At 40.8% G+C, this 72089-nt stretch overlaps 1 protein-coding gene across 1 annotated transcript; it reads left to right on the top strand.

Moving 5' to 3' along the window:
* Window positions 1-27812: 27812 nt before the first annotated feature.
* On the top strand, window positions 27813-43002 carry CCND1 (cyclin D1). The gene is made up of 5 exons (XM_063438345.1): window positions 27813-28109; window positions 29424-29639; window positions 31132-31291; window positions 38190-38338; window positions 41216-43002. Exons 1-5 carry the CDS (start codon window positions 27918-27920, stop codon window positions 41372-41374), a joined length of 876 nt encoding a protein of 291 aa, XP_063294415.1. The 5' UTR covers window positions 27813-27917; the 3' UTR covers window positions 41375-43002.
* Window positions 43003-72089: the final 29087 nt, after the last annotated feature.

Genomic DNA, 72089 nt, shown 5'->3' with positions numbered 1-72089 from the left:
GTTTTCTACACACTTGTTTTCATCGGCAAAGGTTTGCTTATTTTATTTATTTTTTTGTATCAGTTTTTATTTTATTATTGAGCAATTGTTTCCTTTTTTTTTTTTCTTCATAAAACACTGGTTTTGGTTACAGTAACCCTTGCTGTGCTGCTCTACCTCCACCCACCGAATAAAAAAAAAAGCTAAATACTCACATCAATCCAGCGCCAAAGCCAAGTTCACCTTTAAGTCCGATCCTCCGCGATTGACATCACTTCCCTTTGCTGACATGGTCATCACGGAGGTATTTGGTTAGTTTGGCTATTTTGGTGTAAATATTAGCACTCCTCGTTGTGGAAGACCTTCCCTATCACCATGGTGACTGTTCCGCCATTTTATATTCTGGTATAAATATCGAGGCGACAGAACAAAGAGATGGGGACATCAGGCAGAACATTAACCCCAACCCCATCATAAACAGAGGAAAGGTTAGAGCTTGCTTGCTGTTACCCATTCATAAGGAGACATAGACACATGAGATCTGTATGGAACCTATTTATTTATTTTGTTTTGACCCTGTGGCAAATACATGGGGCATGTTCTCAATTTCCCTTTTTAAAGATTTCTTTGCTTTTCGCTTGATTTAGATGTAAATATGCAAACAATTATATTATGTCTATTGGATACATATGGCGCAGATTGTTTCCTTCGCGAGGAAAATGGTCACATTTTAAAAACAAAAAACAAATAAGAATGTGAAAAATGAATGGGAACCTAATGAAACTTATAGTGAGGTTTCCCGCACAATCTCATTTCTAATGAATTGCTTACTGATGCCCAGCTTGAATTAATGGGTTAGTTATTTTGTTATGTCTATGCGTTGTTTTTAAGTACTCTTTGATATCCTCTACTATTTGTATTAAATGTATTGCCATTTTTTAAAAACAATAATAAAAGTTTCTACCTAAAGGGCCAATCTAGACACCATAATCACTTCATCTAGTTGAACAGGTTTGGATGCTACGGATCTCCTGGCATGTTCCCACTGTTCAGGGTCAATCTGGTCTCATATGGCTTGACAATGAATGACGGTCCTCAAGTGTCCATGGCTGTGCTACCTACTGGAGTTATGGCTAAGATGCCAGTATCGGAAGGAAGCGGTAGGCTCAGAATGCTCATCTGAAGAATCTATCATCACCACCCATCACAGCAGAGATGGCCAGACCTCTGGCAACTAGGACACTCTTTTAGTGTCAAAATGATCCAAAAATCGTTTTTCAGGGGCGGGGCCTGACCAGCATGGTGACTAGACATGTTTCTGGGGAGCTCCCTGAGACAAACTGTACAAAATGAATTTCTGACCTAATTCAGCAAGTATTTCTCAGCCTGATACTTAATCTTAGTCTTACGACATGACAGAGAGATCAGGGAACATGCCCTACAGTACTCTCAAACAATCTAGTAGCCAAAGTAAAATGAGGCCTAGCAGGCACTTTGGAGGGGAGAGGCAGCCCTTTGGACCGGTGGGGGTGATCCCGGTCCCCACCCAAAAGGCTCTCATGACCCATCGCGTAGCAGCAGCAGTGCCTCAGAAGCCAACACTACCATCAAAGGTATCCCTAAGATGGCGGACGCTGCAGATATCTTCACCCAGGGAGGAATGATGACCACTACTCTCCAGCGTCTGGATGCCCTCTTCGTTTTGGAATAAGCTAAGGGCGAAGCAGTTAATACACAGGACCGTGATGACTCCCACACAACCAGCCTGTCACACACCAAGCAGCCCAGCAGCACTCACCAGAGGCCCGCTACACCTTTTCTGGGCCGAATGAGGAAGGTGCAGGGGATGGAAGCGGGCTCCGGTACCAAGTTGTCCTATCTAATTTGGACTCTAAGTGGCATAGGCTGAATGACCTAGGGAGACTCCTTACACATCCAGGGTACTGTGATTAAGCTAGTTATATACTGCTAGCATGATATATTCACTTGTTTTCTAATAAGCATAGTTGTTGACCAAGCATTTCCTTCACACTTAAAATTGCTTAGTAAACACGTTGTCTAGATTGTTATTCACGATTTTTTACTTAGATATGGTTATGTTTCCTAGACATGTCTACCCAGCCTGATCTTTACATTACAATAAATCTGTGCTGCACTATCACAATGTCAAGTAACATACAGATCTCTTATGTCTATGGTTTAAAGTATGTTGTATTCCTTTATTAATTGATTTTCTTGTGCTAGCTGTTGTGGCATTGCAAGATTCTTTGTAACCCTTTTGCACAGCAAAAATAAAGAATACAAAAAAAAAAGACTCTCTGCACAGTGTGACGGAGCCAGGGGACCACTTCAATGAGATAATATGGTTATAGTGCCTAGAGTGTCCCATAAAAGTTAAGTGAATAGGGAGGAGAGAGCGCCTTCTCCTTGCTCCTTCTCGTGGTTGGATGAAAGAAAGGGATTAAATGGTTAATTCCACTAGGGATGTGCATGAGAAAAATATTCGGTTTTGTTCGGCATTCCGAAATTCTGGACTTCGGGACTTCAGCACTTCAGTTTGGCACTTCGGAACTTTGACACTTCAGGACTTCGGGTAAGTGTAGGGTTAGGGTTAGGGGTACGGTTAGGGGTAGGGTTAGGGTTGGTTTAGGGTTGGTTTAGGGGTAGGGTTGGGGTAGGGTTAGAGGTAGGGTTAGAGTTAGGGTTAGTGTTAGGGTTGGGTTAGGAGCAACCAGTTGCAATGTGTGCCCCAGCAGTGCCAAGACTGAACTGGATTGTGATGTCACCTGCCAAGACTTGACTATACATTCAAATGATTATAGGTGCTTTTCATTGTTACAATCAGTTGTGTAAATTCCAGAAAATGGATGGGTCCCCTTTAATAAAACACTCTGGCAAACTTTTTGAAGTGCATATCCCTATACCACTAAGCGGTGTCTCTCAGCAGAAGGGTTAATTTGAGCTTCGGTAGAACCCCTTTTAAAAAAAATCCTTCAAGGCCTTAAGACAATCTGTGATAAAAAAATGTCTTTAGTGCTCAACCTTGTGTGGTCCCTTCCTCCACTTACCCTGATATGGCTGCAATGTGTACAGTTGTAGTGGCACTCTAGCAGCATTGATTAAATTGCTGACATGATGTATTTCCTGCCCTACGGCCTTATTGCTCCTGTCCCTCATGTTTATAAGTCGTACAGGCAATGTGTTCCTGGCAGTCAGTATTATATGTAGTACGAAACACATGACAGGCTTCTATAAACCTCAATTCTGTCCTTTGAGAATAACCGCCAACTACAGTGACCAACAAATGCATCTACCATGACACTTTGCCGAGCACAAACTATTTTCCATACTTGATTAAGATCAGGTGTTGGCAACCTTGGGCACTCCAGATGTAGACTACATCTACCATAATGCTCTTCCAGCCATAATGCTGCTGAAGCATCAGGGGCGAAGTAGTCCACAACATCTGGAGTGCCAAAGGTAGCCTACCCTTGATCTAGATCATTGCTGGAAGTTCCTTGAAGCCTGGTTGGGACTGGACCATGAGTGCCAAAAAATGATGGTTTAGTAGTATCTACAGTTTGGTCATCTCCTGGATCTACAGTGAGGAAGAAGGGATCTGTTCTGCTGGCTGCACAGATCTGGCTTCTATCTCATCAAAAAACTGCAGAAAGTGAGAAAGGGGAAACTACCAGTTGAAAAATGAAAGCAAAATTAATTATAACTCATGTAATAAGGAACAAATACCTTTAAGTCCTGCTATGCATGCAACCAAAATATCTGAAATTACATAGCATTTAACAAGCTATTGTAGCTATTAAATTGTCAGAATATAGTTTCAGGCTACATACAAACATAAATTAAAATGGCAGGTAAGCAATGGTTAACCAGTCTAGACTAGTTTCGGTCAATAATTGGTTTCCGGGTTGTGATTTGTTTTATTTATTATTATAATTTTTCTTTGCAGGTTTCATTTTATTATTAAAGTTTAATGGTACATTAATGTGCCTGACAAAGATAACATAGAACATGAATAGACATAATAAGCACTAAAAGAAGGGAGTTTTTAAGTAAGTTTATAAGTAGGTGACTACTATCTTATTGAGTAACAGTAGCACAAACACGCTAGCCGTGATCCCCATACATTTCTGAATTGGTTAGTGATATGGTCAGAGCCTAAAGAATAGTTTGGTAATGTGCCTGGTCAACACGCCAGTGCTATCCAAGGGCCTGTAGTGCTCAGACATCGGAAGGCCATTAGACTCTCTCAGAGATGCTTTCATGATATGGCATTCCCGAAGTGACAAGAATTCTTAAACTATTTTTTGTTTATCCACCATCATTAAAGTGGCCTGGGATTCTGACCTGTTCCTATGTTCCTAAAATCGGGGGTAAGACTAGAGCTCTGCAGGGACAAACGTTCTCTGTCTCCGAACCTGTGTCAGATCATCAAGGAATACCTTGATATTGCACTGACCTCAGGGAGACAGTCATTCAGCAACCTCATCATTTCTTGTACAGCCCTCCTCAGTAGTTTCTCTAAGGTAACCAATCTTGCCTTACCATATAGTATTTATCAAACGAGCCTTGCAAATTGTGCATCTCTACAATATAGCATAGAATGCAGATAGTTGTGAGATTTTTAATGCTCTCTAAAAAATACATGAATCCTATTACAGGAACATTCATTGAAATTCCTAAGTCCCCATAATATATAGAGGACCCTTGTGTAATATTATTCGTTATTATTCGTTCGTGCTCTACAATACATATTAGGTTGCGCTGTTTTGATTTAAAACCAATGCGCCCAGAATGCTACAATTATTTTTGCTATTTATCATTATTGATCAGCATTGATGATCTCAGCCAATCCAATGTGTTTCCATAGGCTACTACACATGCGCGGCAAAAACGTCAAGCTGCTCTCTGAGGCCATCTGACTGAAATTGCAGTACTCTACTATTTCATGGAGGTGCCCCTAGTGACAGCCCTGTCTATTGAGGCAGGTTAATCCTGCAATGAAAACATGTAGGGTTAAAACTGAGGGCACATGGTACCCAAATGACTTAATTGGCTCAGAAGCTAACATACAAAAAAATATTTAATTCTAACAAGCTTACCTGTTTTCAAAAAGTTTCAATTTCTGATTCTGTAGGGAGTATTGGAGGCGATTTGCAATGGAATGTGAATTTAAGACAGGTAATTGAAATAATCCTTAAAAAAAATACCTCAACCCCACATTGCCTGGTGAGGGGCTGGTCCACATATATTAACAGGGGGTAGAATGATAATTAAGAATTAACTGACATACCAGGTATCTGTCCCAGTCATTGGGATTTCATGTTTAAGGCAGATCAGGGCACGGATTGGTTCATTGATACAAAGCTCTCGCACAGAAAACAATTGGCCATTAGCTAGGCCCCACTGATCTATTTTTTTCCAAGTAATTCCTTTCATTTGGTGAGATCCCTCACCCCTGCTGATTCTATTCTGAGAGTAAAGCCTAGTCTACCAAACACACAAAAAAAACAACACAGAAAAACAAAAAACAGGGTTAGATAAGACTTAAAAGCAATTCACACTGAAGACAAAAAGAAAGTCCACGAGCTAGACAGACTAAACGCTAGAATCACAAAACGGAATCTTCACTGGCATGCTGATATACAGGGTTTAATTATGTATGACATTCCAGCTGCTTTGGATTGCAACTCATGAGACTCTTAGCCCTCCAAGTGGAATTCACTTTCTGTACTCGTAACTTCAGTTTACAATTGTTGCTGTTAAAGCGTCAATTCAAAAATGTTGAGAATTTTTTTATAACACTGTAATAGTGTGGTGTCATCATATTGTTAATTGATAGCGGCACACATTATTTCACTAATGGGTACAGTACAGATTTGTACCCTGAGCGGTAACGCCCACGTGTTCGTAGGTTTGTTGGTGCAGACAAGGTGTTCTTTACCTACTATTACTTTTAATTAAAACAATGTGAACCATTAAATGGCATTAGCGGATTCCTGGTGAGATGAATCATATATCAGATAATCAGATAAAAAAAACAAAGACAAAATATAATATTGTAGAACGTAACTTTTAATTAAAACAAAAACTAAAAAAACTTTTTCATAAAATTATCAGAAAAAAAAGTAGGAAAAAAGTCACAAAAATGCTGCTTTGTGCAACAGCATATTTAGATTGAAGCTGACCTTTCCCAAACAGGCTCATAAAAAACAAAACAGTTGACTTGCACCTTTAGATATCGAGGTTGATGAACCCAAAACACTCAGTCACTAGTTCACAGAAAGGTCTGTTCATATTTTAATGATCTCTAAGACCACAGTTGTACAGGAGGTAGCAGCGTTAAAGGGTTCTTCAAACCTCTATGGTAACTTCTGCTTCTAGAAGTGGTCGTGGTCGACGGTCGTAGGAGTCGACTGTATGTGCAGAATTTCTGCTTGAAATGTTGCACGTACAGACATATCTGCACTTTTGTGCTGTTAGCCAGTTACACCCACGGCACACATGACCAAGGTGTCCTGGAACTCTGTTTAGGACTGCCAAATGTCAATTCTGTGCAAAACGTACATCTGTTGTCATCGGCAACAGAGGGAATGAGCTTACACCTTTGCAGGCAGCGCTGTGAATGTGCCTGCAAGTGGATGTTTAAACCTCCCCTTACTCTCTATTGAACCCTTCCCTCCTTATATTTCTTATAATTTGTCTGTTTTTTTTTGGGGGGGGGGGGGGGGGGGTTCAACGGATTAACTGCAGAAACCAGAAACTAGACAACCAATTTCTAACCAGAAAATCACTGCCCTGAAGAGCTTGCCACCCAGTGATATTGGTAGCTAGCAACTGGCCGCATTAAGGTATAACTACATAATGCAGTGTTACAGGTCAATTCAGCAAGTGGAGTTTATTAGAACAGTTTTCTTACTCGGACAAACTCGAGGAGGCAGATGGTTAATGAACTTTCCTCCATTGGCCCCCCTTTCTACGTTCCAATTATTAATTCGTTATTTTTCTTCATTTAGGGACCTGGCCTCCTTCCTTCAACGTCTTTGTACAGCCTGGGTAAATCTTGGAGATAATGTGGCACAAAGCTTCAGTAGGAAACTTCAGGTTCTTTCCGCCTCAGTTGTCTCTCACATGTCCAAGGCTGTTAATGTAGGAGCACCGCGGTCTGCGTGGCCAGGCTGTGCGCTCGCTGTGCCACCCTTTGTCTACGCCTTTCCTCTCGTTAGTCTCCTTGGCCTTTTATTGTCTTCCTTCTGCAGTGTCAGGTCATACTCAGTTTTGGTCTCCCTGCTCTAAAGACCTCTTTCCTTTCCAGGATCACGAAACAAGACAATTGTTTCATGTGTCTTCGGGGTTTTTTTTGTGTTTTTTTTTTTTTTTTTTAAAGTCCTTTGTGGGACCCCCATTATAGGTTGAGAATTGTCTGATGCACTCAGAATCCTTTCTGGTTACTGAGGAAACATGTGATGTGTCCTTTTAACTGACTGTCATAATCTCTGACTTTTTCTCGAGGATATTCAGGATATCATGGTAGGCGGGAGTTCAACGTAATTTTCGGGGGAAAATACAACAAAAGAGAGATTTACTCTGACAAAGAGATAAATGATTTTGACTAGTATCACAAAATTACTTTTACAAAGAAAAAACCTTGGTTTTTTTTTTTTCCTGCTCTTCAGCGACAATGAAGAAATATAAACATAATCAACATTGCCCCATCATGTTATGTGTCCCAATATTGAAGCCATCATGAAAAGAATGCCCCAAGCACCATAACTAGTACAGCATTCTGTAATGTTATGGTAACAGAAGTACCCTGGAACCTCCCAATCGTGATGTCCTGAATATCTTAGAAAAGTCAGAGATTATGACAGACAGTTAAAAGGACAGATCGGCAGTTTTTCTCAGTAATCAGAAAGGGTTCTGAATGAATAAGGGGGGTTGCAGTAAACTAAACAGAAAGCTGGTCACTAGAGGAATACATGTTTTTATTTGTAAGGCTATGGTTTGTCTTTAATTGTGTTCTTATTTTGTCCGTTTTACCTTTATCAGCAACTTACTGTAAGCTCGTTTGAGCAGGGTCCTCTTCAACCTATCGTTCCTGTAAGTTTTATTGTAATTGTCCTATTTATAGTTAAAACCCCCCTCTCATAATATTGTAAAGCGCTACGGAATCTGTTGGCGCTATATAAATGGCAATAATAATAATAATGAATGAATATGACCAAGAATTCTGCCACCCCCTTTAATCCACTGCTCTTTACAGTTTCCAAAGTGTGCAAAAGTGTATCACAGAGCTCCATACATGGGTGTAGGAACTGACGGGAGAGGGAGAGAATCCACCTCATATGTTTCGCTGTTTAAGAAAGATAAGAGAAATGTAAGAGTTGTTTTTTCCTTTCTACTAATAGACTCCCTAGTAATAACACGTCATTTCGGTTGTAGAAAACAAGTTTCAAGGGTTACTCCAACCACCATGAGCATTTCTGCTTTTAGAAGTTGTCGTGGTGCAATCAATCTGCATGTGCAGGGTTACGGCTTTAAATTCTGCCTATACAGAGAAATCTGTCATTTTGTGCTGGGGTGTATTAACACCCCCAAACACGTGAGTTATAGTTCTGGGCTGACTGATTTTAATTATGTGCAAAAAAATGTCCATCGTCAGCATGTCCAGCCAGCCCCCTACACCTCCCTCTGTCCAGTCCCCTCTCCAGAATTGGCTGGTGGGTGTCATTGATGGCGGGTTGAGCTGTGTCTCAGTTCAGCTCACACCCATGAAAGCTCATCGTACAAATGTGCGGCGTAGCATTCACTATTTCTGAGAAGCATATTGCCTTTCAATCTAAATTATCTAAGTAATAGGCGGTTGTGGCGCATGCTGCACATGTGTCTGAGGTCCAACAATGCTTCTCCGTGACAAGCATTTGATTGGACCTCAGACCAAAAACCAGTGGCGCTGGTTCCAGGGTTGAATTCAAGGTAATTTTTTTCCCTTTCTTTTTGTTTTTTTTTAAATTTAAAAAATAAATGTGCGACAGTGATCTCTAATGCTTATAGAACAAAGTAAGCATTAGTGATTTCTAGGCTGGAGTACCCCCTTTATGTATGATCGTTAAGAGGGGCTGGGATTACCATGAAAGTCCTCCCCCCCAGATTATATGTGGTTCCCACATCGATGGCTCCATAGAAACATACACAGTAATAGGCAGTGTATATGAGTGTCACAGAGCACTATAGCTATAAATCTTGAAGTAATGTGCTTTTAAAGGAACACCATAGTGCTAGTAATATAAATGTGTATTCCTAACGCTATAGTGCTCGAGTAATCATTTAGGTCCCCTGGCCCCCACTAGTAGGAAGTAAAAAAGTGTTTTACTTACCTTTTCTCCCTCACAGTGCTTACTCTGCACTGTCGTCCCACCTCCTTCACTGAGATTGTTCAGATGATCACAGCCAATCCAATGCTTTCACATAGGAAAGCACTGGGAGGCTAGTACGCATGCATGGCAAAACGCTGCACTGCGCCATTCAGATCTCTACGAGAGTTTTATTTGGATATTTTCTTTAGAAACTCCTCTAGTGGCTGTTTGAGTAACAGCCACTTAGAGGCATTTAAACCCTTCAATGAAAGCAAAGTCGTTTTACTGGCACTATTGGGTTAATAGGTCCCCCCCCCCCCCCATCCGCGTGGGCTGAAGGGGTTAAAACTGTCCCTCGGCTCTGGGTCAGGCTCTGCCCACGCTCCTCCCCTCCCGACGTCAGCCTATGGGGAAAATCTGACGCTTGAGGTCCGTGAGGACGACCAGCGTCAGATAACGGACTAAAGTCAGTTTGAATTCCGGAAGCCCTCTTGTGGCTGTCTGTTAGACAGCCACAGAGGGCAGACCTAGAGCTGCAATGTAAACATTACAGTTTATCTGGAACTACAATGGTTTACATTGCAGCACTAAGTGCAAAAGGGTGACAGAACCCAGACTACTTCCAACATTGTTTAGGTATGTTTATTCCATTTGGAATGGGAACTGTGTTGTAAGTTGGTATAGATTCAATGGCAGACCAAGATGGTTTTATACATCCTCCATTCCAGGCAATTTTCCTAATACACCAACCATCCATATTTTTAATCTGTTCTTCTAAATTTGAATGCACTTCTGGTTTACTTTAACCCTATTGCCCCCTCCACCTCTTCCCTACATATCTTCAGATACCTTCTCTCCCGACAATTGCTTTTCTCTTCAGTTTCTCAGATCTACGTGATCATATGGAAGGTGCGCTCATTAACGTAATCTCTCGGTGCATTCTTGTGACCTAAAGGACAGGAAACAAACATCTAATTGTGGAGACATGTTCTAGGTATAGCAAGGTATAAGAACAACGAAGGGGCAAAGATATAACAGATGAGCCCTCCTTAGTAAAAACTATGGTGTTGCATTGTGGTAGGATTTTAGACCACAGAAACGAGAAGGGCCGAAAATGAGAGGATTGACATAGCAAGTCAAGGATGTGGGCTGCGGAAAGATACAAGGGGAATTGGGTATCAATGAGTACCAAAAAACGAAAATAACTGAATGACTGGGCATGGCAAGAAAGAAGTATAACCCAGAAACTAAGAGTTTAATCACTAAAAAAAGCTTTTGGAATAGGCAAATCTGAAAATCTAAGCAGGATAAGCATAATATTTTTATTTTTATCAAAGGAGTTTGCTCTCTCTCTCTGTGAACAAATCTACTGATTCCCCACCTTTGGATAATACAACAAACAAATTTCCATAAAGAACAAGCAAATAAGTCTCAAAAAAGTGCCTGTATATTCTCTTGGGGGTGCTGTGAAAATCAGTTAAATGTGCATAAAGATGGGGGGGGGGGATGGGGAAAGAATACCACACTCCTAAAGTGAACGCGTTTCACGTCTACATCGGACACTTTGTCAATGTGAAACGCATTGAATTTTTTCATTGATATAGCATAGAAAATGATTGCTTTTATGTTACTCCTGTTTTCCATCTTTTCTCATGGTGGAGGGCAAAATTTGGTTATATTGTTATACTGTTTACTCTCTCTGCTTTCTAGGTTGCCTCGTGCTCTGGTTTGCCATCTACCGATCTAACTGAGCCCACAATCACAATCCCACGTCAGTTCTCCATTGATAACAGTTTCTGAACTTTGACCGGTATTGTGTTTGTTTTCAATGCCATCATGATCCAAAAATATCATAACCTTTTTCTGCTGGTAATGTGACGAAACTTAGAAATCATTATTTCCTTAAAACCTGCTTTAAAGAGTTAGTTTAAGTACCATAAGCACTTTACATCATTGCAAAGTACATGGTTCTTAGAGCACACTGACCACAATCTCGACCACTTATCCCATAATCCCCTGATAGACAGTGGATTATGGGATAAGATCAGTCCACATAGACCAGAATGAGATGTACTTGACTGAAGCACTTATCAATGGTGGGAGGGTTCTGTTTGTAAAAAGTGAGTACATTTTATTATTAATGAAAACATTTTCTACTTTTTTCTACATTATCTACATAACCCTTTAACCTTTGTCACTATTGTTAATGACACAATCGATACATCACCGGTGGAAGGTAAGTGACGATAACGGGTTCCATTTTTGTGTGTCTTTGTTAATTTAGGGGTGTACAAAGCGGCCATTTTGTGTATATTGTACGTATGTATTTGTTGTGCTTTTAATATGCCAATGTCATGTATGTGCTTATGTGTGTTTTATTAGCTTTAATAAATCAAACAGGATGCATCTGCTTCCAAATATAACGAGGTGTATGTAGTGTAGTTTTGCTCATTGTTGTGTTGTTGTTATGTTTGATAAAAGTTTGAGGTATTCATTAGTAGTTAAAAAAAAATTATCAGTGATTTATAAATTCCTTTTGGTTTAATAATTCACTAAGTATTTGATGATTCCACTAGTGTGTCTATATGGTAATCACTAAAAGGGACACTATAGGCACCCAGACCACTTCAGCTCATTGAAGTGGTCTGGGTGCAGTGCCCTTATCAATTTAACCCTTCAATGGTAATTATTGCAGTTATTAAGAAACTACAATAAATTACCTTGCAGGGTTGTCTAACAGACAGCGACTTTTCGCCTAACTGACGCTGGACGTCCTCACTATGCATGAGGACGTCCAGCGTCAGCTAAAACTCCAGAGGAAAGCATGACTGATTCAATGCTTTCCTATGGGGTTGTCCTAATGCGATCAGGCTGCTCCTTGCGCACTGCGCAATAGGTCCCTGACACCGAGGGAGCATCAGCACTAGATTCAAGTTAGTATATTAAGGGCTTCTGCGCTGCGGGGGGAGGGGGTGCGCAAGCAAGGGGGGCACTATAGTGCTAGGAATATATTTTTATATTCCTAGCCTATAGTTTTCCTTTAACCCCTTAAGGACCAAACTTCTGGAATAAAAGGGAATCATGACGTGTCAGACATGTCATGTGTCCTTAAGGGGTTAAACTGGACTGTTTATCGCAGTACATAAAGCCCTTTTTGACAATCCAATGATGCAAACAGTGTTGTCAAAAGTATCTAAAAAGTTGTCATTTTGGTAATATCAAAATTGTCCAAGACAACACTACAAGCACCAAAACCACTACAGTGTTCTGTGGTGGTTATACTGCCAGGGGTTCCCAACCTAAGTAGTCAAACCATTTGCTAACAGTTTGTCAATGAACTTGGGTTCTGCCATGAGAGCTAGAAGATCACTGTATTGAGCTAAGTTCGGCGATGTGGTTACTGTCAATCAATCAACTGGCCCTTCATGGATTCAGCTCAGGAGAGCCAACGGACGCTCCATGTTTGACCTTCCGACTCTAAATGAAGGAAGTGATCAGTACCCTGTGGAGCCCTGGTAGGTTTTCAAACATCACACTGTTGTGTTTATATTGCTTCAAGTGTTCCTTTAAGCATGGATCCCTACCTATAAATTTTGTTAACATTGTTTGTGTTTCACCATCTTCACATACTACGTTCAACGAAAGAAAAATAAGCCAAGATGGAGCCACCCATTTTCAGTATAGATGTTCGAATTTCTACATTTTATTTTTTACTGCTCGGAAACACAAATTTGTTGAAAATAGGGGATAAGTAATAATAATATTAGAAATCCTGGGGTGTAAAAGATCCCCTTTAACGGTCGTCAGCCCCCACTATCGCATAGATAACTATGAAAAGAAAGATGATGATCGAGGAGTCTGTAGGTAAAAATTGGAGAATTAGAGAACATACTCCTGAGGCACAGGTCTCAAGGAAATTCCACAGCAACACACAAAAAGCAATTACTGAGGACTTTCTGCTCCTTCATCTGAAAGAAATGAAGCCTCGACAGTAAACGGCTACTTTGTCTCCTAGAATCTTGAAGGAGAATAAAAACAATTGTTCCCCTCAGTAACTGTCCATCTTACTTGTGAGTGACAGATTCCAAACTGGTAAGGTTAAACAAGGAAAATGTTACCCTCGGACCATGGGAAAGTATTGGCTCATTTTCCAGTTATTCGAGCCTCAGATCTGTCTCATAACTTCAGCTAATGGTGATTATTAATAAAGGTTTCAGAATACATGGGAACATGTAATCAAAGGAGACAATAGAAAATCCCTGGCACCCCCAAAAAAAAAAAAACAGAGGAGAATTCCCAAAAGCTAAGACGGGGGACGTAGCTGAGGAAGCATTCAATTTACAGAAGGCAAAACATTTAAAATATATATATATATATTTATTTATTTTTTTTAAATGTTTTTTTTTTTTTTGGTAGATACAAAACTAAACTCTGTTTTACAGTTCTCACTTAACAAATCATCATAGATGATCTAGATTATGGACGACTTTATCAAACTGCAAGACGGTTCCGGTTCCGTTGAAGAAAAACATGTGATTGTGACTGTAAAATTAACCCTCTAGGTGCCTGTGCTCGATATGCAATGTGCTGACTATGCAACCTATAATCTGTCAAAGTGTATGCTTTAAAAGGGGGTTGTGCAACCTTGGGATTTTGTTGTTTTTTTTCCCAAAGAAATTGAACATATATTGATTTCTCGGTTTAAAAAAATAGTTTCATTCGTCAAATTATCATTTCTTTCCTTGTCTTTTAAAAATTGAATGCTAGGTTTTACTTAAAAATACAGACTGAGGAAAAAAACATCAAACTTTTCTCCCAGTGATAACCAGATAGTTTGGTTTTTATGTTCTTTACCTTTGACTAGATAATAAGCAAAAACAATGTCGCAAAAATGCAGGTAGGGATCTAAATGAAGGATGGTAGCAAATTAGGCATGCAGTATGCTAAGTCTGGGGACACCTAGCACAATTCTTGCACACATTATGATTGTTCCTTTTTATTCCTAGATCAGAAGTCGGCAGAGAGTAGTGGGGATTTTAGCATCATTCATGATTAAGGTTGGATAAAAATTTGGAACATTTCCTAACTAAAAGACACGAGTTATGGCAAAAATGCTCAAATGTCTTTAAAACTGTCATGTTGATTTGTGACGTCTTCATTCTGTGCCAAGTGTAGAGAAGACAGGGATGTGGGGGATGAATTGAGCCCCAGAAAACCTGAAGGGTTTGTTGTTATCGACATCTGGGGATCCACAGAGGTTTAGGTGAGAAATTATTGTATTACAATCTCTGTTAGTAATGCATCATTAGTGCATTGGTGAAAATCTTGTACTTGCACCTTTTCACTACTCCTGAATTTTACACATGGTCCACTCTGTTATACAGTTACAATTAAAGGGACACTATAGTCAACAAAACAACTTTAGCTTAATGAAGCAGTTTTGGTGTACAAATCATGTCTCTGCAGTCTCACTGCTCAGTTATCTGCCATTTAGAGGTTAAATCACTTTGTTTATGAACCCTAGTCACACCTCCCTGTATGTGACTTGCACGGCCTTCCTAAACACTTCCTGTAAAGAGTCATCTAAAGTTTACCCTTCCTTTATTGCAAGTTCTGTACAATTTAGATTTTCACATCCCCTGCTATGTTAATAGCTTGCTAGACCCTGCAAGAGTTTCCTGTATGTGATTAAAGTTAAATTTACAGAGAAAGAGATACAATTGTTTAATGTAAGTTACATCTGATTGAAAGTGAAATCAGTTTTTTTCATGCAGGCTCTGTCAATCAGAGCCTGTGGAGGTGTGACAAAGGCTGCATAAACAGAAACAAAGTGATTTAACTCCTAAATGGCAGTGAATTGAGTAGTGAAACCTGAAAGGCATGATCTATACACTAAAACTGCTTAATTAAGCAAAAGTTGTTTAGGTGACTATAGTGTTCCTTTAATATATCACTTCTCTGTGATATTACAATATTCTTTATTTTGTATGATGCAATAATAGATCTCCCAAGAATTGTAAATAAAAAATATATATATATATATTTTTATTATTATTATTATAATAACTGCACTGTATTCTAGTAGGAATTTATTCACTAAACCTTGAAATCATGGCATAATGACAAAGGGATTTAAAAAAAAAAGATAAAATAGCAAGGTTGAAATAATAACTTTATTATTCTTAAAATGACAAACTTTATTTAGAATTAATAAAAAAAATTTTAAAAAAATAATATAAAAAAAAAAATTCAACACCGTGTCTTTCTGCGGATGTTTTGTTTCTTGAGTAAATTTTTTTTTCCTTGCAAAAAGGAACTTATGGTATCATTATAGATCTGGGAATTTTGGTTTGGAAGCAACTCAGAAAACTGCTTTGATTAAACAAGACCGCAGCCACAGCAGGCAAAAGATAATGTGTTTTCTTGTCAAAGAAAATATATAATTAGTTACAGTAAATTAAAAGCAACATCGTACAGTTCAAAGCTGACTGGTATAACAAGCGCACACGGGTGGTGAACAGTTGTTAGTAGTCATCGCCAAATGGATTGACTGTAGAGTTTACCAGTGACCAATTAAATTTGGGTTTGTTTTAAATATCTCTTTTCAAATTCCTGCTTACTTGCTAACCCTTTCCCTGCTAGGGAGCAAAGAATTAGTTTTCTTTGCAACACGTTGGACATGGTGGCGAAAAAATATACAGTATATCATACCTCCCAATAATTGAAAGGGGAAAATCGGGACGGGCTGAGTGGAGCCATGAGGGGGTTTCATCAGTGACGCAACCTGCATCATTAGTGACGCCTATAATGGCTGATCTGCCAATAAAAGAGGAGAACCACTCTTTGATAGGGCCCACCCATTGATAGACTTCTTGAGTGGTCTTTGGCCTTCAGGACCATGCAAGGAGCACTATTGAAGCTTCTAACAAAGAGATTTCACTGAGCTTCCCGAGGACGGTTTCCTGGTGTCCCTGGATGCGGGACATAAGGGTACTGAAGCGGGACAGCCGGTCAGGATCCTAAAATCATTTGGGAGGCCTGGCATATACTAGGGTTCAAGAATTCACCTTTTTACTAGCCATTATCCAATGAAAATGCAGCCTGGCACGTACAGACTCAGCATTGGTTAATGTACCATGTTCCCTCTGGACTTGTAGTGGCAAGTAACGTAGAATCATGAAAACATGCTACATGCTAGCAAATCTGGCCCTGTTCCTGTCTAGATCACAGAGTATTAGTCTTGAACAGCGTATCTTACATGGTACCTGGGAGGCAAGTTTAAAATCCACAGCAAGGATATTTGTATATTACTAAATAATTAAGATAGTAGCCAAGTTTACAACTATCCTTTATTCTATATGTAAATATATACAATATAATATATTCCTGAAGAACTTGTTTACAGCCCTGGGCCAGCTGCTTTGCATGGTTGCCCTGTGGAATCCATTTTAAGCTCCCCCACTTACATCTCCTCTAGGGCATCTGAGTCACAAACGTTTCCAATTGGCCAGTAATCTGTATCGCTATTAGTTACAAAAATAAGTCGAGTGGTATGTTAAAAATGACCAATATTATCTACAGGCAATTATACCCGGAAAGGGTGTGTTTCTTTACTTAAAGGGACACTATAGTCCCCCAGACCACTTCAGCTCAATGAAGTGGTCTGGGTGACAGGTCCCTCAGGTTTTAACCTCAGGTTTCAGAGAAACTGCTATGTTTACATTGTAGGGTTAATCCAGCCTCTAGTGGCTGTCTTCCGGACAGCCACTAGAGGCGCATCTGCGACGCTGGAGGCATATTATGCCTCCATCACGCAGAGCGTCTATAGGAAAGCATTGAGAAATGCTTTCCTATGGACACTTTGAATGCGCGCGAGGCACTGCCGCACATGCGCCTTCGGCTCCGCTGACGTCAGACGGGGCAGCTGACGTCGGCGGGGGAGGAGAGTTCACTAGCGCCGAGGGAGCCTTGCGCTGCATTAAGGTAAGCTGCTGAAGGGGTTTTAACCCCTTCAGCGCCACGGGAGGGGGTAACTGAGGGTGGAGGCACTCTCAGGGCACTATAGTGTCAGGAAAACCGCTTTGTTTTCCTGACACTATAGTGATCCTTTAACATTTTGGGTAAGTTGCATATTGAAATGTGTTAAAACAAATTGTAATTTTAATTCATATTCCCGGTCAACCATGAAAGATTTATCGCAGAACTTTGAAATGGACCATTATGAGCCCCACTTGACACTGACACTACCTTGTTCATGCTTTTAAAAACATCCAGACTTAAATGTAAGCTTTATTAGTGCGATCGTTTAGTTTGCTTTTCTTCCTATTTTACAAAAAAAAAAAAAGATTTCAGACTGATAAAAAATAAAAAGATAGAAATGGTGTGTATGATCTGTAACCACATAAATACATTTCATCTCTCTGTGGTTGGGACTTCTGGTAACCCAGCTTTTAGCTCTCATCATTAGACTGTGTGTCACTAAAGTGACCATATGAGCACAGGAATTCTTTGTTTTGTGTCTACAATGTCTGTCCTGCATTTGATAACACTTTATATGAGTTTCCGACCCACAATGGTGCATATAGTTCCAGTGAAAAGAGTTCTTGATGGATCACATCTGATGCTATTCACCATCTGCCCAGGTGATAAAAATGGCTCTATACCTTTCTACAATGGGGGGATGAGAACTCATCTACTGTTCTACTGTTCCTGGTGGGATGAGAACAAAGCAAAACTACAGATGAACGTTAAGAGTATAAGGCCTGGCAGGAGCAATGAGTATAGACTGGACTTGAAAGAACACTCCAAGCACCATAACCAGTTCAGGGTACTGTGGTGGTTAGGGTGGTACGAGTTTCTTGGGGATACCACACAAAGAAAGTAGTTAATGGTTTTACAAGGTGCTGGGCAATTGTCACTTCTGCCAGAGCTTCATGCTTGGAGCTTCTCTAAGCTTTGCAGAGCAAAAGCCCGCCATCAGGGCAAGTTCATTGGCTGAGAAGGTCAGTTGATTGCTCTCAGCCTTTGATCTAAGTCCGGCAACCCCCGGGCCTAACTCAATGGAAAGAACCTCTGACTCTGATGAAGGAGGTGACTGGTACCCAGGTAAGATGACAAACCGTTAGCAAACAGATGGACTACTTACATTGTTGAGTACCAAGGAACTCTTGGCACTGTATCCACAACAAAGCGTTGTAGCAGTTAAGTAGTAAAAATACATTATTTAAGGTTACCGCTTACCGCTTCAGGCCTTAACAATGAAACCAGTCTTATATGTAAAAGATGTGCATTACTTGAAATGGCAAAAATGAGCTAAAACCTGATCTCCTGGGTGGGAACTAACCTTAGGGCAACTCACCACGCTTTAATCCGTTCTCAGAACATTTAAACGCTGTTTTTAGCTTTTAATTAGAAAAAATAAGTATTTTTTTCGCTAGCCACCATAAGCACAACATCTTATTGTAGTGGTTATGGTGCAAACATTATTAGGATGCTTGCCACCCAAGTTCATATCTACAAAAAACAGAGCTTGTCTAGAACCTTAAGCCTGACCTTTCTGCTACAGCTTGGCTACTACACAAGTGAACTCCATTAGCCCATCATGGTCAGTCAGCAAACAAGCCAAGACAAGGAGATCTTGCTGAATTAGTCAGACAACTGTGAAAGTTATCCTTGTAAAAGATAAAATAAAGGATGTTTTTATAAGGAGATATGAAAACATTAAATGCTTTAAATGTCTTTCTCTGCCTGATGACTCATGGTCTCAATCTAAAAAAGCATTTTACTTGGAGCAATACGTGATATTCATAACGAGACAAAAAGTAGGACAAAGACTCACAAGTTTAGTAGCAATGCTTAGTTTGTAATTAATAACCTCCTTTGACAAGGTGGGCAGATAAATCCCTTTATTTCGTTATAGTTCGGCCAGTCACGTATCGTGAAGGGGTTAGATGAAGTACAAAGACGGTCTCCTGTACTCATTGCAATTGCAAGTTCCCGATTTCACTAAAATGTACCTTAATCTCTAACTCCCATAAGGTCTCAACTATCCCTAAATTCCTCCCCAGGGAGGGTAAATATAGTGCAATCTAAATGCTACTGAATGCAATACCACTTACATCAACAACTTGGGGGGCATCAACAAATAAACTGCCCTTTCTGTTGGGCACGTACACCAGTTAACTTCCAGGTTCCAGCAAAATTTATTTTTGGGGGGAACACCAAAGCATTTCCAAAAGTTGCTAGGTATGACTTCATGTAAGTGACTGGTCACCACATGAAAACCTAATTCAATTTGTGTAAAGCAGAAACCATCAGTTGTTTTAGTAGAGGTAACCCAAAATTCAATGTTTTTGAATAGTCCTTCCACTGGTTTCTAATTCCATGTCTATTTACCTCCTCTATTTAACAAATATGTGTTTGTAAAGACTGAAAACTAAAATTAAATTTAAAACGCCACCCTGACGCATTTTGCTTTATCCTGGTAATGGAACTGAGTGCTGCCATCTTGTGCTCCAAGTCAAAAGCCAGATACATTGTTTCTCTAACCCCCCCGTGTGCCATGCCTGTGCCTAGACTGGACTAGATTGTAATGTCAATTGATAAATCTTTCATGCACATTCAAAGAATGGAGCATCACGTGATAAAATGGTTAACACGAGTTGTATATAATATTCAATGTTTTATTTAATGGTGTAGTTTCCAGACAAGTAATGGTTCTCCGTTAACATGTGGGCCACTGACCAACAGCTCAATCACCTGAATAACCCTCACGTTCATAAAACTTAGTAATAGGTATGTGAAGTTTTGTTTCCTGTATTGGTAAACACATGTTAAAACAGGTGTAGGGTTGCAAAAATCTCCACACAAAAAAACTACATTTGTTTCATCAATGAATATACATGTTATTAGCTATGAAACTCATCTGATTTCTATGAAAATCTTATTTTCAGCATAAATATTTGTCTGAGGGGCAGTGTAATATTATACTTATAAAATATGTACCGGTATATTTTGCACGAAGCAAAGAATTATCTATATGTGATCTTGATGAAAATGTATCCTGCTTTTCTCCTACTTATTCACTATCAATTTAATTAAAAAAAAAATATATATATATATATATTTTTTTTTTTTCCATTTGTTTTGGCTTTTATAAGAAATAATAGCAATAATTTGTTATTCTGACTGTTTGCAATATGTTCAGAGCAGTGAATGCATTGCATTGTACACATATACTGCCATTTGAGATTTGTGTGCATCAAACTGTATAATGCCTGATAATGAACATACTAATACAATACTGGCATTATCAGCTATGGCAAGACCAACATTCCATGTTCCAGTGGGATCTATCATTTAAGCAGTGGCATGAAATCTATTGTCCGATTGCGATACCTTGTCATGTCGTTTGTGATTGTGGAAAGATAACGAGGGCGAGTAGCAGTGCAGCTCATTTTTTTATTATTTGCATTAGCCATGCGCCGCACATCATACAAAAGATCAGGATGTCTATTTGCTTGACGCTTGTACACCTTTGGGGACAAAAGAGAGTCTTACATTTTGTGTTGGTGTCAATACTGTCACAATTAAATAAGTAGCGAATCAAAAAATATTTACACTGGCCTTGGTCAACTCCTTTTTGATTCATTCTAGAGATAATCTATTCCCCCAAAAAGTGCACAATAGCATAATTCAGGAAAAAAAAAATCTATAAATGCAATAACTCTATAAGCTAATAGTAGCTACTCTGCAACTTATATATATTTCTTAATGAATTAAGCCATTGAGATAGAGCTGCCGCAGTTACAATAAGTTGGATATGGGCAGTGTCTATTAACAATATAATCTATGTACAAAATATAAACAGTTGTGGTACTTGGAGTTTTCTTTTTAATCTACATTCTTTATTTGTCACTGGTGCAATTGGAAAAAGACAATATAATATAAACAGACCAACGCAAAAGGTAGATCTTACAATCTACATTCCCCAAAATCAAGAGGATATTCCTTCAAACCCTTATCGGACCTCTATAGGCACCCAGACCACTTCAGCTTAATGAAGTGGTCTGGGTGCCAGGTCCATTTAGGTTTAACCCGTTTTGCTGTAAACATAGCAGTTTCAGAGACAAATGAGTTAATCCAGCCTCTAGTGGCTGTCTCATTGACAGCCGCTAGAGGCGCTTCCGCGCTTCTCACTGTGACGCCATTGTCCAAAAGAAAGCATTGAGAATGCTTTCCTATAGACTGGCTGAATGCGCATGCGCATTCAGCAGAAGACGGCGAAAAGGAGGAGGAGAGTTCCCCGCGCCGAGGGAGCCCGGCGGGGGCAAACAGGTAAGATTCAACCCCTTCTACCTCCTAGAGCCCGGCAGGAGGGGAGCCCAGAGGGTGGGGGGGACCTAAAGACCCTATAGTGCCAGGAAAACAAGTTTGTTTTCCTGGCACTATAGTGGTCCTTTAACCCCTTAAGGACCAAACTTCTGGAATAAAAGGGAATCATGACATGTCACACATGTCATGTGTCCTTAAGGGGTTAAAGGATCACCATAGGGTCAGGAACACAAAAATGTATTTCTGACCCTGTAGTGTTAACACCACCATCTGGCCCCCCTGGGCCACTCATGCCTCCATAAATATAGTAAAAATCTTACTGTATTCAAGCCTGAAGCTGTAAATCTGCATACTGTTAGACTCAGGAAAAACAAGCAGTCTGCTGACATGTGATAGCCTGATCCAATCACAGTGCTTTCCCATAGGATTGGCTGAGACTGACAAAGAGGCAGATCAGGGGCAGAGCCAGCATGATTCAAACACAGCCCTGGCCAATCAGCCTATCCTCATAGAGATGAATTGAATCAATGAATCTCTATGAGGAAAGTTCAGTGTCTGCATGCAGAGGGAGGAGATACTGAATCACAGGATGCTGTGCACAGTGCTGCCCTGTGCTCTGCTGACAGCAGGTCTGAGTGGACGGAGGCATATTATGCCTCCATCAACTCCGAAGTCCCTCTGGTTCACTCTGAGTGACTGCAACTGGAGGTGTTCCTAGCTTTCAATGTAAACACTGTATTTTCTCAGAAAATACAGTGTTCACATGAGAAAGGCTGCAGGGAGCTATAGTTCTCACCTGAACAACCTCATTAAGCTGAAGTTGTTCAGGTGACTATAGTGTCCCTTTAAATGACAGAGAGGTGAACGGCCACTTGTAGGGTTAAATAAATTCACACTGGTGTGCATTTTTAATGCAGTAGGTCCCATGTACGTTTCTGTAGATGTTTAACACAACAAATGTGGCGGTTACTAGTAGGCACCAAGAGCTATTTATACACGTCACAGTCTGTTAATATTGACACACTTTTTCATGACATGCATTGCTGTCCAGGTGTGTATATTTATTCACCTATCCATGTTTGCGATGCAGTCATGCCGAATGAATTTCCCAGAGGAGATGTGAATGAAAGAGGAAGTCTGAATTTGCATCGATTGCATAGTATACCTTTATAGTTAATAACCCCATGCCGCATTGGCTCAGTGTCTGCACGTGTTCGTGGCACTGAATGCTTCCTCAAAATCCACCCTGTGGCAATGCAGGGATATTACCATTATTTAATTATTTTGGGCATTTACATAGCGCCAACTTATTGTGTATAAGTGTGCATTGGAGCGCCCAGCGCATGGGTTATGACATCACTCATACCAGGAAAGGCTGCAGAGGTAACTGTGTTACATAGTCACTGCCGCTGTACTCCTCACCCAGTGAATGCTTCAATAGTGTTTACTAGGGTGGGGGGGATTAAGGAGTTGTCACATTCTGAGATGTAACAGTTCCTCTTTAACGTCACGCACACAAACATACCATATACATACCAAACAGAAACAATTTTCATTCTTAAATCATCGGACAGCAGGGTCCAGAACTCTAAATTAATTTAAAGTTAGTTGATAGTTTGAAACTAGGCACTCAAACAGTTAATTGCTTGCAGCATACCAACCTACCAAAACAAAGCCACTAAATGCTTTTACTGCACAAGCAGGTATTTACTAAGATGTGAAGTTTAGGCCGATCTCTTGTACTAATCGCCCCCAATGAGGTTAAAACCGGTGTCCGTGGAGACCCAGAAATCAGAACAAGCCATTCGCCAACACTTTTAGTTGGTACTTGTTACTCTGCAATTACCCTGCTCGGCAATTTTAGTTATCAGCAAAACTACGGCTATTTTATATGAATGTTAACTCGTTCAGATAGTGAGAAAACTACAGACACAGACAGGAAGTACTGGAACAAAGAGGGTGCTTTTTATGTACAAAATGGCACCTTAGCTAAAAAAAAAATACTTTACTGACACCAACACAAATCGCTTTGTACTAAGAAAATACATATTTTAGGTTTTTTTTTTAAATAAAAATCTGTTTTTCGACAATGCAACGGACCTGCACGATGTAGGCCAAAATAGTAAAGGTTTGAGATATTGATAATATCTAAGATGGTTAACACGTCTTTAGTGTAGAAACTATACGGTCACTCTGCAAAGATTGGTAAAAATAATGGTGGCGGTGAGGTGGTAAAAAGTGTGGAATTATTGGCACAGTTTATAAGGAATAGTCTATCCCTCCATTCATATGAATTAGCCTCGTGCTGAACCTAAGGGTATCTAGCAGGGTTGATATATTTTTCACAACACCCATTACTACTTCAGGGTGGTGAACAGCACATGAAAAGTGCTCTTTAATGTATTACATTCACAGGCAGTATGAGCTAAATTAATTAATAAAAGTAGTTCCATTTCGATTCCTGGCCCTGTTAATATTCTGGGATAAAGGGTATTACTTGTCAGGAAGCACATGATGTGTTTTTAAAATACTGATTTAAAAAAAAAAATGTTTTTCTTATTTTAAGGAAAACTTTTTTTTTTGTTTTTTCTAAACCATTTCTCCCTTAAGCACTTAATAATCTTACGCCTACTAAGCCACTGAAAAACTTGTTTATTTTTTGTTTGTTTTTTTTAAACTATTGCAATTTCATCAACATAGAAAAGAAAAAAAAAAATACGCAATTCAATGTTACATTTAGCAGGAAATTACAAAAAAATGGCCAAAAAGGAGATTGCTTTTTGTACAGCGCTGTGGTATATGTTGGCAGCAGCAAGAGTAAAATGTAGTCAGCCCATTACACATCACACAAAACTACCCTTTTTAAAATTATTATTAAATAAACATTAAATAAATTATTAAACTTTTTGTATTGGTTTCTAAATCATTATGTCATTAGGAAATGATGGTTAGTTCAGTATGTATCTCTCTGCCAGGAGGAGGATCAATCAATAAGGCCTATATATATATATTTATTTATTAATTATTTTTTTTTTTTAAAGTTTACATTAACCCTCTCCATTCTACAAATTCCTAACTCTCTGTCTCCAGTGAGGTTCTTTGAGATCTGCCTCATCCGCCTGGTAACAGAGCTGCTCTGCTATTGGCTCCTTGAGGGTGCCGGGTCTATAGGCTGTTCATTATAGGGAGTTCCCTGGTTTATTGTGAGAAGTCTGACCACACACAGGGCGGAGGGTTACACTCCCTGATGAGATCTCAGGCTCAGATAAACTAATCCCCATGCTTTGATAGCCAAGCTCCTCACATTGCAATCAGTCCTCATACTGTGGAAATTAACCCTCACTTTGAACATTAATCCCCCCATTCTGTGCTGTAAACTAGTCTCTGAAATGAATTAGTCCTTACATTCTAGGACAACCAGTTCTGATACATTGTAATCCATGCTCAAACCATGCTAACTGGCTTCTAACTAGTCCTTACTAACTATAACTAGTATTCATACCACCATTCATATAATACCTCCTGGAGCTATAAGAGAGATTTATTAATTGCAAACTCATCCAGGCATAAGCTATATAGAATTTTAGCTTTTGATCACTAAAACTCCCATTGTCCCCAGGCAGCAGCAGGACATGTGCTGCAGTCAGTGCTTCCTTATTCTAGATGTTTTTTGTAACATGTTGGACTGTGCATGAAAGGTGCTGCCCTGTAATGTATAGCCCACATAGGCAGCTGTAGTAAAAGCAATGAATTGATAACTGAGGGTCCCTAAATACATATACTCTGTCTAATTCATTTCACTCCAGCAGCCTGCAAATGCTACATGAACACTTTGCATGTTAATACCCAACAGAATGTCACTGTGGTATGTGTCCAGAAAAAAAAAAAAATGGAGGAATCTGCTGAAACCTTGTCGCAGTAACAAAAATGTTTGTATTTTTTTTATGCAAAAAAAAGGGGGGGGGGGGGTTATGGGACAAAAAATGCTGATTTCTGCACAGGGTGTGTTACAGGCTGCTGTGACCTGCACATTTTTTTCTGCAGGGTGTGTGTGCTTGAGTTGCACTCACTAAATACACATTGACATGTTTTTTTTTACTGCAAACTTCAATAGCCAGTCACCTGTCCACAGGGTAAAATGACCCCCCTCTCCCTCCCCTTCCCATACCAAGTGAGGTGTGTAGAGAGCTGGTAACTTTATGGGTGTCTTATCAATGGCCAGTGAAGGAGGGGTTAATTTATCATTCATTCACAGAAAGAGGGAAGCCCAGCTTCCTGTCGAATTTTATTAGAGTCAAGCCAGGAAAACCTCACTGCAGCTGGTTATAGACTGCAATCCCCATCACCCTCAGAATGCATACATGCATGACCATAAAGTGTTGCATTGGGCACACAGGAATACATACCAATCATCTCATGAGGACAGGCATTGTAATATATATATATAAATCATCTTATGCAAAAAAAAAATAACTAGGTTACTGATAATTGAGGAAATTCTTATATAATATTGGCTCATTATTAATAAAGTGTAAGGTGCAATTTCCTTGCTATATTGTTTAATAAGGGTTACATCCTGGGTGGCTTTTTTTGCAAATTCCAGCTACATTTCTTCAACTTTATAGAATTACCCACATTTTATTATGTACCCTCCCAGTTGATACATATATCAGTTAGATATAGGGACTGAGAATAATAAAAAAAATATACACTGTGTGACCTGAGAGCATGCACACTGATTAATTGTATGCCTACTGATTATGCCAACAGATATACTTTATGCACAATGATAGTGCATATATAGATACAATATATACTAACTCTGCATGCTGTGTGTGCACTGAATATGCATTGTGTATAAACATATACACTATACACCCAAAGTGCACACATAAACCCTGAGCATGCAAGTATATACACTGCAAATCTCCAGGGAACATAGACCTATTATATACACTTCATACTCACTTATTATCCAGAAATAACACGTATACACGCACACTTTATATACTCACTGAATGTGTGTGCATACACATGTATCCACTGTACATATGTATATATCCACTGACCATGCCTGTATATAATGGCTCATGTCATGCTGCCCCCCACATGTTTTCCAGCATGTTACAACCCCCACGCCTTAAGTTTGTGCACCCCATGCTGCCCCTCACCCATGGCATGTTAGAGGGTCTCCTCCCCCCTATAATGCCCTGTTTGTGTACCCCATACCATGCTGCCCACACACATGGCATGTTAGAGGGTCCCCTCCCCCTATAATGCCCTTTTTGTGTACTCCATGCCATGCTGCCCATACATATGGCACTCAGCATATGGCATATTATAATACCCTATGTTTGTGCACCCCATGCCATGCTGTCCTTCCACACGGCATATTATAGGGTCCCCTCCCCCCTCTATATTATAGGGTCGCCCTATGTTTATGCACCCCATGCCATGCTGCCCTCCCACACATGGCACATTATAGGGTCCCCTCTCCCCTATAATGCCCTATGTTTATGCACCCCATGCCATGCTGCCCACACACATATCACTCAGCACATGGCATATTATAGGGTCCCCTCCCCCCTATAATGCCTTATGTTTATGCACCCCATGCCATGCTGCCCACACACATGGCACCCAGCACATGGCATATTATAGGGTCCCCTCCCCCCTATAATGCCCAATGTTTGTGCACCACATGCCATGCTGCCCTCCCACACATGGCACTCAGCACATGGCATATTATAGGGTCCCCTCCCTATAATTCCCTATGTGTATGCACCCCATGCCATGCTGCCCTCCCACACATGGCACTCAGCACATGGCATATTATAATGCCCTATGTTTGTGCACCCCATGCCATGCTGCCCTCCCACACATGGCACTCAGCATGTTATAGGTCCCCCTCCCTCCCGGTCTAATTAAGGATTGTGGGGGTCTCCCTCCCCCCTATCCCGGTTGCACACGGACCCATTAAGAATTATTGGGGGGGGGGGGGGGGGGCTCCCGTGCTTTGTGTCCCCCAGGGGCCCATTGATGAAGTGTGTCCAGAGAGTTGCTCTGCCTCCTCCCCCAGGCCGGGCTGTTGGTGGGGAGGCCGGCCTATGGGACATGTTTAAGCTGAGCCTGGCCCCTCATGCTATTCCTCTTTCTCTCTTGGCTGCTTAGATCTGCTCTCCTCCTCCTGCTCACATCCCTGGCTCTGGGGCTCCTGCAGGGAAGGCAGACATGGAGCTGCTGTGCTGTGAGGTGGACACCATCCGGAGAGCCTACCTGGACAAGAACCTACTGACCGACCGGGTCCTCCACACCATGCTCAAAGCCGAGGAGACCTCCTGCCCCTCCATGACCTACTTCAAGTGTGTGCAGAGAGAGATCCTGCCCTACATGAGGAAGATTGTGGCCACCTGGATGCTGGAGGTTTGTTCATTTCTTACCCTGAACCCCAGGGGTATGGGGGACCCCCAAACGCCACATGCACCCCTTAACACAAGAACCCTATGTATAAAGGATCCTCACCCCCTTCCCCCCCATCCCCAGATCATGGTGGGACCCCCAAACTCAGGAACCCTTTGTATAAACTGTATGAGAGGATACACACAAACCCACAGGGGCACATACCCAGGAGGTCTGCTGAATCATGCCCACCCTCAGATGCCACCTCCATGCAATCTCTCAATGAAGGGGCCAGGAACCCACACAATGAGACCATGTGGCTTGTTCATACCCCCAGCCCTCACACAGACACTATAAGTAGGGGGACACAGGCACTTTAAGTGTGGGGCAGACAATATAAGTAGGGGTACACCCATTACAAGGCATACTCTCCAGGGGTCAGTGTACTCTGATTGAGGGCACTAGCACCCATTGTGCCAGGGTGACTTTACCTACCATGCCATGAGCACTGCCAATGTGGGGGGTCTCAGCCGTGAGTAAAGGGTTTTTTAGAGGATTTACACCCCAGTGAGGTCTCAGAGAATCCTCCCTCTTCCTGCCCCGGGTCACCCCTATGCCCTTCTCCCGGTCACTTTCACCCCTAGTACACGGTATGTACACGTATACAGAACCGGCTGCGCCATCTTCCTGCTTTCTGGCACTAATTAGCCCACGGGCGATGATAATGTGTGGCCGGGGAGGCAGCCATAAGTCCGGTCCCCCCGCCCCCCGAACCCCCATTGATCACATGGAGCAGAGGAAGCACAGCTGCATTGTCTGTCAGTAACCTGCTGCTCACCCTAAAATCGGGATACTTTTATCAAGACAGAGTTACATTTCATTCGAATTCTGGAATTCACTGTGAAATGAATTAGCATGCAGCTCCCAAAGCATGGTCATCTGAACTTTTTTTTTTTTTTTTTTTTTTTTAAATATAGTTGAAAAACTACTAGTTAGGGAATAAACCATCATTTATTTATTTATTTTTTAGTCCTATTTGACCCCTAATACACTGTTTTTGGCATATTTATATATTGCATAATTTTTTTAATTTTTTTTTTTAACAAATTGCTGTGCATCATCATCTGCAGCTTATTCCGTACTTCGCTATAAGACAACATGGACTTTTATGTAGCCACAACTCCATTAGTAAATATAAATAAATATATATATATACTGTATGTAAATGTAATGCATGGTAATATTCCCTTGGGCTGCCTGTTGCTGACATGTTATAATGACTGGTTTCTAATCCAGCTTTTAGTAAAAAAATTTTTTCCCACCTTTGTGTTTGTTAAGGTCTGCGAAGAACAGAAGTGTGAAGAAGAGGTCTTTCCACTTGCAATGAACTACCTGGACAGATTCTTGTCTGTTGAACCCCTAAGGAAGAGCAGATTGCAACTGCTTGGGGCAACTTGCATGTTCCTGGCCTCTAAAATGAAGGAAACCGTCCCCCTAACTGCAGAAAAACTATGTATTTACACAGATAATTCCATCAGGCCAGAGGAACTATTGGTAATTTCCTGTTTACTATGATTGAGCGAATTTAGTCTGTGAACGCTACACGTCTGGTTACCTGGCACTTTCGGGAAAAGTTTGGCTACTATTTTATGGCTGCTGGCTGCCTTGTGTCCGCAGCTGGAGATAAGAGCCAGTCCCTTACTTCTGGCGACTGCAACATATTGACACATGCATTCACACGTTGGGTACATTGTGTCTGTGTATATTAATATGTATTCTTATAGCGGTATATTAAAGATAAATCTGCGTGCGTGTTTTTATATATCTATACTATAAGCGTGTATTTCTAGCTGTCGTGTGTGTGTGAATGAATGTTTTTGGTGTCTCATACAGAAAGAGAAAGTAGAGAAAAGTGAAACATAATAAATTTTCCTTTTGAAATCACAGACAATGTAAGAACACCATGCTTGTACCACATGCAGCACGCTCCACTCATCATGGTGTGTGGCGCCCCCATATGGTCACATGGTGTATGTGCACTGAGGAAATGATTTGCAATTGTTGCTCTGGATAATGTGAATTTTCAGAATCACGCTGGACGTTTGGGAATGTAGTGGCCCTTTAAAGCGATACATTAACATTAATGGACTTGACTTGTGTATTTCCCTACTGTTTCGGTTTGAAAAGCAGTTGCTGCTTTGAGCACTGTCCTCTGTGACGGGTGCTTAGAGACAGGCAGCTGATTCTCTTAATTATAATAATATATATTCTGTGATATGTGTGAAGAGACAAGAAGGTCTAGCCATATAATTAGCCTGGAATCATTTCCAGTATTTTATTGGAAAGCGTCATAGAGAAGGGGAGACCCCTTACAAGTCCTTAAAATAAATTGGTAAAAATCAGTATTTGGTATTTTCCATCCTTTAATGATTTAAACAAAAAAAAATCAGCTAAACAACTATAAGAACTATCAAAGTTGTAGTTTTATAGCTTTATCTTCAAAATCAAACGATTTAATGCCATCACAGGTTCTTAAAACATATTGTATGACGCAAGGCTAAATAGAATGTTCTTATTGTCTCGTGTATTTTCATTCCAGATATTTTATTCGTAAAATCGTGTTTTTGGCATAGCTAGCAAGTCTTGTCTTGACAACTGTGCTCGAAATGTGCTTTTATATATATTGTCATCCAGCAGGAGGCAGTAGTATCATATTTATTGTTTCCTAGTGTCTTTGGAGTTCTTTGGTAATTGTTGTAACAAGCATAAAAAAATAATATATATATATATATATTATTATTATTATTATTTTATTATTTATATAGCGCCATCAGATTCCATAGCGCTGTACGATATACTAAGTCCAGAACAGACAAGTTTTCTTGCAGTTCCATGTGTAGATGCCATTCTGTGTACAATGGAACATAGTATATAACGTTTTGTACATATTGTGCTACTTTATTGATCAATGTTATTTCTGTGGCTTGTCCTCGCTCATTCTCACAAATTTCCGTCCATTTCTTTCTTATTTCGTCTTTTCTTCTAGTTAATGGAGCTGCTGATTCTCAACAAGTTGAAATGGGACATGGCCTCCGTAACGCCCCACGGTTTTATTGAACATTTTCTTAACAAAATGTCACTGAACGAGGACACCAAGCAGATCATCCGTAAACACGCCCAGACTTTTGTGGCTCTCTGCGCTACAGGTACGGGTGTTATAAGGAATGTTCTGGAAAGGCCTCACTAGCCATGATGATCATGATGCTTACTGTAAATGCACATAAAGGCCTCATGTTACAATGTGGATTACTGACCTTGGGGGTTAAAATATGATGGAAAAGGTAAGTTTCAAATTCTACGATGAGCTGGAAGGCTCTGTAAAATCTCCTTATTTTTTATAATAATTATTTTTTTTTAATGACCTTTAAATTGCTTTGTTCATGAGATCCACGTCTAAGGGTGCTGCCCCTTTGTTAATATTCACCAGCGATACCCTGGTTTAAATAATTAATTTGCTCAGAAACGCTGTTGCCTCTTTTTTTTCTGTTTAATTCATTGTTGTTTAGGTCTCATTTAATGCATTTTTAATTGGATGTAATTGGCATAAAATCTGTCGGTGTAGCTTTTGTTTACCCAGGCTATCACTGGGCAGCAGGGAACAATTACTTTGTGTACTAGGTAAACAAGTCCCATTATAACTGTGGGGCCCCAGCAATTGAGAGCTGTTGGTTCAGCCATGCATATCATTGTATGCTAATGATGAGCACCAAGGTCCTGCGCATGCACACACACTTCTTCCAGTGTTGGTGAAACTGACACCCCCTGAGGACAATCGCTCCTGACGTCTTCTCTGGTCTAAAGCTTATCCTTTGTCACATGTTCCAGGGGCGCAATCAGGGAAAATGTTTTCACTCTACATATGTAGTGTTAACATTAAGACATTGCAAAACTCCTGGTTACAAATGAATTAAAAGTGTCCTATATTACTTTTTTTTTTTTTTTTTTTTTTTTTAATAAATCTATTTTGTGTTTTTTGAAAAAAATAATAATTTAATAACCTTGCTGTTAGGAATCTAACAGGAGGAAGGGGCAGCAACTCAGTTCTGCTAATGTTAACCATTTCTTGTCTGGCCTCTTGAAGGTGGGGTATACAAACTTTCTTTACCAATGACCACATCTTAGATTGATGTCGGTGGATTGGCTTAGTTTTATCTCCTCCTGCTAACTTACGATTAATGATTTTTTTTTAACAATTTATCTTGAGGGATATAATATTGTTGGCCCTCGTTATCACCGCAGAAAGTCCTGGTGGCAAAAAGTTACAGACTGTCCTTCTGGAATGTCACAAAACATGTTTTTGTAATCACAACTGATTGCACACAGTCGAACGATCCCACCGGAGTGAGTTTTCCGCCCTCTGTCTCCTGCATTTGGAAGCTGCTTGGGTGTTGCTGTTAACTCTTTGTGTACCACAGCTCTGCATTGTCTGACAATGTCCCAAAGTCAAGTAGGCCCGGTTGCCTCTTTAAGAGAAAGAGATGTGTTGATACCTCAATCTGCCTGCTTGACCTGTTATGTGCTGATGTGACCAGTGAACCCTATTGCAGTCAGAGTAGTTCAAAGGTTTCAAGATTGTTAAGATTCCGGTATTTGATCTATGTCCTTGTAGTTAAAGGCTGGGTCGTATGCGGTGTCATTGCTTAATAACCTGCTTCAAGTGTCATGGAAATTACCTAAAAAAAACAAATGTTTGTGCAGTATAAAGCAGGTCACTTTAGATAATGTGCCCTTTTATTTTTTTATAATAGTTTATTTTTACATTCTGAACCTCCAGTGTCACAAATCATTTTGGCCTGATTTACTGGTAAATGCAAGGGTACAAGACCAGTAATTTTACGAGGGGAACCTATAATATGTACTTAATATATATATATATATATATATATATATGTATACATACATATATTGCGTTATGTCCATCCCAGAATGATCAATTTTACATTAATCTCCCTTTTAAAAAAAATAATTATTTTTTATTATTGGCATTTATATGGCATTAACTTATTCTGCTGTACTTTATAATATTATAAACCAACCTAGGCTACAATTGTGATCACTGATAGCCAGAAAGAAAATCTACCTGTTGATGGTCATTACAACAAAACAGCTGTGAGCGTTGCTTTTGGTATTGGGTTATGAATGGGCTCTTTGGCACGTGAAATAACCACTTATTTAGCGGTACAATTAAAGGTCATTGTTAGCTAAAGGAATAGCTAGTTTACTGGCAGCAAAACAAACTAAACTGTATTACAGTTTACAGAAAATCTAAAACAGCCTAAAATCCTATAACATTGCTCTTAAGGTTTTTGGTCCTAATTTTGATTAGTGAGAAGTTCCCTTTACTTTGTGTGAAAAATTTGCAATGCTGTTTTGAAAACTATTAAATCAGCACCATGACTATAGAACCATGGCCATCAACCAATAACCATATCTGGTTAGATGTGGAGCTCTGCTTAATATTACATATTTCAGCTGTTCTAGAGCCGAAGGTTAAACTACAGCAGGAGTGACCTAGGGAGATCACCTGTGGAACATACAGCAGAACTGAATCCAAATTGTAAAATTATGGTTAATCTAGCAGATCTGAAAAAATCATCTCAATCTCGAATGTAGTCACAGCGTGGCTACTTCAGCCCATGTTTCGCAATTAAGATTTAATTTAATAAAACTTTGGGAACCGTGTATTGTCCGGAAATGACCGTGAAATTTCACATTTTAGGCCTAAATTGCCCAGACTAGACCTGCTTCTAACTCTGCTTGTTTGGTCATTACAATTTACGGAAGGGTTCTCCAAACTCTGGCCCTCCAGATGTTGCTGAACTACAATTCCCACGATTCATTGATTGAAATAGATATCCAGAGAATCATGGGAGTTGTAGTCCAGCAACATCTGGAGGGGCAGAGTTTGGAGAACCCTGATTTATGGTCTAGTACAGGCATAGGCAACCTTTGGCACTCCAGGTGTTTTGGACTACACTTCCCTTGATGCTTTGCCAGCATTATGGGGGGTGTAGTCCACAACATCTGGAGTGCCGAAGGTTGCCTATCCCTTCTAGTAAATAACCCTAAAGGTGTTACGTAAATGCCAGTCACTGTATTTGCTAAAAACCCCTTGGCTCATTCCTCTATGCTGCTTTACCTGACATCAGCATGGTTAAACCTGGCAAATACTTTCTGGGGAACAGACTCAACCGCATTCTTCCATCATCATCACCCAAGGTCTTGTAAAGACCTCTGCAACCCTCTCCCTGTAATATGTGTTCTTCCCTTGTAGTAGCGCAGGTTTTCATCCATAGGCTTGGTATCACAAACCATTAAAAGGGCAATCAGAAAAATCAGCTTTGTTTGAATTTTAGAACATAATTACGTTTAATGACTAGGCTTGGGCATGTGCCACAAGGAAAAAAAGAGAGAGAGAAAAAACCATAGTCTTTTAACCTTTCCAATAATAAAGGATCACCATTTGATTGTGTCCGGCTCGTTATCTAAACAAATAGGAGTTTTCTTTCCAAGAAACCCTATTGTACACAAAGCCTTGTATACACCTTCACTTTGAGTAATGTGGCTAGTCTCTGCCTCTTGCCTATTTCTCCACTGATTGATGGGCTCACATTCGATTTGGCTGAATTAAAAGATTTTTTTTTTTCATTCATAGCTCCCCAGCTCTTAGACAGCCTGAACAGCTTTCAAAGAAGAGGAGGAGGTAAACTTGTCTGGTGGAGAATATTTTTTTATTTTCCTTTTTAGTGCAGCATGGCCTACAGGCTGCTCCGTACTCCTTCATGGTGGTAAACTCTCCCCCACTCCCCCCCCCCCAGTTTTTCTTTCTTTTTACAACGCTAAAGTTGTTTATTCTCTTTGGATGAAGTCTCAGATAGGCTGCCTGTGTGCAGCTCCCTTCTCTTTGTGTCCGTGTCAGCTCCAATTTTTCTCGCTGCCTCTCTCTTGTTTCTGAGCATTCAACAGCACAAGATGAGGCAATAGATTGTGACAATAGTGACACACTCTTCACTTGCAAGCATCCAATTACAGAGCGGAGGCCCCTTGATTAATATGCTGAAATTAGTGGCCTCTGCCACAGATAATTCCTTACTGAGCATAACAAAAAAAAATCTGCAGTTTTTTTTTAGAGTGGCCTAAATAGGCAGCAGGCAATTGTAGACAGACCAGTGTACAAGGTGCCGAATGCAGGCAATAATTATGTGAGGACCGCAGGGGGTATCCCTAAAATATTCAAGGGGAGGAGGGAAGATGGAGAAGGAATCTCACTGGTATTGCTAAATAAAGACGTCTTTAAAAAAAAAAATTATTAAATGAAAAAGTTAAATATCTTTAAAAATGTATGTACATATGACACAAATAGAAAAATGCTTGACGGAAGAATTTTTAAGAAGAATAGCCTAGTAAACAATAAATTTGCCTTTCAGACACGTTCTTTACATACCACTGGAACAGGTGATTTGTATAAATTTTAGATGTTTTGTGTCATATGTAAATACCTTTTTAAAGGTGAGACACATACCTGTAATATTTATTGAATTTTACAATTTTGTGATACTGTAATCCCCAACCCTTCTCATAGCTGTATGTTTGAACCTTTTAAAGTTTTGTTTGTTTGTTTGAATGTTTGTTATTGTTTGTCCTGAATGTTCCTCGGCGATCTGTACAGTAAAACTGTATTCTTTCTTGGTGACAAATGGTGACCCACAGTCAGAGTTCTGAGTTTTGTTCTTTTGCTATTGAGGCAGTATGAATGAAAGTAACTGCTCACAGCATTAAGTGATCTGTTCAATACTGTTGGGGTGCAAGACGCAGGGAAATGAGATTAAAACTAATTTTTTTTATTTGTTTCATAGGCCAATAGTACTTAAAGGACCACTCTAGGCACCCAGACCACTTCAGCTTAATGAAGTGGTCTGGGTGCCAGGTCCAGCTAGGGTTAACGAATTTTTTTATAAACATAGCAGTTTCAGAGAAACTGCTATGTTTATCAATTAGTTAAGCCTTCCCCTATTTCCTCTAGTGGCTGTCTCACTGACAGCCGCTAGAGGCGCTTGTGTGATTCTCACTGTGAAAATCACAGTGAGAGCACGCAAGCGTCCATAGGAAAGCATTATGAATGCTTTCCTATGTGACCGGCTGAATGCGCGCGCATTCAGCCGACGGGGAGGAGAAGAGGCGGATCGGAGGAGGAGAGCTCTCCGCCCAGCGCTGGAAAAAGGTAAGATTTAACCCCTTTCCCCTTTCCAGAGCCGGGCGGGAGGGTGTCCCTGAGGGTGGGGGCACCCTCAGGGCACTCTAGTGCCAGGAAAACGAGTATGCTTTCCTGGCACTAGAGTGGTTCTTTAAACTAGAAAAGTTGTGTGTGTGATATTGTTATTTTTTTTTTGTCAATTTCCTAAAAAAATAAATTTTGTTAAGAAAACTCCCACTTTTAACAGATAAATCTGTGGCTATGACGTGCAGAAAGTGCTATATACACTAGAGATTCATCCAGTGTTATGTATCCGCTGTTGTTTGATCTCAGAGCAGAATCTTACACATATATCAAAGGACAGATGTTTCCAGCAATCATGGCAGATATACAATATATCATCAGATCCTGATATCCTGTTTATTCCTTTAAACTCATTCTGACTATTTTAGGACAGTGTGGTGCGTTACGTGACGATTATGTTGATTGAAACAAGTGAAATATTTGTTTCACCTTTTAATTATAAATCTCTTAATGCCTGACACATTCTTACATTTAATTGTCGAGTCACAAATCCTCCTTAGCGACTTCCAGTGGGGTGTGGATTCCACCCCAGAGGCACATGTCTGAATCTGCATGACCCAAAATGCTCAACTTGTTTTGAATACATTTTGGAAATTCCAACCAAGAGAGAAAACTAGTTCAGTGTTATGGAGGCATTACCGGGTCAGCTTTGATTACTATACTTTGCGGTTTTTTAAAACTGTTTTCACTGTGTTGTTTTTGATGATGGATTAGATGTCACCTTCAGTCACAGACGCTCTTCCTTCATGGAAGCTGTCGTCCCAAAGCAGCAGGGGTAGATTATATTCCGCTTTATCGCACTATGGTTCGTGAGGCAGGGTAGTTATCGCAATGACATTATGCCAATCGGCCTGATTCACTGACTAACTCAATACATTTTAAACGTCCTTGTGTGGCTAAAGGGTAAAACGTGTTTTTTAAAAAGCTGAAATATTCCTAAGAGTACAGCATGAGACCCTGTATTGGAGTTGCATTGCCTTAACAGGAAACACAAGGCTGGCTTTGTAAAGACCTACAGCAGTGCAGCTTGGATAGGGTCCCAGTGCCGTAGTGGTATTGTGTCATATCAGAGTGCAACTGATTACTGACTGTTCTTAGACCCCAGACACTTAGCCCTGGTTTATTATATTCAGCCTGTGTTGTCAAGATGGATGTGAGCCAGTGACTAGCAGTCAGATACTTACAAAGGATTTCTAAGGTGTGAATATGGCTAGTGTGGGCAACTGCTGGTTTGTCAAAAGCATTAAGATATTTATGACCGTCTGCTTGCTGTCAGATTGGGACCTTTGAGACAATCAAGACTCTTTAAATCTCAATGCCGAGTCTGAATGGAACTAAGAAGTAAAAAGTGCATTACCAGGTCACATTGAATAAGCTGGAAAGCGAAAAAAAGGAGTGTCAACAGAGACATAAAAGTGTGATGACTTTTGTTCCTCGCATTGCACTAGCCCGTTGAATAGAGGATGCGATACACGCTTCTCTTTGGAATTAGAGGCTTTTGTATAACAAAATTTTTTACTAAATTACCATTTTAGCACAAAATGTTTGTGGGAAAAAAGACAACCGGATGAATTTCCAAACTTTAAATAATGCATAGTCTGAGACTAAAAACAGTAATCACATTAAACCATAGCTTTCTCTGTGCTGGCAATTAGGATACATTTTGTTTTATAAAAGGCTTTTAAAATGTAAGACTTGGATTGCAGTACGCAATGTTCCCACTCGTTTTAACATTTGTGTTTTTTTCCTTACTGTCTCCTTTTTAGATGTAAAGTTTATATCAAATCCCCCTTCCATGGTTGCAGCGGGCAGCGTAGTGGCGGCAGTACAGGGTCTGAATTTGGGGAACACGGACAGTGTGCTCTCTTCTCAACACCTCACTCTTTTCCTATCACAAGTCATCAAATGCGACCCGGTAAGTCATTAATTTTTTCTATCTGTTTTGTTTTGTTGGGCATAGGGCAAACAACAAATTTTAGGGTAATCTAAAACAACTTGGTGAAAACTATTCATGTATCCAAAATTCTATACTTTTAGACAGTTGCTAGGCATTAGACAATCATACTGCAGCTTCCATCACTCTAGAACCAGGCTGTGTAGGGGTAGGAGAACAACAAAAGTTGGGAATCGATGGCTTCTTAGTCCTCCGATTAGATAATATACATGATGGGACACAAATAAGACCTTGGAGGTCAGATAAGTTTTATTTCTGTACAGAGATATATGGGTAGTCCTTCACAGTTGTCAGTTAATGGAATAATCCGGTTTGACAATGTGCTACCAGATGATTAGCAAGCAGATACAATTATTCTGCTAAAATCTCTGTCTTCGTAAAGAGCACATATGGGGGGGAGACGACTTGCAAGATGGAAAGATTTTAGGAAAGAGGGACTTGGTGGCATCTCTAACCTTGAATGGAAGACTTCCCAGGATTCTATTGTCCTGTACCGTGTGAAGGACCTTTGTTAAGAGGTCTTTAATGATCTCATTTAGTTTATAGTAGCTGGTATTCCGTCCCCGCAGGAGGGGTGCTGCCATCAGCATTCTCCTTGTGCCCTCTGGCCTTGTAGAGTTGCACCTTGGTAACTCGAGAACACTGAACATTCCCTACAGTGAATGAGGCCAGGAAAGAATTTCACAAGGAAGAGTGGAAGTCAGTGATCCGTAGCATAATGCTATGAAGTTGGGGTCAACCTCCACTTTGTTCTCTAACAATGCCTCTGCCCACTAAAAGAAAGCATTAAAAAGTCCTTGTGAGGTCTACAGGCACTGGTTAACGAGGCACACACCTCAGGAGTTACGACCTAGGGAGAAAAAAAAATTGCATTAAGGAAGCAGAAAGAAAGAAAACTGTAAAATAAAGGCCAAACTAGCAAAATTGGCAATTTTGCTGATTTGGAGGTTTTGTCTAAATTTGCTCTTTAATTTACATAGTGGTTTTCAGTAATTATAGGTAGATTGAAGCCTTTATTTGAATGGATAAGGAGCCGTGTGGTTTTTTGGGGGTTTTTTTTAATCCTAAATTTCTAAGAAATGTTATATTTGTTTTCTTGATATATCTAAAAAGCTTTAATCCTCTTAATTCTGGCACATTTGCATATTTTTTGTATATCTGCTGCTATAAGCAAGTCCTTGCTTTTCACAGAGAGTTGCATGTTTTTTTCATTTTCCTGTCTGTCTCCTGACACAGTCTAATCCATTGCACTGTGGTTGGCATAAAATGTCCCTGCCGCAGGAACTATTAGCCAGGGATAGTTGGCTTTGAATCATGTAATTAATCTAGAAAGGGCTTAAAACTGAGCACTCCATGGGCAGCAAAAATCTGATCAGCGAAGCAGAAAAGTTGTTGGCACAAAATTTCAAAGCAAATCTTAAGTGTTCTGTTGTTCCTGTCCCAGCGATTTTTGCTTCTGACCGCAGAGGTCTCCTATGTAGGACAATGTACGCACTTCACTGGGGATTAGGAAATTTTGTTAGGGCTACTGGTAAAAAGATCATTGTTACATTGTTTGTTTATCCAAGAGCAGGTTTGTTGTATTACTGGGGGTAATATGAAATTTAAGGGAATTTCATGTAAACTGTAGGCAATTCATGATCAGATCTACACTTGGGGAAAGTGCAACTAGCCTTCTCTGTGACTAAACACACTGGGTGTTTCAAAGGATTAGAGGGGCTTTGTTGTCTATTGTTTCCAAATGTGGGGTTCTGATGTTCTTTAAATATTGAAAGTAGCATAATGTACTGTGATTTGTACAACGCTACGGAATCTGATGGCGCTATATAAATAATGAAATAATAATAATAATAATTAGCAAAGGTCAGCCATGTACCAATATAAAAAGTGTGTTAGACAAGACACAACTCTGAAACAGATTGTATCTCTCTGCATAAAGTTATTAAAAGGTACGAAAAGGGCTGGGTAGACAAAACCTTCCAGCACAAACTTTCGCAGACTTGGAGCAGCGTTACGGATGTTATGCAAGAACGTTCTCCCGGTGGTGTAAGACATTAGGTGCACATTAGAAAGCATCTCGTAGGAAACAAATTTTGATAAATACAATGTATACACTTGCTGAGGACTTTTGCTTGCATTTTATATGCATTTTGTGGATGACAGAGTCTCTTTAAGTTACTCTATTGAAGAAATTCACCAAATTAGAAACAGATGCTTGTGGCTAGATTTTGTACTTATCCACTTCCAACACATCCTGTACTTAAAGCTGTGTATTAAACAGAAATATGCTTACAAACGTATCAGCATATACAGTCGGTGGAAATTAAAAGTGTTTCCAATACCATTGCCTTGTTTGAGTTAACACTGGCAAAAAATGGTTTGACATCTTTTTTTAATCTCCTTATATTACCATTGGAAATATATAGGGTTAGCATTGGTCAATAAACCCATTGGGTATTACAGAGACCCAATTCAAGTATATTCAGCTCAGAAATTTGGTGAACTTCTCGTCATGTGGGTTGAAATAACAATTTTGTTTAACAAGAGTTAAAAGTCGGAACATGTACCATTGATTCCTGATTCTCCTTGTGCGGTGTGTTATAAAGGTTTTGGTAGCAGAAAACTGGGTCAGAGTTCCTAAAAATCAAAAGAATGTACCTACTTGTTACACTGGTTTAATGGAAAATGATCCTCTTTAAACCGTTGCCCCACTTCTTTTAGCAGCACAGACCTGTTGTATCTACTTAAAAACACACAAAATGTTTCAGTTGAGTTTGTTTTGGAAGGTATATATGTATCACCCATGGTAACATTTCACGTCTCCTTTCTTTATCCAAGGACTGTTTACGGGCATGCCAAGAACAGATTGAATCTCTTCTGGAGTCGAGTTTGCGCCAAGCTCAACAGCCACACAGTTTGTCCACAGACACAAAGACAGTGGTCGACGAAGCGGACCTTTCCTGCACCCCAACGGATGTTAGGGATGTGAACATTTGATACACTTGTGTCACGGACTTATTTCACCATGGAGTGCGCATGGCAAAGTCTTTTTGGATTGAAGTGCGACCAGGCTCATCACTTGGAGCCAAACCTCTGGACATTGTAAAAAACAAAAACAAAAAAAAACAGGCAGGCAAACATCGCTTCTTCTGACTGTTCCACCTGTGACCTTAAACAACAAAAATCAAATAATACCCAAAAACTTTTCACAAAAAAAAGGTTAAAAAACAAGAAAAAATAGTATTTGCATAAATCTCTGCGGGTTTGTGCTACAAAAAGAGGATTTTTATAAGACAATAATCACTTAGTTTTATTTTTATAGTGTTCATGTCTTTATGTTGTAAAAATAGGCATTAACACATGACAAATGTCTCCAGGGGAGGTACTAGTTTTGATTCATTACATGCAATATAGCCATTTTTTAAGTAGAAGAGGTTGTTTTTAGATAGAAATATATAAATATATATCTTTATTTTCCTAAAATATCTGTCCCTTTCATGCAGTTTAGGCGTCTATATCTTGCTTGCTGTTGCATGTAGTCACTTTATTACTCATTTTTCTATTTTATTGTAGTCGAATATCCTCTTCACTTTAAAAATGGTTACTGCAACGCAGAGGGTTGCGAACCCTTCTGTAAAAATTACAATAGTGTATCTTTAGTATAGTGTATTACTATATGTTAATCATTTGTGTTTGTGGATTACCTGTGTATAGGGCTTGGAAGGTGCCAGTCTAGAATTGCCTCAAGGTATAGTTGAATGCCCATATTATACTCTATTATAAAGAGAAACGGACATAGTGAACATAATATATTATATTTTTATAATCTTCATTTTGTTTTAGCTGCCTGCGTATGAAGAGCTGGTATCATTCAGTGGTTCTGAAGCCTATACGTGTCGGGTTAAATCCACAGCCTAGATTGTTCTAGATTCTAATACCATTCTATTTCAAAGCACTTTGGGTCTATTAAGTATGGCAAATAATGTTGTTTTTACGTGGGAATCAACAAAACTGAATGGTTTGGAAATACTTTTGGTGCTTATATGCAACCGCAGATGCAAAGCGAGTGCTTTCTGTTTTTTTTTTGTTTTGTTTTTTGTTTTTTTTCCTTAGGATAAAAAAAAAAAAAATAGGATGATTTAGCTTTTGCACCATAAACTGCTTCTGTGTGTCTTTGTAGAAGTGGTGACATTTAGAAATTATGTTGGTGCAGGTTTAATTTGTGGCTTTATGTTTTCACATAAAGGGCAAGATTTTTTATTTTTTTTTTAAAGGCTTTATCTCAAGTTAATATTGAACGAAAGCTTTTTTTTTTTTTTTTTTAAACACTAAACTATGATAATTTATAGCTAAGGCTAAAATAAATATTTATTGCAGAATATCCCGCACAAGGCCAGTATAATCTGTCAAATGAAAAATGCAATTTTCCTTTTTTTTTTTTTTTTTTATTATTGAATAATTACCGTTATACCCCTCAATGATGGAGAGAATAAACACAGCATTAAAAGCCCAGTTAGGGGCCACGATGCTGCATAGATAAGTTGTGGATTTGGTATATTTAAAATTTAAATGAATCAATTTGAAAGAATTTCCCCTTTTTTATTTTGTTCGTATTTCCCCCCCCCCCCCAAAAAAGTAGGAAATTTGCACAACATGGCTGTATCATGTCCTTTTTTTATCGTAGAGAATAGTTTTGATGGGAAACAGGATGGAATTATGGTAGGAGTATTTAATGAGCTATATATGTAAGAACTTGCCCTTAAAAATGATTGTAAAATTAAGGAGAAAAAAAAATGGAGTTGTTCTCCAGTTTCATTTAAGCTGCTATAAAAATGTTCCCAGCACCGTTTTCGAAAAACAAATTTTACAGTGCTTTTCTGTATCTATGTCATTGTGTTTTGCTGCTATTGTGTGGATTAGTCCTTATTTTGTTTTATGTTTTCTTCTTATTTTTTTTAATTTTTTTTGTTTTTGTTAATGTCATATACTGCCATTTTCTAGAATTGAATTTTCTCATAGAAAATTATATTATGAACATCATGTATTTTTTTTTTTTTTTTTTTAGGTTTTGTATGTGATCAATTTTTACCTTAATGTGATTACTGCTCTATTCCAAAAAAAAAAAAAAAAGGTTCTTGTTTCACAATACCTCATGTCTAATTTTACCACTTAGACCAGGTATCGTGTGCTCAGTGTCTCTTTGTCCTAGTGTTAGTTAAAATTGGAATGGGGCTCCAGAAAGAGATTGCGTTGGATTTTTTTCATGTGCAAAGGAAAAAAAAAAACCCGGCAAAAATGCTTTTAGATGAACAAAACATGTTCTTTTATGGAGAAGGGTATGTAATGTGGGTCTTATATTGATGGCCGAGGTGTAACCAGCGGCATAACCTGTATTTACGACCCTTATTTTAGATGTTTTTGTGTCATTCTACAAACACAAAACCATAGAGACTGTGGATTCTGCAGTTTATTTGCCAAATTGAAAGTTCCCCTCTGTTATAATTCTTCATACTCAATGGCCATTACTCAGAGGTATAAGAACTTTAACCAGGTTATAACTGGCAATCCTGTTGTCCCACCATTTTTTTTAATACACTGAAGTTCATCACATCCTGGTGGACAAATACCTATCTTCGTAGGACAAGGCATTGTTCTGCTCTGGTCTGGTTACACCTCCAACCAAAATTTAAAGTTGACATGTAAAAGGAATGTTAAATGTTTTGATACAATGTAATGTATACCACTTGATCGATCTGTTGCAGAGGGACGTGTTCAGAAATCAGTTGTGTATCTAGCTCATTTGCTGTGGTCCATGTTCTGTAAAGCAAAACACTAGGAGGCTCCTGATGATTTTGGGGTGACTGTACCATGGAGCAGGTCTGAACTGCACACATGGAGAGCAGGAGGTCCTCTGTGCTACATCTCCTGCGTTTTATATGATAGCAAGCCAGTTAATAGTCTTAAAATGAAGAACCTATTGGCTGGATTCTGCATGCTGCTAAACCAAATACGAATTCAGAAGGAAAACAAAAATGGAGAGATAAAAGCTTACAAAAAGAAAATCACGGTTTTCATTACTTTATTTTATTTTTTTGTATTGTTGGGGTCCAAGAGCACTGGACACACATCCTGCCCAAATTTCAGGAACATTTCTTACTGTTTACCTCAAATGTCTCTGTCCATGTGTTCAGTACCCTTTCTTACCTGGACCAAATGTGATAATCGCGTCAGTGGATCCCAGTTGTGTTGTTTCTGGGCAAGCATGCGTACAACATTATCCACGGATACTGTATGTACTGCAAGGCCAAAGGCTGAAAAGTTGTTCCAACAAAGATGTGTTGTGTGTCAATTTTACAGTTCTTCAGTTCTTTGTTTAGTATACAAATTGTTCAGCTGCGTTCATTTTGTTTTATGATCATTACGGCATTGTTGGTCTGAAACGCACATTGTCATCACCAGACCTGTTCCACCTAATTGTCCATATCAGAGTCTTATTAAAACTTATCATGAATTTAAATCTAAAAATAAATTCTGTATAAAAAAAGACAAATAATTGGTGTGGTCTCCGCTTTGTTTCTGAAATTATTTTTTTTTTTTTGCAATAAAGGAAAACATGTTTTTTTAAAGATAATAAAATATCTCCTGGCTTACCCTCGCTCTCTGAGAGCAGCCATCTTCAAAGGGGCTGTCTCAACAGTGTAATCTCTACAGTGTCTGACCTACGTTTGTCAAACCCTTTGAGAATTTTCACACAAACCAAGGGCCCCTAAGGTACTCAGGCCCAGCCACTATGTTGCCGTATTCCTAATGCAGAAGGTTAACTTCCACATGAGCAAATTATATTGTCCAAATCTGGACAGCACTGATTGGCTAAGAGCATGAGATAACACATGCAGCCAGTCAATGCCATCCAAATTTGGACAATATTGATCTAGCAATCTGGCAAGCATGGTGCATCTTGCACCTGGACAATGCTTGGCTTGTTTTAAACCACTCAAATTGTTTGACACAAGGGGTCAGTGCCTGTAGGTTACTAGCACCATCACTACTACTACAACAGCCTCTACTTATGGTGTCTAAAGTACCATTGTAAAGGGTTACTCCAAGTACCATGACCACTTCTGCGTTTAAAAGTGGTCATGGTGATAGGAATCTGTGCAGTGACTCTGCTTGAAACATTGCACATAGAAAGATTATTTTTTTTTTTGTCAATCTGTCTTTTATTGAAGGCATTGAAGATGGGGTACAGAAGAGAAATCGAGGGAAACGTACAAATGAGTTACAATATAGGGTTCAAACAACCAACAGCATAAGTAGGTTACACTTCCAAGATTACGATGCCTCTTTTTTTTTTTTTTAAAGATAAAATAAATTTTGCCATTAGACTGCAGTTGAAAATACAAGCTATGAATCTGAGAGTCAGATTAGTAACATATTGAATCGTTAAGGCATAAAGTTAAATGGGAAACAGAATGAAAAAAGGGGACAACAAAGTTCCCTATATAGCAGATAATATACAAAGCACCATATGACATCTCTTGAGTAATTATGAGTCTCCTTTTATCTCGAGATGAGTAAATCCAGTGAGTATGTCGCAGCAGTAATGTAAGGGGCGATATTTAAGAGAGGTAGCCAGCAGTGTTGCGCTATCAGTACCATAAGGTAGGCTAATCAAATAGTTAAATTTTAACCTTAGTTATCGGAGATAGTTAAGTAGTAGGAGATTACAGGGGGCCGGGATGAAAGAAAATGGGAGGAAAAGGGGCACTCACTCCTGCACCTTGCAAGCGAGTAATGAAGGTTGGACCGTACCTGTTGCCTAGACTCTCTATAAGTAAGTGCGCTACAATTAAACCTTGTGTTAAGTTATAAGTTAGTTTGGGGTGTCCTTGCAGGCCTTAGCAGTGTTAGTGAGTGCTAGAGAGAAGGGTCGAGCACCTATGGTTGTACAGCTATAGGTCTGGGTTGCGAGTGTGGGTATGCACCGCATTCATCCGAGTACACAGGTGATTTGCGTGCATTCAGCCTATACCAGGTGGAGGCTTATATGGAACTTGTCGGGGTGGCTCCCCTATGGGATCGTTATTTATCGAGAGCTATCTATCAGCCGGGGGCCATAGATCTAAGTGTCACGAGTCGTGAAGTAGTCACGGGTATTACAGGATCCCCTCGTTATAGTCATCCTCGGACTTTCGTGGGTGTGCTGCTTCCCTGTTATGTGTTGAACGTGGGCCTCTACGATGTTTGTGTTGCCGTCTTTGGGATGCGTTGTTAGGGTTAGGGGGCTTCTGTATCTTTATGTCCCCCGTGCGCTGCCCATCTACTCTCAAACCCATGTTTGGTCCATACCGGTTTCCCCGGTAATATGTGGGATGAAGTACAAGGTGTCACTGGTGCTGGGTACTCGGGTGGCCTGGTAGCAACCCACGTCACCCGAACCGCTCACAGCGAGCACAAGACGTTGTCGGTGCGGTAGGTCTGGAGGAGTGAAAGCAAGTAGAGCGGAGCGAGCGGGGATTCAGGGAGAAAAAGAAAAAAAGGGGGAGGGGGAGTAGGAGTGCTGAAGGGCATGAGGGAGGGGTAGTTGAGAACAACATGGACATCTCGGGGCATCCCCATCCAGGGTGCAATTCCTCTCTGCGCCCCTTTACAATGACTTTCCAAGGGGCGCCCAAGGTCTTCCGAGGCCCTCAAATGACCTAGTCAGCCCCCTCTCCCGTAATGAGTGCGGTATCGGGCGTTGGTTGTGTGTTGGCAGTGCGGCTTTCAGAGATAAACATGAGCCATGGAGTCCAGATCTGCAGGTAGCGTTCTGTGGTGTTCCAAAGGGAGGCCGTGAGTTGTTCCATGCCATGGATCTCCTCCACTTTGTCCATCCATTGGACAAGGGTGGGCACCCGGGGCGACCGCCATCGTACCGGGATAAGGAGTTTGGCCGCATTTAGGAGGTGCCTAGTCAGTGATTTTTTATAACGTGAAAGGGGTGGGGGGGGGGGTTGGTGAAGGAGCATCTGTAGTGGTTGGAAGGGGAGCTCTACATCCATAATGTCCTTAATCTTCGCATGGACTTGCCGCCAGTACGTGGCTATCTACTCGCACGACCACCAAATATGCAAGTCAGTGCCTGCCGCCTTGCCGCATCTCCAGCAGACCTCGGAGACTTCGGGCATCATCCTGTGTAGCCGTACCGGAGTCCTATACCAGCCGGTCAGTAGTTTATAATTAAGCTCTTGATGTTTTGAGCTCAAGGCGCTTTGGTGGGACAAAATGTGGGTTTTCGTCCACTGGGGTGCCGAAAGTGTGACGCCCGTGGCCTCCTCCCAGCGTGTCATGTGCTTCATGGGTTCCCCGATGGATGCGGTGAGAATCATTTTGTAGAGGGCAGAAATACCGCGAGTCATATGAGCTCGTCGCACGCACAGGTCCTCAAGTTCCGTGGTCGGTCTATGGAATAGGTGGCGTCCAGCATGTGACTGATAGTAGGTCTTAACCTGGAAGTATCGGAACCTGTCAAGGCCCGACGGCACTGCCTCTCGAATCAGGTCCGGGATAGAAAGATATTTTAACATTTGTGCAGGGGGTTAATTGCACCCCCGGCACACGAGTCTAAGGCAGCCTAGATTTCTTACACAGGCTTTCTAATATCAATTTTGTGCAAAAAATAGCACTGGCCACAGGCATTATCAGCTTCCATCCTTCCAGGCAGCACTCGGAGCATGACCTGCAAGGGGAAGCTTCAAAGTCCCCTCCCTCCATAAAAGGCCATTTAAAAAAAAATGATATGTTTAAATCTCACCCCCACACTCCGTCTTTCCCATCCCAGCGCACACCGCACACATGCATTATGAGAAGGGGAGAATGGTCCATTAAAATGCTTCTGTATGTGGAGCTAGCGAGGGAGGCAGTAAAATCGGACGTGGTGTGGAAACTATTTTGGGAAGCTTTGCCCCGCGCTGGATTCCAACAGGGCATTGCAAATTGAAAAAAACTGATTTATTTTAAAGGGGTTGGAGTAACTCTTTAAGTACTCCTTGGTGGACAGCACAGTCAGGGCTTACAATGTTAAGTTCAACATTGCTAAATAGGTATTGAAGTGTCCATAGCACACTCACCAGGGCAGGGTGAATTTCTACTTGCCTCAGCTAAATGTTCACTCGCCAATTGCATATTTGAGAAATATACACTGGGACAGATTCCGACCTCCAGCTAGTGCATGATCTGGGCAGATAACTTTGGTTTCCAACCAAAAAAGGCTAAATATGACTGCTTCCACAGAGCTAGGGTAAGCCAGGAGATCTTTAAAGGAATACGTTAATCCCCTTAACAACTTTAGTTTAATGAATGGTTTAATTGTGTATAGATCATGCTCCTGTAATATCAATGTAGTACTCAGCTCACATTTCACCTGACTGACACAGCTTCATAGGGGGAAAAATTGTTTAATTTTCAATCAGATGTGATAGCACAGCGTGTTTACTTTAGAGGTTTTTAACTCCTGCTCTGTTAATTGACCTATAATCATGAACAGAAGGCTGCTGCAGGCTATTAACAGAGTAGGAGATCCGAAAATCTAAATTGAACACACTGCGCAATATGGGAACTTAAAAAACTAAATTTAGTAAGTGTGTAGGAAGGATATGTGATTGTTAACCAGAGGAAGTGTAACTAATGCTGCATACACATAGTGATTTAATTCCTAAATGGCAGAGAATTGAGACTGCGCGGGCATGATCTCTACGCTCAGTTAAGCTAGAGTTTTTTTTTAGGAATTTAACAAGTTATGACAGCTTCCTTCATGCTATTTCATAATAAGGGGTAGAGCAAAACCATGCACACCTCGCTGCTCTAAGTTTAGAGAGTAGCTCCATTCTTATTATGTGGGGGTAAGCTACTTATCCCATAACCTCCTGTTAGACAGGAGTTAATAGGAGCAGACCCCATGGATCAGAATTAGAGGCTCCTGATTGGTGGAGTTTCTTCCTCTCTCTCATCTGAAAGTACTTTTTATTTTAGTTTTTAAATACTTTTTTTTTTTTCAATAAGACCAGCTGCAGATTTATTTTTTTATATACTGTTTGATTTATTAGAATATAGCGCAGATGCAGGAGGATATTAGTCATGTAATACTTGAATGTGTAATAAATACCTGGAGCAAAATAATGATTAACAGATGTTCAACAGCCTGCTCTCTATAATGGTACCTTGTCAGGTGCATACCCAGTGAGATTTAACTCAGTTCTCCCGTTACGTAATAGATATTTCAATGAGCAAAACGGACTGGGCATCAGCCCTTTCTATAAAGGGGTAGTTGCATCAACAATACGCATAATCAAACCCTTTATGTAGGTTGTGTTATTTTTTTCATATGTTTATTTTTTGTTTTTCATTGTGTCCCCTTTATTGTATAAATTCAGCGACAACGTTACCTTATGAGCCTGTTTTTCTGAATGCTCTCTTTTAACCTTTCTTCTTTTTCACATTCCTCACTACGTTACTCTTCTGTTGTCTGACGTGAAACTGACTTCAACTATAAATCAAGTTATACAGGAGAGGCAACCAATTACCTTTCTGATAGTTATTAAGAAGACATACTCAGCAAAAAGTGGAAAAGATTAGAGAAAGATAACATATAGACAGAAATAGGAAAGAATGTTATGGGAACAGCATACAACCTGTCTACATGTTGTTTTGTATTTTTTTGTAAAATGTATTATTATTTTTTTTATTTATATAGTGCCAGCAAATTCCGTAGCACTGTACAATGGGGGACTAACAAACAAGTAATTGTAACCAGACAAGTTGGACACACAGGAACAGAGGGGTTGAGGGCCCTGCTCAATGAGGTTACATGCTAGAGGGAGTGGGGTATAGTGACAAAAAAGGAATAAGTATGGGTTAATGAAATAGGTTGCTAGAAAAGTATACACTGAGAACTTAGGTTATTTTTGACAGTTGCAGGAGAGGAGTCGTAAGGGGGGTGGATTAAATGAATGAAAACCCACTTACAGTTTAATTGATATGCTTTCCGGATGAAGTGTGTTTTCAAGGATTTTTTGAAGGAGTGGAGACTGGGTGAAAGTCTAACGGAGAAGGGAAGGGAGTTCCACAGAAAAGGTGCAGCCCTCGAGAAGTCTTGGAGGCGAGCATCAGATGTGGGAGTACAGACAGAGGATAGAGGTAGGTCTTTGGCAGAGCGCAGGGGCTCAACGGAACATACTTGTGTATTAGGGAGGATAGGTATGTTGGAGCAGCATTATGTAGGGACTTGTAAGCAAGCACCAGAATCTGACAGAGGGGGGGAAGCGTGGGAGGTGCGGACGGACAGGAAAATGAGCCTTGCCACCGCATTCATTATACATTGCAGCGGTGCAATCTGGGAACATGTAGAAGGGGATTGCAGTAGTCAAAGCGAGAAAGAACAAGTCACACAAGTCAAGATGGGCCGAGAGAGATCAGGAGAAGACAGGTAGATTTGTGTGTCATCTGCATATAAATGATAATGGAAGCCAGAGGAGCTGATGAGTTTACCAAGGGAGGCAGTTTAGATGGAGAACAGTAGGGGACCGAAGACAGAACCTTGAGGAATGCCAACAGAGAGGGGTTGGGGAGAATAGGCAGAGCCAGAGAAAGAAACACTGAAAAAGGGCTGGGAGAGGTAGGAGGAGCATCAGGAGAGAGCAGTATCTCGTAGATCAAGATTATGGAGAATGAGAATTAGCTGTTGATGATCAACAGTGTCAAAGGCAGCAGAATGATCAAGGAGAATTAGGAGTAATGGCCGTGAGATTTAGCAGCGATTAAATCGTTGGATACTTTGGTCACAGCTGTTTCAACAGAGTGACGAGCGCGGAATCCAGACTGAAGCGTGTCAAGCAGAGAGTTGGGTTCGAGGAAGTCTGTCGATCTTGCATACAGAACTCTCTCAAAGATCTTGGAGGCAAACGGCAGTAGCAATATGGGGCGGTAGTTGGATGGAGAGTTGGGGTCAAGCTTGGACTTTTTCAGAATATGGTTGCATGCTTGAAGTGTAAAGGAAATGTGCCGGAGGAAAGGGAGAAATTGAAAATCTTAGTGACAGGAAGAGCAAGAGAGGGAGACAGAGTGCGGGTGAGATATGAGGGAATAGGATCGAGGGAACAGGAGCGGAGCAGAGCAGAAACCGTTGGAGTAGGTGCGAATGAGCATAGAACAGTGGAGTAAGTGGGGTTGGGTGATGCATTGGAAGATGTATTGGAAGGGGAGGGAGAAAGATTAGAGATCTGTTCCCTGATTGTAGAAATCTCTCGGTGAAGTGAGTTGCAGAGTTTGAGGCGGACAGTGTGGTAGGAGAACGGGGAGCAACAGGGCGAAGGAGAGCATTAAAAGTGTGAAATAGGCATTTGGGTTGGCGGGACAGTGTGCTTATGAGGGTGTTGAAATCATTTTCTTTTGCAGAGGAAAGAGCCAGAGTGTATGAGCGCAGCATAAATTTATAGTGGAGGAAGTCAGGTGCTGTCAGGGTTTCTTTGCTGTTTTAAACAGCAACCCTTCCTGTTTCAGTGACTGAGTTTTCAGCTGTAATTACTATCAGCTCCTTCAGCATGTTGCCACGGTTACTCACCTGAGAGTAGTAATCAACCCTGCTGCTAATCAGTTCAGCCTACTTAAGCAGCAAATCCCAGAACCTCCTTGCCCTTGCGTGGTTTCCTGTTCCCCAGAAGTCTCCTTGTTCCTGTGTTTCCTGTTTGTTCCTGGTTCCTGACTCCGGCCTTGTTCCTGACTCCGCTGCTCTCCGTGCTCCTGATCCTGGCTTGTCTGACTACCCACTCTGGTGACTGACCCCTGCTTGATTCCTGGACTTTGCTTTTGGTTATTTATATGTTATTTATTAATAAAGGTGTTTTTTCATCTAGTTCTGTCTCTGTCTGGTTCCTGGTCCCTGACAGGTGCAAAGTGAGACTTTCTCCAACAGCGATCAGCAGTTCTGGAACATTTTTTTAGATATTGGGTCAGCTTGGTGTCCCAGGGTTGTAATTAGGAATGCTTACTGTGTTTAAATGTAGGAGGTGCCATGATGTCTAGTTGAGAGGAGAGAGTGGAGTTGTAGAGTGAGGTTGCAGAGTTAGGGCAGGTGAGATTTGAGATGGGTTAAAGGAGAGTTTGGAGTTTCATGGAGAAATGCTGGAGATCAAGACAGTGGCGATTTCTGCGAGATTGGAGAGTTGAGGGTGGTGAAGATTGGGTACAGGGTATGCCGATGTCAAAGGTCAGCAGATGGTGGTCAGATAAAGGAAATAGAACATTGGAGAGATTAGAGGTAGTGCCGAGATTGGTGAAGATGAGGTCAAGAGTGTTTCCTGCTGTATGAGTTGCTGAAGTAGACCACTGTGTGAGGCCGAAGGATGAGGTTACAGAGAGCAGACGGGAGGCATCAGGGCAGTTGAAGTTGTTAATTGGGATGTTAAAGTCCTTAAGTATGAGGGAAGGAGTGCCAGAGGAGAGAAAGTGGGGTAGGCAGGCGGAAAAGTGTTCAATGAATAGCCTTGGATAACTGGGGGGATTATAAATTATGGCAATTCTTAAAGGAGCTTAAATATGCGGACAGTGTAAACTTCAAAGGAAGTAAAGGATAAGGGAGGATAGGTTGAAAGGTAATGTGTCCAGTTTTAATGTTTTTGCTAAGATTAAGTAGGGACTAAATTGCATTTCATTATGGGCTTCCATTTTTAAAGTTTCGAATGCAAATCAAAATGGTAACAGCATTTAGAATTGTCCTCCTTTTTTCTCACGTCTTACTGAGTGTAGATTTTTTTCTGAGCTCACACTGTTCTAAGCCATCAATTTAGTGTCACATGTCAGAAAGACAATTTTTTTAACTTACTGTAAATTCCTTTTTCATTAAGCTTATGGGCAGTGAACAACTAGGGATATTACTTTCTCTAGCAGTAAAATAGGCAGACCTGACTGTATGAAAAAACTTAAAACGATTAACCCCCTCCTCATCCACTGCCTCTTTGCCTTAAGAGACCCCCAAATGCCCCAGAAAGTACACAAGCCAAACTGATGAAAAAAACTTTATTTATGAAATATGGGTGGGAAATAGTGGACTGCCTCTAATGTAAAGGAAATAAAAATTTACGTTAAGTAAAAAGTTTATATCCCCCCCCCCCCCCCCCCCCAGATTAAAGGTACACTATGCAACACTAGGGATTAACAAGCAATTCTCTAACTAGCAGGAAAACTTCATAACTGCATGAGGCACCTTGCTCTCAAAAACCGTGTACAAAAAGTTCTATATGTCTAACCTATAATGTTTAGCAAACGTTAGGATAGAAGACCATGTGGCTGCTTTTCATATCTCGGCCAGAGTAGCGAAGGCTTAAGATGCCCAAGAGGTTGACATTGCTCTGGTGGAATAAAGTGGAGAACATAAGCCAGATAATTTGTAAGCAAATGATATAGCTTATTTTATCCATCTAGCTAAGGATCCTTTGGAAGCTATCAATCCTTTTTTTTTGTGACCCTGGTAGAGGACGAATAAGTGTTCAGAGCGTCTGAATTTCCTAGTTCTTTTCAAGTAAGCTATGAGTTTGTTTAAAGTCCAGACAGTGGAATTTACTCTCATTTATTTATTTATATTAAGGATTTTGAGAAAAGGAAGGCAAGATTTTTTTTATTGATTAATGTTGTTCACTGAGGCTACCTTAGGAAGAAAGAAAGGGTGTAGCTTTAACACCAACTTAGCCAGATGGAACGTTCGATAAGGAGGGAGAGCTCACAGTTCCCCCAGATGCTTAGCAGATGTAAAAGCAAGCAGGAATGCTGTCTTTCAGGTTAAAATCCTTGACACTCATGTAATGGTTCAAACGGAGGTTCCCAGAGGGCAGACTGCACTAAATTAACAAGATCCCAAGGAGGTATGAACCAAGTTGGAACCTCTTCACAAAAGAAACCGAAGCCAAATCTCTAATTGAATAAAAGCTGATAGCAGAGAACTGGATTCTAAGAGAAGCCGGACGTGTGCCTTTTGCAAATCCCAATTGTAAAAACCTCAAGATGTATGGAATAGGAGCTGTAATTGGTGCTGCTGCAAAGCACCATGAACATTTTTTTTTTCTCTAAATCCTGACGTATATTTTACCAGTTGACTTTCTTTTGGTTAAAACCAGAATATCTATGACCTCAGGACTTAACTTTTTGGAACTTTAAATCTGCTGTTCAGATACCACACTGTAAGATTGAAACTTTTCTGTGTCTTTAGATCCTCTAGGCCATATTCTAAGGTGTGTTCTGACAAAGGAAGGAGCTAGACTGATTCTTTTGAAAGGTTAACGAGAAGGGAAAACCAACTTCTCCTGGGCCAGGAAGGTATTATTGTGTTAACTTTTGCCTTGTCATGGATTATCTTCTGTAGAACTCTTGGAATCAAGGGAAATGGAGGGAATACATATGCCAGATGAAAATACCAAGGAATTGATAATTGGCATCTATGAAATCTGAATTGTCTTAGCCGTTGATTGAGGCAAATTTCTTGACTTGACTTTTCTCTTGATTCTTGAGGCCATAAGATCTACTTCCAGTTTGTCGAATCGATGAACAACTTCTAGAAGCGTCCCTGTTTTAGATGATTCCTGCTTTTTTGAGATCTAAAATTGGTCCAAAATAGCCATCAGGTTTCAAGAGTCTTGTTTAGGCCTTTTTGAAGTAATCTGTGGGCCGAAGTTCTTCAATATTTTTTTTCTGGACCAGGTTTAGAACTTTTAGACATGATGGGAGATTGAACTGTGGAGCAAAAATGAAAGGACGTGATGACGTGAAGACAGGACCCTAATCACGCATCATGAGCTGGGTTTAGGGGGTGAATGGACCGGAGGTAGAATCCACCATGAGGTAACGGCGTCTGTGTAAAGGGATCACGGCAGGAGATTAGAGCCCTTGCAGGGCAACAAGTGACTGGTAGTCTCCACTGGAATATGCAAGACACTGAGGAGATCTGACCAAATGTACAAACGGCAGCTTGCTGACAATGAAAAAAAGAACAGAAAATCCCAACTAAAAGCAAGTATAAACACTAAGCTTATAAGTGTTTAAAACTGTAAAAAATTGTTAAAAAAAATTAAATAACAACAGCTGATAACTTGTATATGACTGGTATATACTGTCATATATATACACATACACACACACACACACACACACAATATCCTGTAATCTGCTCTGTGTGCTGAGAAGAGGAGAGAGAAACATAGATGAAGCTGATTTTATATGATCCCTAGAGGGAAATATATGACAGCCTAGAATTAACTACTCAGAAAAAGCCTCTAAAAACATCCCCATTTATTTTATATTATATGCTACAATATCATCTAATAGCATATAAAAGAACAAAGAAGTGCTCGGAAGCAGGAGGTGGGAAAAGAAAAGAAAGAAGTGAGAGGAAAGATAAAATATAAAGAAAGGAAAAAGGGGAAAGAAACAGAATCTCAAGATTTAAAAGTAGTGAAATAAAATAGCTACTGCAAAAGATTACAAGACAAAAACAAGATCTTAAAGACACCAAACAAGGCAAAGGAGTATCAGCTTTTTTTCTCTCCCCAAAACAAACACGGTGGAGATAATTTGTTATCAGAAGAATCTTTAATGGAGGATAGGAGAAATTCAACATTTCATTTACAAGAATTTATTAAAATCAACTTGGAAAGTCGAACTGAAACTTTAAAAAAAAAGAAATTAATAATAGCACATGTCAATTAAAATTACAAATAGAAGAAATCGGTGCATAAATAACCAAGATGGAAGAAAACTATGAAAAAAATGGAGTTCCGATACGAGACGGTCACTGAGGTGCTCGATAGATGTAAACACCTTGGAACAAAGAATAAATCTATTGCAAGATAGGCAAAGAATAAAAAACATCAGACCGGAAAAATATCCCTGAATCCATTACTTATGAAAATGCTAAAGAATTTGTGCTTGAATTTCTTTAAGCTTTAGACATCAATATACAAAGCAAGGGACTTGTGATAGAAAACGCATATCGTGCGAGAAAACCGCCAAATATTCCAGAAATAAGTCAGAGAGATCTGCTAGTTGTCTTTTATTCTTCTCAAATGAAACAACAAGCTATTCAAGCAAGTGGAGTGAAGAAACTAAAAGAAGGAAGATTTAATGATATTGTAATGTACCAGGACTTATCATGCTATACAAGAAATGGGGAAAGAAAATCTTTACAGCCCTGATACCACTTCAACAACACAATGTAAGATACCGATGGGGGCCAAACAAACGAATAATAGTGTTCTGGAAAGACACTAAGTAAATATTTTAAGAAACCAAAGAAATTGGAGGAATGGGCAAGAGAACAAATAAAGTGAGTGAAGAAGAAGAGAGAAGAAATCTGAAGGAAAGAGAGGAACTTTTTTAAATAACTAAATTGAAAGAGACTAAGAGAAATATACGAAGAGGGGCAGGAAAAGAAATAAGAATATTTTTTTTTCTCTTTCCTCTTTTCTCCCCTCTCTCTCCTTTCTCTCTTTCTAAAGTACATATATAGGTTTAGGGAAAATATAAATAACAAGTTAGAAACTTAGAAATTCAAAACATGTGAGTTATATAGAGCAAAAAACGGGGCGCAAGAGAATACTGAGAATGGGCAGCAGCTGAAATAGCCTGCCCTTCGGTGGGTCCCCGCTCAGTTCTGAAGCTGGCTTTAGCTCATCTTGTGCCATTACAGAGAGAACATCTCTGAAACATATCAGACTGGTCCCACCTGTACGGGCCGTCCAGATCCGAAATGCCAGGAAGTTCCCTCTGCACGAGAGATACAGCAACCCCAAACGTGAGTTATATGACACATATTAAGTGAATAACAAACACAATAAACAATAAAATAGAACTGTGGAGCAAAGAAACCCACTTTGAGGAGGACTGTCGAATTCTATGTAATAACCTCTTTTTTTTATTTTAGAAGACCCATTCTTTGGTCGTAATATCATACCTTTCTTCCAAAAACTCCAGTAGTCTTCCCCTACGGTCTTGGCATTTTTACTCCTTTTGCTTTCCCATGAACTTGCCTATATCTTTGTTCTAAACAAAAGGTTGTCTTTGATAGCTCCACGAACAGGTCCTGCGAAAGTGATGTCTCTAAGATAGCCTTTTTTTATTGAAGAATTTCTTGTTACAACAATCCTTTTTCCCTTCCGGAAATGCTTTTTTCCCTTCTGCCATCTGTTTTAGAAGACCATCTAGGTGGGAACTAAACAGTCTCCCCTATTCGAATGGCATATTACCTACGCTGAGTTTGGATGCAGAGTTCATAGACCTTCCACTCAGCCAGACTGCCCTTCTTGCTACTGTATGAATTTGGCAGACAGTTTAAGAGCTTCTGAAGTAAAGTCTGCCAAGAAAATCAGAAGCCACTCTGATATTTTGCAGTAGTTTTACTGAATCCTCTTTTGGTTCTCCCATGTATATCTTTTCCCAGTGAGTCCAACCTGCGCGTTGTGCCTTAGCTATGGAAGATTCCATAATCTAGGCAGCATTGGTTAAAACATTTTTCTTAAAGTAGTTTCTGCTTTTGTGTCCATGGCATCCTGCCACCCACTTGAGTCTCCAATAGGCAGAGTGGTCTTGTTGCCTAACTGCGCAATATGAACGTCGATCTTTGGGAGTTCTTACAATTTCTTGTTGTCTTTTTACTTAATAGCAAATATAGTTTTAAAGTGTTTGGTAATAAAATCCTTCTTGGAAAGCTATATCCATGCTCTAAGCATGAGATCTTTAAGTTTAGGATAGAACAAGACGGATTTAATTTTCTTATGTTTGCTGAGGTCAGGATTATCTTCCATACACCATGAAACGTCTTTAATTAGCTTATGTAAGAATTCACCTGGCAATGCAATATCCTCAACAGATGAAGCATCAGAATCTTCAGAAGGGGTGCTACCCGAGGAACCCGTACTTCAGTCTAAACACTCTTATTCAGAGAGGGTCTGAAGTCCCATTCAGGGGTTATAGACAACCGAGCCGCTTGAATAATTGCTTCCCTTATCTCATCAAAAGTTTGTTGGAGACTGGACTGGAACCAAGACAGGAATGAGGAAACCTCAGCTTTTTAAGATTCTTCTGCTGCCTCTTTCAAACAAATATTCCATAATGTACCGGTATTTTTATACCAATCAGACATAGGCTGACTGCACATGTTCAGCTGTTCACAGAACCCTGTTGTCGCTGCTAATTAAAAATAAAAAGATAATTTTCTATCTGCCTATTATGCTAACTGAAAGAAATTATAGATTTTGTTTTCACTGAGCAGTACCCACAAACCCTGGCTCATTCTTACTTTGTAGCATGCTTCTCCAGCTGCTCCGTGAATCACCTCCTCATTCCCTTTACATGTTACCACTGGCTGCAATTATCATTTAATTCTCTCCGACCATCACCTGCAAATTCCCCCTGCTACAACTTGTCTGAACTCCCAAATACACCATGCTCCAAATTATTATGCAAATTATATTTTTCTCATTTACCTAAATAATTGATGTAAATAACAGTCAGCATAATTCTCATGTTATCAACTTTTAAGAGTACAATTCAAATTTTATTGAACAAACCTGATAACAGTATTATTTTTAAACATAAAAAACTTTCAATGCCCAGTATGCTACACTCTACCTGGTGGTAACCTGGCTTCATACCTATCTTGGCTAAGCTTGCGACCCAATAACCCACAGAAATGTCAGTATGTTTATCTGTATCCGTACCTCATATGTCGTAACCTGTAACTGACACAGAAGTTTAACTCTTGATGAAACCACATTACTTTAAAAATAGTGCTGTGAATCAGACGTGTGATGCTCTGTACTGCATGCGTTAATACCCTTTGCAATGTCTATGTTTATATGTGAAATCTGCAAAGCACTACAAAAATAAAGAATTATAAAAAAAAGAAAAAAAAATCTTTAAAAACAGTTTATAGGTTGTATAGAACTGAAAATTGTCATTTGTTGTGTTTGCGGCATATTTACTGAAATCAAAAGCTATTTCAATAAACTTATAACAACATTTTAACTTTTTAAACATTTTAACAGGTCACGTTACATTTTAACATAGGACCCCTTATTTGATAGCAGCTTCACAAGTCTTGCATCCATTGAACGTGTGAGTTTTTGGACAGTTTCTGCTTGAATTTGTTTGCAAGATGTCAGAATAGCCTCCCAGAGCTGCTGTTTGGATGTAAACTGCCTCCCACCCTCATAGATCTTTTGCTTGAGGATGCTTCAAAGGTTCTCAATAGGATTGAGGTCAGGGGAGGATGGAGGCCACACCATGACTTTCTCTCCTTTTATACCTATAGCAGCCATTGATGCAGAGGTATTCTTTGCAGCATGAAATGGTGCATTGTCATGCATGAAGATGATTTTATTACGGAAAGCATAGTTCTTCCTTCTGTACGAGGGAAGAAAGTGGTCAGTCAGAAACTCCACATACTTTGCAGAGGTCATCTTTACACCTTCGGGGACCCTAAAGGGGCCGACCAGCTCTCTGCCCATGATTCCGGCCCAAAACATGACTCCACCACTGTTTTGCTGATGTCGCAGCCTTGTTGGGACAGGGTGACCGTCCACCAACCATCCACTACTCCATCCATCTGGACCATCCAGGGTTGCACGGCACTCATCAGTGGAAAGGACTGTTTGAAAATGAGTCTTCATGTATTTTTCTGCCCAATGCAGCTGTTTCTGCTTGTGAGCATTGGTTAGTGGTGGCTGAATAGAAAGTTTATGCACAGTAGCAAGACTCTGGAGGACTCTACACCTTGATGTCCGTGGGACTCAAGAGGCACCAGCAGCTTCAAATATCTGTTTGCTGATATGTAATGGTATTGTAGCAGCTGCTCTCTTGATCCGATGCATGGATCTGGCAGAAATCTTCCTCAATGTGCCTTTATCTGCACGAACCCATCTGTGCTCTGAATCAGCCACAAATCTCAATACTGTGATGATCACACTTACTTTTTTGTGAAATCTCGAATGTTTTCATACCTCGTCCAAGGCATTGAACTATTTCACTCTTTTCTGCAGCAGAGAGATCCTTTTTCTTCCCCATATTGCATGAAAATGGTGCTCTGCTTAATAATGTGGAACACCCCTCCTTTAGTAGTTTGTCCTTAAATTGGGCTCACCTGGCAATCTAATTATCACAGGTGTCCGAGATTGTTTTCAGTCATCAAAAGAGCCCTGAGACACAATGCCATCCATGAGTTAAACTGAAAAACAAAATATTTAATCTTTGTGACACATAGAATTTGCATAATAATTTGGAACAGGGTGTATAACCCTTAGATTGTAAGCTCACAGGCTAGCTGGCTGAGCAGTATACTTTATATAAAAGAGTTTTAATAGCTAGATCTCAGCTACTGGACAGGGTCCTCTATCGTTTACATTGGTCTTTTTCCATCTTTTTCCCTAATTGTACCATCTTTTTCCCTAATTGTAGTGAGGAATATGTTGTGGCTTTATATCTCCCTCCAAGTCAACAGTACTACCGCTGTACCTTACAGGCTCGCTGCCTAGGCGTTCCCTTTGATTCCAACCTCTCCTTTACCCCTTACATCCAGACAATCCCCAAATCCTGTCGCTTCCATCTCAAAACATAGCTCACATCTGCGCTGGCCTAACACCGGATGACGGTAAGGTGCTTGTCCATGCCGCTATCATCTCCCGCCTTGACTACTGCAATCCACTTCTCACTGGTCTTACAGTCTTCCAGCCCGCCCAGCTACAATCTATATCTCCCATAATGCTGTTCATTGCCATAATGCTGACAAAGCATCAGTGGAGATGTCCATAACACCTGGAGTGCCAAAGGTTGCCTACCCCTGACTTTTAATTAGTTATCTATACACATATACATTGGTACCCATAGGCATGCTCAGAAGATTTCATTAGAGTCTTATCGTGTGTAGCTATGAGCAGGCCCAGACTCGCCATTGGGAAATCTGGGCGAATGGCTGTGATGGACAGACACCAAGGCCGACCCAGGATATCAAAGGATTCCCCCATCAGGCCCCTCCAGGACAATGCATCCTGAATGCCGGCTCTGAGAAGGGAAGCATTGAGAAGCATTTGATTGGACCATGGAGATGGAACAAGTGTTGACACTGGGGCATGGAGACCAACAAAGGGAGCTTTGCCCCTCCCTGAATTCCAGGAAGGTTTATTGCTTAAGTTACAGGTTTATTTCAAAATTAAAGGAAACCGGTCACCACTTACCTGACCCTTTGTTACCCTACCACAATCTAATTTAAAGAGGTGGGTGTAATGGTCATGTTTCTGAGCAGGTCAGAGAGGAGACTTATGCCGGGGTTGACTTGAGGTTCTTTATTTTTTCTAATTTAGGCATGTTTAGACAAGGAATCAATAAGAGTAACAGGATATAAAGGGGAAAGGAACAATAAAGACAGAGGGAGAAAGCAGAACCTATAAACGGGATTAGAGGTAAGTATAATAGTAAGAGGAAAACCTATAAGTGAAATAATAGGTTAGGAGGAAGAAGGAGTGGTTATAGAAATAACGAGTAAGGCAATATCCCCCTGGAGAAAAAAGGAGTTAGGCAATATGCTCCAAGTAGCTCATCAGGTAACAGGTATAATAAGAGAGGAAAGATCTATAAGAGAAATTATAGGTAAGAGACAAACAATATATAATAGAACAGAGATAAACAGACTATGAAAGTATACTGGAATCAGGTTAAATAGCCATTTAGTAACTCAGAGTCCTTTGGTTGAAGGCAGTAATGCCGTTATAGATAATTGCAGTAAGGTTACTCAGGATTGAAGCAATCAAGTATGGATAGTCAGTATTATCCAGGTAAGTTGTGATGGATCTGGTTAAATGTCCAATAGAACAAAAGCAATAAGGTACATTGGTATTAAAAATCCAGTAGGAATTAAAGCAGGGTGATATTGGTGATCAGGTTTTGTTTTACCAAGCTTCTTTGAGAAGAGCAGACTGGAAACAAGCAGGTTTGATGAGTAGATCAAGATGCTTTGATCAGGTTTCTCTGTATGAGCCAGGAGCAGAAGACTTGTCAGGTTCAGAACAATAACTGCTTTCATTGTAAAGGCAAGCTGGGTTGGTCAGGAGTGGCCTTTTATAGCAGATTTGGACCATCATGCTATGCAGGTGAGAGAGACTGAGGTTTGGCTAGTGCAGCGTTTCCCAATTGGTGCGTGGAACTGGGGTTCCGCCAAAAGTTTAAAAAATAAAATGTCCGCAGGTGGCGAGGGAGCAGTGATGCTGGAGCCGGAATATGACGCCACTCCGGCTCCGGGAACACTAAGAGGCACGCGAGGGAGCTGAGCAGGGATATCACTGCTCCTTGGCCACCCACACGCCAGCCACTCAGCAGCCCCACTGGACCCCAGTGACTCCATGCCAGCACTCCTAGAGGTAGTCAGGCTGAATGAAGTAAAATGTAAAAGAAAACAAAATTGTATGTGTGTCTGTTAGGGATTTTATATGTGTTTGTGTGTCTGTCAAAGAGTATATGTGTGTTTGTCAGTGAGACTAAATGTGTGCTTGTCAGTGAGTGTGTGAGAGTGTATGTGTTTGTCAGTGAGAATGTATCTATTCTTGTCAGTGAGAGTGTATATGTGTTTGTATGTGTGTCTATAAAAGAGTATGTGTGTCTGAGTGTGTCAGTGTGTATATCTGTGTGTCAAAGTTTGTGTATGTTTCGCTGTGTGTATCTAAGTATCTGTGTGTGTGTATGTGCCAGTGTATCTGAGTGTGTATCTGTGGGTGCAAGTGTGTGTATATGTATCTGAGTGTGTGTGTGTATTTGTGCGTCAAGATGTGTGTGTCAGTGTGTATCTGTGTGTCAAGGTGTGTGTCAGTGTGTATCTGTGTGCCACTATGTGCCAGTGTGTGTGTGTGTATCTGTGTGTCAGATACATACACACACACTCACAGATACACACTGACACACACTGACACAGAGATACACACACTGGCGCACACAGACTCAGATATACACACCTTGACACACACCGGCACATACAAACACAGATACACACACTTTGAAACATAGATACACACACCTTGACACACAGATACATACACACACACAGATACACATTGTGTGTCAAGGTGTGTGTATCTGTGTCAGTTTGTGTATCTGTGTGCCACTATCTGCCAGCGTGTGTGTATCTGCGTGTCAGATTCACACACACTGGCACATACAAACACAGATACACACACCTTGACACACAGATACGTACGTACATACATACACACACACACACACACTGTGTGTTAAGGTGTGTGTATCTGTGTGTCAGTGTGTGTGTGTGTATCTGTGTGTCAGTTATACACACACATACACACTGACACAGAGATACACACACTGGCGCATATACAGACATATACAAACACAGATACACACACTTTGACACACAGATACATACATACACACACACACACAGATACACACTGTGTGTCAAGGTGTGTGTATCTGTGTGTCAGTGTGTGTATCTGTGTGCCACTATGTGCCAGTGTGTGTGTGTGTGTGTGTGTATCTGTGTGTCAGATATACACACACACACACAAATACACACACTGGCACATACAAACAGAGATATACACACTTTGACACACCTGGCACATACAAAATACGGTGCAATTTCTTAAGAAATTTAATTGGGAACCTCTGGTCTACTGGTTAGGAAGGCCACTAGTGGTGAAAACTGTAATTGTAGGAAATAAAACAGAAGAAATTAAACATGATTTGAGTTGTCAGGATCCTATCCACGCTCACCCAGGTCTCTTCACGGATTTGCCCTGCTTGGCAATTCTTCCCTAATCAGGGCAAACCTTCTCTTCTAGGGACTACCTGTGGGAGGTCTCTTCTGCTCTCTTTTATCAATCAATTCCTTGGCATAGAGTCTATGCCACAGAATTGATTGACAATGAGGTCTCCTCCACTCTCAATTCTTCGGCATTGAGTGTCTGCCGAGGAATTAAGAAACAGATGTGTGAAAAAAACTATTTTAAAATAAGTTTTTCAACTAATCTGTACATATGCCAACAAAACTAGTAGGCCTGTGTAAAGATGACATTTGATGCTCTTTAGTTTTGGTCATGACAGGTGGCCTTTAAGGGTGAGGCTGAGAAGTGAATAATGACAAATAGGGCATTATAAATGAAAAAAATGGAAAGTAAAAAATGAAGTACCTAAATTACATTTCGCAGCAATTTTAAGTCTAGATTTGTGAAACCATACAGGCTATTATCTTGTTTGATATTTATGTTACTAAATTAATTCAAACTGGTTGGTCTCAGTATCACTACAGAAAAGCAAAAAAAATAATAATGAAGAATGAGCCCCCAGCCACGGCAGTGATGAGAGTCAATGACATCAGCTCTTCTCTTGTGATAAACACAAAATGCCTGCGGGCAGTTCTAGCCCCATCGATGAAAAGATTTGTAGCAGATCTTGCAGATATTATCTCACTGAATCTTGCATGAAGGTCTGTTTATATTCTTATTACAAGATGGCAATGCCCGGAACTGAAGAGGGCTGCTTTCCTGCTGTGATATCCGCGTGTGTTTTGCCCCCACTCAAACACCTCATTCCTTCATCACAGAGGTCATCTGTGTGTATTTCACCTAGAAACTCAAAATACACCTAGGTTGACAAAAATGACCACTTTCATGACTGAGGATTCGATATATCCTAAATAGTATATTTTGTTATTTTATTTTTTTTTTGTAATTAAAGGGTTACTCCAAACATAAAACAATATTTGTGGTTAAAGTAATTATTGCCCTGCTGGTCCACCGCCAACTTAAAAAAAAAATAAAATAAAAAAATAAACAGCTAGGACCTGCTTTAATATCCTACTCTGAGGCCAAGTTCTCTCTCAGCCCAATCTTTCTCTACTGCCACCACTCACCGGAGAGGGAGGGAGGTCAATCACTATGGACTGAGGGTGGGAGGGGTCGTGCCTCCATTGGCTATCTGTTGTCAGTATGCTGTGTGTACTGACGTCAGACTCCAATTTTACACGGAATTAACATTAGCCACCCATTACATACATATATTCATATCATATTTATGTTGGCTGGTTAGAGCATTGGGGACATCACAGCCTTAGAAGAAACCCAGGTTTGAATGCCAGTCAGACAGTTTACCAGTAAATGTCCATGGGCAAGACACCTATTGAAAGATCTGCCTACCATTTATTGTAAGCTATTTCTAATTGTAAAGCCCTGCTGTATAGGTTGGCGCTGTATAAGTACTAAAAATAAGGACATTCCTATGATACTGCAGGAGGTGGCATAGGGGTTAACCTCTGTATGTGCAGTGTTTAAAAAATAAAAATAAATTAAAAAAAATAACGCCCATACAGACTACGGGGCACCATCACCACATCAAACCAACCAAGTGGTTATGATGCTTGGAGTAACCTTTTACTTATATTTTGAATTTAAAATTGTTTAGCTTTTTTTCAGAGCTTTCCTTTAATGCATTTCTAATAAATCACTTGATTCTTAATTACATAAAAAATAAAATATAATAAAAGACAAGATAGAAGGAAGACACACTGGAGTTTGAGTGGATGTAATATATTAGTATATACACACACACACACACACACACACATTTTGTAGTTTTAATGGGTGTCATGCGCCCCCCAGTGGACATAGGTGGGAATTTTATATACACACTTTTTTTTTGATGATGTTGATGATAATAATAATAATAATAATAATAATAATAATAATAATAACAATAAGCATGTAATTTAGTGCATTTGGTTTCAGACTAATTGTAATTTGTTTGAATTGTCATCTGAAATAGGGAAACGCTATATGGAAAAATCACTAAACAGTCAATGTACAAACCAGCTCATTCGCTTTGTGATTTGGAGTTCTGTCAGTGGCGCATGGTTTGATTGGTGGTTTGGGGCCACTAAATTAATTTTATAACATGACAGGAGGCTTCATATTTTGCATAATCTTTCTTTACTCACTCCATAGCAGCAAAAAAAAAAAACGTAAGGATACTGAGAATCAATTAAATATAAGCAGTGACTATAAGAGGCCTAGCCAACAGCATCACTTCCTCTTTCTTTGCTGATCCATCACAATAGAAGTACTGGGTGTATTTCCTCTTTGTACTTTTGCTATTATTCTGTACATTTTCTATTATTGTTCTGTTAGAAATTATTGTTTTCTAGCTATAATCTTTTATTACTTGTTTTTCGTTATTTAGGGTCTTGAGGGTCTCCTCTCCCGTCCCTCAGCCTGCCTCCGGCTCGCTGGAGTCTCGGGATGTCTCTCTCAGGCTTCACGTTCACGGCACGGCGCGGCACTTTCCTGCGCTTGTGCGAACACTCAGGCACTTTTGGGTGCTTTCCACCGAACGCGCCTCTTTCGTCAAGCGAATGTTCGGGACTTGTTTTCTCCTTCATGCGCACGCCGTTTATTTGCCTGCGTTTGCGCATACTTACTCCCAAACGCCTAACCGATCCCAGTTTCCCCTTTGGGTTGCTTCTGCGTTCGAGTGCTGAATGCTCGTTTGTCTCTGAACGTCAGAGACATGCCTGATTCCTGCGTTTTTTCGCGGGAGGTCACACTGCTCCTATTTTGGCTCTGTAATCTTGTGAGAACCACTGGCAGATGGAGCTGTCTCTCTCTGCCAGTGTTGCAAACTTCACCTTGCCTTCCACCTTCATACTAGGACCAGGCAGCAGGTTGGTACCTTGCTTGAGGTTGGTTAATACCAGTTGAGATCTTCCTTATTCTGGTCGGGGGGAGCCCCATTTTTGTGCTGCTGAGCAGACATGTGCACGCAGGCTCTGATTCTCCTAGGTGAGCCCCAGTGACTTATGCAGATTCTCTCCTCAGATGAGGAGCAGGAGCCCACAAAAGCGCTCTTGATTCTGGATGAGTGGCAGGCGGAAGCGTTCGAATCGGATGAGGGGCCATGGGACTCCACAACTAGGTCTGACTCCGTTTACGTAACGAAAAGACACGGTGACTGGCGGCGACCCGGGCTATCAAGATGACACTGAAGTGTTCCTGGATGCTTGCAATCAACACATGTTTGACCCGCTGAACTGGTCACCTCCAGCAGGGCCGGTGCAAGGATTTTTGCCGCCCTAGGCAAAAAATGTTTTTGCCGGCCCCCATATGTCCTGCCCACCATTTGACATCACAATGCCCTGCCCATATGCTCTGCCATATGGGCCAACGCCAGTCTTCACAAAGTGTCTTTTATCTGAAAAGACAGTGTGTTTACATTAAAAAGCCTACAGGCACAGGCTATAGACACCAGAACCACTACATTATGCTGTAATGCTTCTGGTGACTATAGTATCCATTTAATGTGAGGTAAATTAGAGATTAGTGCCACTAATAATATATTGGATTGACTACTTACCACCAGATAAGGACAAGAGGCTGATGATGGTCTCAGTCTGGCTCCACAGGTCTGGTGTAGAAGAGACTCTCTGGAGACTGTTTTTAACAGTGCTCACAACAATTAACGAACAGGAAGCAGCTCCATTTTTTAGGGCCCCTTACACAGCTCAAGGTCTGGGCCCCCAGGGCTTGACTGGGAGTATGCCTACAATGCCCACCCATAAATCCACCTACATGGCCCACCCATGAGTTCTCTCACAGGAAGTGGAGTGTATGTGTGTAGGGGATGTTTTATATGTTTTTGTAGAGGATGCAATGTGTGTGTGTTCTTATAGAACAGGGGTAGGCAACCTACGGCACTAGTGCCATGCACGGCACTCGAGGTGTCTTTGCACGGCACTCAAGGCTGCTAGAGCCAAACGCACTCTGGCCTATCAGGAGTCCCAGTTAAACTTCAGATATCTGCTAATATGAAGAGGTGGTGAAGGAGAATCCTCAATTTATGCATTGCAGCACATAGAGGAAGTGATCTCAGATCACTTCCTCCCAGCACTTGTGAATGGGAATCCACACTGTAGTAGAGCAGCCCTCGATAGCTATCGCAGCTCCTGTCATTGACCTGTAGCTGGCCAGCCTGGCCCCACTGGAACCCACCCACACTGCTAGATATACACAGACCTGCAGAATAAACCTTATACAAATAATATGAACAGCCCCCCCCACACACACACACACCACACAATCCCCACAAACGCAACACCACTAACAATCACACAACCCCACATGCAGCCTCTCATGTTCAATACCCCAAACAGCCCCCACACACTACCAAACACACAATGTGACATATCCATCCACACACAATTCCACAAGCAGCCCACATTCATATGTATCATACACGATACCAGAAATTACTAATGAACATATACAATATAAAAGCTCATATACGCACAAATACAACGATACAAAGCAATAACAGTAAAAATAACACAAGCAGAATACGGCAACATACACACCTCAATTTAAAAAAATAGGATCGGCACGCTACGGGACATCACAATCCTATATCGGCACAGTGCTGCTAAAAGGTTGCCTACCCCTGTTATAGAATGTAGTGTATAAGCATACCAATTTGTGTAAGGGATGTAGTGTGTTTATAAGGGATGCAGTGTGTGTCTGCGTGTAAGGAATGCATTGTATGTTTCTGTGTGTGTGTGTAAGGGGTGCAAGGTGTGTTTCTGTGTATGCAATTGAATGCAGTGTGTGTCTGTAAGGGGTGCATTGATTGTGTAAGAGATGCATTTTGTTTCTGTGTGTAAGAGAATGAGTGTTTGTGTGAACGTAAGGGATGCATTGTGTGTTTCGGGTGTGTCTGTGTGTGAGTAGGAATGCATTGTATTTTTCTGTGTGTGTGTGTGTAGTGTAAAAGAGAGGGTTTGTGGGGTAGGATAGGGACTGAGAGGGGAGCAGCTCTTTATTTTTTAAAACAAATTTCATAGTGCTCTCCCCTCCTGTCAATTATTGATTTCCCCTTCCCTCCTGCCCCTCCGTGTTCTCCCCTTCTGTCCCTTAGTGCTCTCCCATGGCCCCCTGCCCCTCTGCAGTCCCCCCTTGGTGGTCTTCTCACTCCCCTCTCTCCCCCTTAGTGGTCCTCCCTCTCCCAAACCCCTTAGTAGACCTTCCCCTCCTCCCCCCCCTCAGTGCTCATTATCCTCTCCCCCCTCGCCTTAGTGGTCCTCCCTCCTTACGCCCCTTTGGTGGTCCTTACCTCCCCTGCCTCAGTGGTCCTTACCCCCCACCCCCTTCCCCCTGTGTTCCTTCACCCCCCTTCCCCAGTGGTCCTTACTTCCCCCCCACCCTCCCCCAGTGGTCCTTACTCCCCCCTCCCTCCCCCAGTGGTCCTTACTCCCCCCTCCCTCTCCTCCCCCAGTGGTCCTTCCCCCCCTCCCCTCCCCTAGTGGTCCTTACCCGCCTCTCCCCTCCCCTAGTGGTCCTTACCCCCCCTCTCCCCTCCCCTAGTGGTCCTTACCCTCCTCCCTCCCCTCCCCTAGTGGTCCTTACCCCTCCTCTCCCTTCCCCTAGTGGTCCTTACCCTCCTCCCCTAGTGGTAAGGACCCCCTCCCCTAGTGGTCCTTACCCCTCCTCTCCCTCCCCTTGTGGTCCTTACCCGTCTCCCCTCCCCTAGTGGTCCTTACCCGTCTCCCCTCCCCTAGTGGTCCTTACCCCCCCTCTCCCTTCCCCTAGTGGTCCTTACCCTCCTCCCCCCCTCCCCTTGTGGTCCTTACCCGTCTCCCCTCCCCTAGTGGTCCTTACCCCCCCTCTCCCATCCCCTAGTGGTCCTTACCCTCCTCCCTCCCCTCCCCTAGTGGTCCTTACCCCCCTCCCCTAGTGGTCCTTACCCCCCTCCCCTAGTGGTCCTTACCCCCCCTCTCCCCACCCCTAGTGGTCCTTACCCCCCTCTCCCGTCCCCTAGTGGTCCTTACCCGCCTCTTCCCTCCCCTAGTGGTCCTTACCCTCCTCCCTGCCCTCCCCTAGTGGTCCTTACCCTCCTCCCTCCCCTCCACTAGTGGTCCTTACTCCCCCCCTCCCTCTCCTCCCCTAGTGGTCCTTACCCTCCTCCCTCCCCTCCCCTAGTGGACCTTACCCTCCTCCCTCCCCTCCCCTTGTGGTCCTTACCCTCCTCTTCCCTCCTGCCCATGTAGCGTGGCCGGGCGGCGCGGAACGCGGGACAGGAACTTCTGTTTCCTGTACCCGGCCGCCGGCGGACTGAAGGGAAGTGCTCACTTCTCCTTGTCCCCTGAAGGGGTTACTTTTCATATCTCCCGTCGCACCAAAACCGACTCCACTTCGGTTTTCTATCCGTTCTTCCCTTCAGACATCAACTTTGCGTGGTGTCGACCCTACGCTCCTAAGTGGAAGCTACCGCAAGGCTACGGTCTCCCTCCTCCAGCCAACTGTTGATACCTTATGTTCAAACTTACGGTCCAGTTTTGGTCACTAAATTAGCCAGATGCATCCGTTTGCTTTTATCTTCGGCAGGGATTGACCTGGCTTTCGTGGCACATTCAGTGTGAGGAGCAGCCGCCTCTTCTGCTCTATTAGCGGGTGCTTCGCTCCCAGATATTCTACGTGCAGCGGGTTGGACACGTGAATCAACGTTTTAGACATTCTACTTTCGCCCCTTGTCAAACCCTGCTTTTTCTTTGCTATCTCAGCGTTGAAATTGCAAAATATGAAGCCTCCTGTTATGTTATAAAATTGAAGATTATGCTAGCTTTAGTGTACTAATAATCTTAATTTTAATAAGGACAGGAGGCTAATATTTCCCCACCCTCATTATATATATTCTCTTCCCACCCTTCGAAATCCTTTGGCTACACTATTTTGTTAACCCTATGTCTGTTTTCGATTATATTAATTACACAGCGAAACGTTGCACGTGCAGACTTCAGCCACCATAACCACTTCAAATCACTGAAGTAGTAACGCTTTAAAGAATTTACACCTTACATGGGTTTTCACTTAAGCAGGATTGCTGTAATTTGATAACATAATTTAACTTTTTAGTAGAAAATAGGGCAACTGGTGAAATTCTTAAAATTATCCGAGCTCTAAAAATACTCAAGTTTGAGAATCTTATCAATTCTACATGCAAATTGTGTAATAAAAGCTAAAATAGCCATATTGGCCTAAAATGAGCTGATCAATTAACAAATAACTCTAGTAAGCAATACATCACAAACTAAATTAACACCGATTCATTCTGTACAGTGTCACAGCTGTTCATTTTTTATATTTTATGATTAAATTACCAAGTAAACACAACCTATCACATTATTCACTTAATTCCAAATTGTAATCAATTAAAATCCAAACTGAAAATTTTGGTCTAAAATTGCCAAGCTGTAATTGTAGCCGCCTTTTTTGAGAATTTTCCCAAAACAGCAATTTTTACATAAATTTTACATTATGGAGATGTTACAAATAACCCTGGTGTATGTTATATACAATATGTGCAACTTGTACACTTAGCTATGTCTATGCTATAAAATAGACCTTGATTTTAACAGTTATTCCGTTTTACTAGGAGCTTATAAACCCCCTTTGGTTCTCTGCAAAATCTTGCCAGCACCTCAAAAAGTGACAGGATTAAAAGCCAAGTTTTAGGAAGGTATAATTCAGTGAAACAGGAGATTTTGTCAAATAAAACTCCAGTATACATTCTTTTGCTGTTGGAATGTTTCCAGCGTTCGGAAAAAAAAGAGAGAGCGAGAGAGAGAGAGAGAGAGAAAATCTATTACTTT

The sequence above is a fragment of the Pelobates fuscus genome, chromosome 12 (genome assembly GCF_036172605.1).
Source record: "Pelobates fuscus isolate aPelFus1 chromosome 12, aPelFus1.pri, whole genome shotgun sequence".
Lineage (NCBI taxonomy): Eukaryota > Metazoa > Chordata > Amphibia > Anura > Pelobatidae > Pelobates > Pelobates fuscus.
The sequence above is the reverse complement of the archived record's forward strand: the minus strand, read 5'-3'. Positions and strand labels throughout refer to the sequence as shown.

Bases quoted from the DNA above. Each gene is read 5' to 3' on its own strand.
- CCND1 (XM_063438345.1), top strand. From the start codon at position 27,918: ATGGAGCTGCTGTGCTGTGAGGTGGACACCATCCGGAGAGCCTACCTG. The intron at 28,110-29,423 runs GTTTGTTCATTT...GTGTTTGTTAAG, and splicing joins TGGCCACCTGGATGCTGGAG to GTCTGCGAAGAACAGAAGTG. The intron at 38,339-41,215 runs GTAAGTCATTAA...TCTTTATCCAAG, and splicing joins AAGTCATCAAATGCGACCCG to GACTGTTTACGGGCATGCCA.